Source organism: Argopecten irradians, chromosome 7, assembly GCF_041381155.1.
Source record: "Argopecten irradians isolate NY chromosome 7, Ai_NY, whole genome shotgun sequence".
Lineage (NCBI taxonomy): Eukaryota > Metazoa > Mollusca > Bivalvia > Pectinida > Pectinidae > Argopecten > Argopecten irradians.
In genome coordinates this window covers 23,388,772-23,449,719 of record NC_091140.1, presented here as the reverse complement: position 1 = coordinate 23,449,719, position 60,948 = coordinate 23,388,772, and the positions used below count along the sequence as shown (strand labels likewise).

The window sequence follows — 60,948 nt, the reverse complement described above, 5'->3', positions numbered from 1 at the left end:
GTAGATAAGGTAGGATTTTCATTTTGGATATGTACATCAATCTCCCACAGTCTTTTCAGTGATACTATAGCTATTATATTGTGTTATGCAGAATTTCGTCAATAAACGTTACATTATATTGATCGATGAGGTAAATATTTCACACGTCTTATATACATATATCATCTACTGTCTGGGATGATATTCTTTATTGACAATCCTATACTAGTGTCTTGTTCACACTTGTTTGAAATCAAACATGTGACAAGTCATTGTCATAGGTTTAGGCTAATCCACGAGACATTCTTATTTGCAAGTCATGTATCATACAGAAAGCTATATGTGCCTATATTGTTTTCGATATCGCTGACAAACACCATGGTCCTCATTAATGTATGATTACTTACTTTATAACTACAACCCATTTCTATTTTTATTGGCTATTGAGGATAACAATTTATTGACTACTCTGTATAAATTAGACAGAAAAACAACACCGATTGATATGTTATCATTCGTATGCAGCGATTATTTTATTGGGCTGAAAATATGGTATCATCACTATTAACGTATATTGTTAATATTATAGCACTAATGGCAATAAAACATATAGTCCGGTTATCGGAGGGTACCTGTTGATATGGTAACGTGATACCTAAAAAGTTATTGCTGACGAGTTATTCCCCCTTTTAAATGAAGACAACTTGGTACAACGACAGCTTTGATAGAGGCAAAGTTTATATGAAAAAAATATTGGTTGGTTTAAACACTCAATTTCTTCACCCTCCCTGAAATCCCTCCCACTGTTGGTTTTTGTTTCTGCTGTTGTTTTCTTTTTTGTGTTTCAGCTATGGTAGTAGAAAGCAGGATCGTCACGGCTACTGGACATTGCCCATGGTTCTACTGTTTTTATCAAAAGACTACTCCACAACTCATTGGACTTTGTGTTAGTAACAGAATTTTCCGTGCGGTTTCTGGTGTTGCAGATTTTGCGGTACATATTTATGATTTACATCGATTGATTGACATCATATTGATTATATATGCTGTTTATATTGACGTGAATCAGTTGATATCTGTTTCACAGTATCACTGATCATTATTGAATGACATCTGATTGATTGATTGATTGATTGATTGAATTTATTGTTTAATTGATTGATGATGGTTTCCCGGAATAAATCAATTTATTTGATTGATGGCTTGCCATTATGGTCTATTGATGGAGCGGCGGCCATATTGATTGGTGGCTTACTGTTTCCCAGAATCTATCAATTAATTTGTTTTGCAATTTTGATTGAATTTGTTTGATGGCGTGCCATTATAGTCTATTGACAGACCGTGCCGCCATATGTATATATTCATTAAAGCTGTGACCATAAATCCAAAATTGAAATTCTTTGTTGTCTGTGCGTCTAATGATAAATCTGATACAACGGTGAAGAATTTCATAGAAAATAGTATCGTAGTTGTTTTTCAGTTTTTAACAATTACATTAAGAATTGCTCTGATATAAATCGATTTTTCTGTCAGCTTTGTTTGCGAGCTTAACTATTTAATGTAAAAAGCTCTAATGCAAATTTTTTTTTTTTAATTTCTATTTTTCAAAAAATGTTTCAAAAAATACATTAGCTACATATGCATGTAATTTACATATCTCCAATTTTCTTCCATTCTCTTCCGTTTTTCTCTACATTGTTTTTTTAATATTATTAATGTGAATGGGAGGGTAGAAAAAAGAGAGAAAATGAATGAAAAGGGAGAATGAGGTAAAGGGGAGTAAGGAGATGAAAAGGGTGGTGGCTTAAGAGGAATGATTAAATATGGTGTCTAAAATATTCATGTATGTCCTATATGAAAAATAAGTTAATAATATAATAAATAGATAGATGAACATAAGCGAAAGAGAGAAAAAAGGAAAATGTTGGCCGATCACAAAGCGTACCAATATCATGACAAAACTTTAATCCTAACTTGATGTCGATTTAAGAACTACTGTACACAAAATGACCACAAGTACAGATATAAACGGAAGAGAAAAGAAAAAGAACCATAAGACATAGGCTCCGGAAGAGTGAGCGTCTTTCACGTGGGATTCACTCCAGTAATTACCTATACTTATATTGTATAAGTGATAATGGACATATGCAGATATTGTAAGTCAAGTCATTTTTGCGTGCGATTAAAGCCAAGATATTTTGGAGGCAAATAGAAATACTAAAAACAATCACTGCAAACTGCAAAAAGTGTCAAGTGTACGTACGGTAAAAGTATATCACTCTAAATCATGTATATACATCCCCACAAAAATATGTTATTTGTTTGCAGTATTAGGATTAATTGAACACAACTGACCTCGCATTACAAAAGGAAACAGTTGTTTTATGAGATCATCAGCCATAAAACTTTACCGTAGTCTTTTTAACTATATCCTTTGTGATCGTATAGATAGTTTGTGTCCCCTTAAGTAGTCATAATTTCTTATAAAATTCAATAGTTTTAACAAAACCGAGATTTCTGACAACGATGAAGGAATGCCACTCTCTAAATATGGAAAAGTAAAGGTGTGGAAATTGAAAGGGCTTGTCATGAAAATGAAATGCATATTGTCCATGTTGATGGTTTTTTTTAAAGTAAATAAGGATGCAAATGGTCGATACTAAATTCTCTGTATTGTCGTTCCTTTTAAGGAGAATTTGTCGATAACATATTTAGTATTCTAAGAACTTCATTTGATAAACACCTTTATAACTACAAAACCGAACACAAATGAGTAAACACAGGGCATGATTTACAACAACATTCAATAGAAATAAAACCCAAGATTACAAACAATAGAAAACATCTGAGACCGTTCTTTTTATCAACGACTCAAATCACTGATTAATCTGTTTTACGAGGATCCTTATGAATTTTGGGGTCCTGATAAAACCATGTTTTATATACATTATATTTCTATATATCCACAAAATATTTATATATTTTTTTGTTGATTTACCGACTTTCAAGATACGGAATATGTAGCCTGGCTGTTTAAAGATTATTAGCTTAATCACTTAATAGAATTTGCATTGTTCATTTGCTTCAAATCATGTGAATATATCTTTTCAATAATAAGGAAGAAGACAAAGAAGTAATTACATTGTACATCATAATTTTCATAAAATTTCATGAAGTTCCAGAAATAATTTTCTGTTTTAAATTTTAAGCTTATTATCATCTTTTGAACAAAAATTAGCCCTGAATGTCAATCAAGCAGAATTATTTGTATAACAATAAAATTTCTATGTCAGAGAAGGAAATACATCTTGTTTCTCTGAACTCATCTTTACAGTCAGTCGAATAATTCGTCTAGTGTCATTCCACCATTGAAATCAGCTACACAGACAGGTTTCATTTCAAGATGGTTAACGGAATTGGTGAAATAATTAATGCTGTATATGCTGTATTTATTGATGTTTTGTTATGTTTGCATAAAATGAAATAAATTGACAACTAAAGTCCAATACGAATTTGTTTATTTGTCAGAAATAATACACCTGTACACGTATTTCACTGTTTAGCTAAACGTTGCTAACATTCCAGGGTATCTGCGTTATCTAGACACGAGGAAGTGTATATAAACATTTTCAGGTATTCGATTAAACAAAGCTTTGATTGGTATTGTTCCTTATATACATAATGCTGGGTACTGAAATATTTTCCGATTGTTTTCCATTACGATTTCCCCTTTTATATGGAAATAAGAAATAAATGCAAGTTTGGTTAAAGTAAATATTTTCCATTTTCTCAACTGTAACTGCGTTTGTAATTAGTATGTTGTGTCATATTATCTAAGACAATATGGCTTAGGAGATTACAAACTAAATGATTCATGGACCACAGTGTTAAATGTGTTTTATGTGCCATTAAAACTGCCGAATTAATTTCACTTATAGGACTGAAGTGTTGGTTCTCATATGATACCAGAGAAAAAACGTCTTCAGCTCAATCTCCCATCTTTCAAATTGATATCTTTGTCACCTAAGGTTAAGTATCTTTCATGAGCATTTTCACTTTTGAAATTCATAATCAACCATGAGAGCATTGACCTGGACAACATTATTTATCACATGGCCCGTCCGTCCATGTCATACGACCAGGTCATATGTATCGTAAGACATACGCGTACGTATAATAACACTACTATGTTACGTGTAGTTTTGACGTCATAATCTATATATGACATCGCATGATAGGCTCAGTAGAAGAAAACGTCACATCGGAGCCGGATTTCTACTGGTTTATATAGAGACAAAGTTCAAATTTTACTTGCATTTCAATTTATAAAAGTTATTCGACCAGATTTCGTTTTGTGTTCGATAGATAGAATATGACGGTCTATTTTTTTTACTTTTGGTTTGGTATTCTCCACATTTTCCTGACGTTTTAGATAAACAATCTTTGTAATGAAACTTCAATTTTAGATTCCTACATGATTAGAAATACGCCTATAAGATTAGGAAGAAATGAGAGGTTTAAGAAGAGGGATTTAAGAATCGAGGTCTTCAACATTACCTATAATCCAATGGGGTTTCACATAATAAATTATATGCCTCTTTATCTCTGAAATGTTTAAGAATCGGAAAATACAAAATGATTGAAAAATGATAACATATCCGTAATCTGATCACATATTCCATGTAAAACAGTGATGATTATTCTAAAAACTCAAGAGAAAAGAACTGTTCTGGAAGAGCGAGCATTCTCAGCTTTGTTGTTGCAATTCACCATAAACAATTATGACAATCAAGTCACAAACATTGCGATTTTGGATAATAGTCGAACAAATTAAAATACTTAAAATCAAGCAATATCGGAACAACAAAATGAACATTTTTTTCAATCATCATTTTTTATGAAACACTTTTAAAGTTACAACAATTGATAAATAATTACTGCAAGTTCTTGTTACTTCTTGACAAAAACATTTCCCAATAACTTGGTAATCTATTTATATGGCGGCGTGCATAATGTATAACCACCGGATTGCGTTGATCTCTAATTAATCACTTCATGATAATTTATTACTGATATTCCGCATTCTATTATTACTAACATATAGAGTTAATGTTCTGTTAGTAACATTTGACTCTCGGGAGAAATACGATTTCAAGATTAGGAAATAACAATGATTGTTTGTTTGTTTGTTTAGTTTTACGTCCTATTAACAGCCAGGGTCATGTAAGGACGTGCCAGGTTTGTTGGTGGAGGAAAGCCGGAGTACCCGGAGAAAAACCACCGGTCAGCGGTCAGTACCTGGCAACTGCCCCACATGGGATTCAACCCGCATCCCAGAGGTGGAGGGCTTGTGGTAATTTGTCGGGACATCTTAACCACTCGGCCACCGCGGAGTAGCAGAGTGGTTAAGATATCCCGAAATATTACCACAAGCCCTCCACCTCTGGGATGCAACGAGCAGTACGCCAAGTATTTGAATACGTCTTATCAATAACGAATTCCTATAATCTCTTTCAAGTTTATGAGAATCAAGGGTTCATCATTCATTTCAGTCTTTCATAGACTTCCTTCAATAGTGCCCCAATTAATCACCATAATAGTGTGACGAGTGGGCCCTGTGAGAATGGACGAATGAGGTGAGAGAGTTTACGATAGTTAGGGATTGTTGATTAGATATACAGATAAGATCGTATTAACCATTTGCACATGTAAGATGATATGATTATATATGGTTTATACCCGTATTAAGTTATAAATTCACAGTAGTATGCGTGCACCGGAGTGACAGTATGGTACAAGCAGCATGGAGAGTCTTCTGTGTATGTAAGCGTGGGAACGGAAGTGACGTAGTACGCAAGTGATATTGTAAATATAAAAGTTACTATTTTTGCACGAGTGCGTGTAATGGAGTTTTAGAAGTACGTACGGCATGTATTTGAGTGGTAATTAATTTCGTATATTGTAATAGGTTTGTATCTCTTACTTTTATAAATGTTGTCATTGTTGTATACAACATTTTCCGACAGAATCCAGCAGCGGAATAACCGCACGTGGTAACTATGGTGTTCCAGCAACGCTCCTGCAAAAGTACCGTTAGATCTGGGTAGGGGGTCACTTCTACTACGGAAGCTCTAGGTGGGTGTACGTTATGTAACATGTCTCCGTGTAACCTTTCCGTTAGGGACGTAAGAGGTGTTTCCTCGATCCCAATGCGGCTGTCTCGTCTTGTATGTACTTGTTGTCTATTAAATGTTATTTGTGGGGAATTTTAGGGATATTTTATGGGAATTTTTCATAGTTTTTCTTAGTTTAGGACTTAGTGTTTATCGCAATTTTCGAGAGGATTTCCCATGGGGAATCATCATGGGGGATGGGATTCTGTAATTATATAAGGATTAGAGGTAAAATGTTGGAGAAAAGTAATGAGAATTTATATAGAGATCTTATAGGGATAAGATTTTATTCATGGGTTTTAGTATTTTTCACCATTTTTGTTAGTACCACTGGAAATTGCTGTATTTAAGGTTCATATGTTTTTCCTAACACATATGGATTATTTATTTATTTATTGTAAAGATTTTCATTGTAAATATCATAGTAGGTTAAGTAGTGAGTGTATGGAAGATGAAAGAGAGTGATAGGGTCATACTTATGTACTTGTAAATAAATCAGATATTACTATAATTAAATTATTTAACTTTATATCACTCTTGGTTGTATTTGATTAGGAATCACAGTCTCGGTGACAGTGATTATGGTGTATGAGTATAGTGAAATGTCATACTAATCTAAAGTTTGTTAATAGAATATGGTTAACCCTAATGGTCCAAGGGCGGATAACTCTCCAGATTTTGGTATAATAGACATTGACAAAGACAATAAGACTGTATGGTTCCAGAATGTTTATTACTGCTGCTGATGCTGTGCTGAAGAAGATTCCTGATGAATATCACAGTGACTGAAGCATGACAAATGACAGACTTGACTGACAGATTCATTAACCATTAGTGAAGCCCTTAAGGACTTGGTATCAATCAGATTGATACCCAACCTATGTACAGTCATATACGCTACCTGGATGATAGTGGTTCTGGTCATACCACTTGGCCGTTTCAATAGTTTTGATTGCTGACACAGTGTATTCATTGTATATCTTAGTTACTGGGATACGCAAGAGAGTAAGTCACATGTCTGTCTGTTGAAATGTATACAGCTTGTGTTGTGTTATAGAATAAACAACATTTTTCTCTCTCATTTCTGAATTTCGATTATACTCGTTACTCAGTTTCATGGAGCTCAATTTTACAAGCATATTTCTAGACTAGTTTAACTAATCGCTTTCAGATATCCTATCGTGTGTGTATATATATTGATCTAACCCCTCCTTTCTTTTGATTCCTCAGTGATTTGTAAATAGTTATATTATGACAATAGATCAATCGCGTATAATTATTATATTATATTTTTTTGTTTGTTTGTATACTAAATCCGGCTTTCTGATTAGCAGATACTTTTTTCACACTACTATTAAGAAAAAATCCGAGAATAACGCGAAAACTTCGCGTTATTATTACGTCACAATAGAGACGTCGACGTTGTGTATTTAGAAAAAACTAATTCATTGGGAAATCAGTGGAATAGTACGTTTAAATGCATTTCATGTTGTCTGAAAAATAATCATAAGCATTGATGTAACTATGAAATCATTGTGCCGTTGTAATGTTGCAGTCAATCAGACGGCGTTACAAATGGTGACGTCATTACTTACGTCATAAGATGATATAATTGTAAGGCCAATGAAAATGCTTTTTGATGCAAGATTGAATTATAAGGTCATGATTTATAACGACCTGTCTAGTCAATCCTGTATTGCTTTCATCATTTACGAATTTGCAATAATTTATCACGAGAATTTGGCATGTATAATGCAATTCCATGCATATTGGGGTCGTTTAGAAGTGGTGTTAATATAAACTTCAATCGCACCTCCCGTATGTATCGACCAAACAAGGATTTTATTCACCATGCTGTAGATAAGGTAGGATTTTCATTTTGGATATGTACATCAATCTCCCACAGTCTTTTCAGTGATACTATAGCTATTATATTGTGTTATGCAGAATTTCGTCAATAAACGTTACATTATATTGATCGATGAGGTAAATATTTCACACGTCTTATATACATATATCATCTACTGTCTGGGAGATATTCTTTATTGACAATCCTATACTAGTGTCTTGTTCACACTTGTTTGAAATCAACATGTGACAAGTCATTGTATAGGTTTAGGCTAATCCACCAGACATTCTTATTTGCTAGTCATGTATCATACAGAAAGCTATATGTGCCTATATTGTTTCGATATCGCTGACAACACCATGGTCTCATTAATGTATGATTACTTACTTTATAACTACAACCCATTTCTATTTTATTGGCTATTGAGGATAACAATTTATTGACTAGTCTGTATAAATTAGACAGAAAAACAACACCGATTGATATGTTATCATTCGTATGCAGCGATTATTTTATTGGCTGAAAATATGGAATCACATTATATATATATATTAATATTATAGCACTAATGGCAATAAAACATATAGTCCGGTTATCGGAGGGTACCTGTTGATATGGTAACGTGATACCTAAAAAGTTATTGCTGACGAGTTATTTCCCCTTTTAAATGAAGACAACTTGGTACAACGACAGCTTTGATAGAGGCAAAGTTTATATGAAAAAAATAATTGGTTTAAACACTCAATTTCTTCCCTGAAATCCCTCCCACTGTTGGTTTTTGTTTCTGCTGTTGTTTTCTTTTTTGTGTTTCAGCTATGGTAGTAGAAAGCAGGATCGTCACGGCTACTGGACATTGCCCATGGTTCTACTGTTTTTATCAAAAGACTACTCCACAACTCATTGGACTTTGTGTTAGTAACAGAATTTTCCGTGCGGTTACTGATGTTGCAGATTTTGCGGTACATACTTATGATTTACATCGATTGATTGACATCATATTGATTATATATGCTGTTTATATTGACGTGAATCAGTTGATATCTGTTTCACAGTAGTACTGATCATTATTGAATGACATCTGATTGATTGATTGATTGATTGAATTTATTGTTTAATTGATTGATGATGGTTTCCCGGAATAAATCAATTTATTTGATTGATGGCTTGCCATTATGGTCTATTGATGGAGCGGCGGCCATATTGATTGGTGGCTTACTGTTTCCCAGAATCTATCAATTAATTTGTTTTGCAATTTTGATTGAATTTGTTTGATGGCGTGCCATTATAGTCTATTGACAGACCGTGCCGCCATATGTATATATTCATTAAAGCTGTGACCATAAATCCAAAATTGAAATTCTTTGTTGTCTGTGCGTCTAATGATAAATCTGATACAACGGTGAAGAATTTCATAGAAAATAGTCCCCAAAGAAATTTCGAATTCCACAGTATTCGATGGAATTATAAGAACTGATTTGAATACATTTTAAGCACAGTATGATAAGGATATCCTATATCCTATATTTCACATCCTTAAACTGCTAAAACATAATATATAATTGTGATATCAATACCATGTATTATTAACATGAAATTTTGTAAATTCATATAGAAGAACAAACATGAGAAAGAGATTCAATTTTGGAGTTTTTGATTTTGAATATATCAAAAAAGATAATGAATTGTTATGCCGGATCGAAAAAGTAAAATTTCGAACACTGCTTGTCGGAATCGCTGCCAATTTATTACGTTATGATATTATGAAACAGTATACATCTTTAAAAATGTATACTGAGTATAATAGAATCTATAGTATCTATCAAAATACCGATCAGAATGTTTTGTTTTCTGTTATAAAATAGTAATTTAAGAAAATCATTTAAAATAAGTCTCTTGTTCATTTTTTTAGAAATCAGTGTTATCTGTTTACCAACCGAAAATGATATGCAATATATTTAAGATTTATAACTGTCAAATCAGACCTTTAAACACTGCTGTGCTGAAATTCAATTTATATAAGTTTCCCGTTGTTCCTTAGTTCAGAATGTATGTTCTTTGTGTGTTAGAATATATTTCTATTTACTTTCCCTGATTATGAAGTGAATAATAAAACAAAATCGATTCATGGGGAGTGGGGGAGCATTCCATTGTAGCCTGGTTAATTCCATAGATAACAATATTGGTTATGTATGAACAAGGAAGCTGTTTTGCCTTTACACCAGACACGCCTTTTGAAATTTGGTATAAACATTTTGACTGCATATGGTGTGACATGCACATGGGAATGAACCTGCTGGTGGGAATTGTGAACTAAAAGATCGGCAAAATATGATGAATTTATTCCTATTTGTGACTATATTTCTTCTAAACACTTATTTGATATACGGAGTGGAGGAAACGTGCAAATTGGAGCCAAATGTTGATTCGCATTGCAGGCAATTCCGTTGCCCCATCAGTAAATGTGGTAGTTTTCGTTCCTTTAACAATCTGACATGCATTTGCGCTGAGCACTCCGATCCTGAGAGAAAACTTGGTTGTCAGGTTATGGATGTGAATAAAGCAAAACACGAGGTAAGGCCTTGTAACGAATCATATCCTTTTATTTGCTTTGACAGTCAAAATAAGTTTCAAATCTACGCGGACGAAAATAAAACTTGGATAGATGCTGTACAAACATGTGAATCGCGTCATATGCATATCGCTCGGGTAAATGTGATTTTATTTAATTACACCGGTAACTTTGTCTTCTGGACAGATACATTCTACGGTTTAGTACCAGACAACGGTACAGATGTTTCCAAGTATAAAGTTAATTCGGACATCGCACATTCATCTTTAGCTGTATATGCCAAATGTGCGTTGCAATCCAAGGGACATGAAACGAGTATATCGTCTATCTGTCCTGTTTATCCATCTACCATCCATACGGAACCCACGAATGCCATTACGAATACAACCGGAACAATAAAAACGTCTTCGAGTGATTTTCAGTTTTCTGAAAAAGGAACTACGTCCACTAGTGTTACCAGCACTGTTGAACCAGTGACAACGTCTCCAATCACCATAACTACCACTGTATCAACACAAACTCCTTCCATTGCTTCTAGAATTACAGAATCAGTAACAAACTCTCAGAAAGTTACCCACACAAGTGACTTAGTTACAACGTCTACAAAGGTTACCCAAACTTCTGGATCAGTTACAACATCTCCAAAAATTATAACTACAGATGCTGTATCAGCGACAACCTCTTCGAAAATTACTGACCAAGTTATAACGTCCACGAATGGAACAGATGCTACTGACGCGGTGACACCGCTCCCTCAAACAGCATATACTACCGACCAAGTAACGGCGTTTACTAATAATACAAGACCTACTTCGGAATTAGTAACAATAACTTCATCGAACATTGTCGATTCTACTGCCTCAGTTAAGACGTCTACGAATGTGACTCAAACTACGGGCACGTTGACCACGTCTCCGACGTTCACACATACAACTGACCCTGTAACAATGATTCCAAATGTTACAAGAACTACAGAATCAAAAACAACAACGTCTCAATATATCGCCCATACCACGAATCCCGTAACGACCTCTTCTATTGTTACCACTACTACCGAAGCAGTGATAACGTCTCCGAATGTCACCCGTGCAACTGATACAGGAACAACTTATTCGAATGCGACCCAACCTACCTCATCAACAATGGCTTATAAAAATGATAGCATTGTGAGTATTTCAGCCACGCCTCCGAGTAATACCAACAAAACTAGATTAGTAACAAATTCGCTTAATGTCGCTCCTACTACAAAATCGTTAACAACGAGTTATTCGAAATCGGAAGAAACAACTTCATTTGAAAATGGAATGCCACCAACACCTTCAACATATCCGTCCGAAGTGACCACAGCCTCGCCATCAAGTAAGACAACGCATAACACTCGGCATAGTACAGTGCCTTACGAAGAGACATCAACTGTCCTTAATCACACAACGCCCTCGGTCAAGCCTCTGTTGACGGATTCGTTGACTATGTCAACTGATGGCAGTTACCAGACTGTAAATGGCATCGATAATGTGATGACGTCGAATGTTACCGAAAGTGTTTCTACCACTAACGAATCAAGTACGGAAGAGACAACAACGGTGAACCCAGCCAATGGTGGTACGAATGAAGCTCGCCAGGGTCAGAAGGATGATACTGTGATAATAGCTGGTGCGGTGTCAGGAGGAATGGTACTGCTCATCATAGTAGCAACGGTAGTATATGTGAAGCGTAAACGAAGCACATCTCATTCTAAAACAGTCGTGTTTGGAAAGGCGGGTTTTTCTGAATCAGCGAATGGACATTCTCATACTGTTTCAAAGGAAGTTACCAATCTAATATATAGTCCCAAGGCAGACAATGTGTAAGAAACTATTACGTATGCTTCTTCACGTTTATAAAAGACCATATACATCACACCATGTGGGTTGTTGATCAATTTAAATGTTAAATAAGTACTCTTTCATATGAAAGTAACAATAGTGTTGTTTTAGCATATGGTATACAGCCAACAAAGAAATCAGAAGTAACAAAACGATGTAAGTTCCAAACTGGTTGATGATGATATCGTATAGCTGGTTAATTTTGTGGATCAAAACTTTTTCATGTTTTTATATAAAAAAAAGTTTAAATTTTAAAAAAGTAGAATTTCTCGATCACAGCAATTATGGTTTATTCATCGATTATCATATTGATGATTAACGTTTAGTGTTCACAAAGTATCATGTGAATACGCAAATATCCTCTCTCGAAAATTCCCAGCTCTTCAATTTTTTTTATTTTCATATTACAGATGATCTGCCCAAACGGGTAGGGATTGATTGAAGCGTCAAGTGTTTGCGAGCATAATGTCATTCTTTTTCGGAGAAACCGACATGCATTGCAATCACAAAATAATGACGTAACAGTGTATACATACCCGCAAGGGAGCTAACTCTGTAAGATGCAAGACTGGATAATTCAGTCACAAAAGATTATTTGTCTGATTTTGCACAATGTTATACCACCGTGACTATCATATGTTCATAAAATACTAGGGCCATAGCAATTGTTATTACAATTTATTCAAATTCAATTCCCATTGTTATAGAGACTTCGGTGCGATGTGTATGACTGTTTTTAAAGTTATTTTCAAATTTTATTTCTGTCTCCGTATTGCGTTGAAGTTTTTGCGCAAATTTTAAACAGTTCTTTTTCATTTTATAGTATTATATTTATATTGTGCAGGGTACAGTAAATTATCGTGTTTAAATATTATTAAATTCACTAGTTCTTTCCCTGTTTTTTATGTCAAAGCAGGGTTTTTTTGTTAGTCGTTTTTTACAGTTATTTTTATATTTTTCTAGGATCTGTATCGGTCTCTTGGCAAACAGGAACTAATCTTTGCATCCATGATATGTGTACAGTTTAAAACATCTCTTTTAAGTACATATAATCAGTCCTTTTGTAGATCTTCAAAGCGGTTTTCGGGAAGTCGTTTCGTGATAGAACATGTACATGTCTAAGAGGAGCGGAAAATTGTATGTATAGTCCGGGGTTCCAACCCAGGATCCTTCGACCACTAGTCGAGCGATTTACGATTAAATTACCTGGTCGCTGGCCATTCCAGAACCGTTACACATATACACATACCTTACATGTGCTATCATTAATGCTGGACTTTGCTGAATAATAATGGATATGATCATGTATTGATTTGTTTACTTAGAATCAATGAATTGATCCTATATCCACTAATGGTAATCTTCCGCTGACTCATTAATCATCGTTATCATATGATGATAAGATATTGTGTATGTTAAAATAGCGTATGGTATACAGCCAACAAAGAGATCAGAAGTAACATCAGGATGTTAGATGGAAACGGATTAATGTACCCGTATAGCTGGTTGCTTTTGTGGATCAAAACTTTTGCAGGTTTTGATATAAAACGAGGATTTGAAATTTAAGAGAATAGAATTTACAGTAAATATGATTTGTTCGTATTATCATATTGCTGATTAAAGTTTTGTGATCACACAGTATCATGTGAATACGCAGAATATACTCTCTCGAAAATTACCAACTTAGTTATTTACATAACTTATTTTTCTTATTCGTCTTATTTTGCATGATGATATACTACAGTGACTATACAATTCTACTGGGTTACTGAATATCCCATGTTCAAATTGGCTACTTATACTAAGGTCACAGTAATTGGGTTTTTTTTTCATCATTATTTATTCAATTTTAATTCCCATCGTTATAAAGATTTAGGTTGAAGCTTGTTTTGGCCGTTTTTACAATTGCTTTGCAAGTTTTATTTATGTCATCTTACTGCGTTGAAGTTTTTGCATGAATTTTAAACAGTTCTTTTTCATTTTATAATATCATATTCATATTGTGCAAGGTACGTAAATTATCATCTTAAAATCTTAGTAAATTCACTAGTTATTTCTCTGTTTTATTATATAAAAGCAGGTTTTTTGTTCGTCGTCTTTCACATTTATTTTTATACTTTATAGGATCTGTATCGGTCTCTTGGCATACAGGAACTATTCTTTGCATTCACTCATGCTCATTAAATGTCATTTAATTGCATATCCAATTATCAATATTTCAACCATTTACACAATTGTTGAAATGCTTTGGAAGGGTTAATTTCTGTCACATTATTCATTCGATTGTGGACTAATTTAAAACATTTATTTTTAGGTCATATAATCACTACTTCTTTCTCTGTTGTTTTCATCCATAACAATTTGGAGGCTTTATATGTGTTTAAAGCGGGTTTTTTTTGTTGATTTATTTTTTCGTTATTTTGATAAAGAATTTTTTTCGGTCACAGGTTAACCCGATTGTTTGGTTTAAATTGATTAATTTATGAATTGATAAATGTTCATTACCACCGTTTAAATGCGTATCTATCTATAGATGTTTCAGCCATCATTTTATATATTTTATATATACATGTGTAAGAGGAGCAAAAGTAGCACATCCAGACCATGGTTCGAACTCAGGATCCTTCGAATACTGGCCATGCGATCTATCAATTTAACTACCTGGTCGCTGGCCCAGTCCAGGACCTTCACACATGTACACATACCTTATAATAATATATCATGTGCTATTATTAACGCTGGAATTTGCTGAATAATAATGAATCTGATCATGTATTGATTTATTTACTTAGAATCAATGAATTGACCGTGTATCCACTAGTGGTAATCTTCCGCTGACTCATTAATCATATGATGATAAGATATTGTGTATGTCAAAATAGATTTTTCTCTACATTTTCGTGAACTGAATAACATGTTAACTTTAAATATTTGCTGATATCTTGTATCTCCCATACTTTAATTGTTAAATAAAAATTAATGTGTACGGTAACATGTTGTTCATCGTCCAACTTTCGGTCCAATGTAGTTTTTTGGTTTCGTAGTAATAATTGTATTTAAAAATCAGTGTAGTTTCCTGTGCGCATGACTACCATTCGCTCTGAATCCATCAATCATAATGAAGATACGTTTGTAATAAATTTGAAAATAAACATTTATGAACTGGTTTTATCACCTGGGAAAACACAGAAATCTTATGATAACAATACATACTATTCAACAGTAACTGTTAGTGGTGTAATTTTGTTAATTTGGACAAACCTTTTTTAGATGGCTGCATTTAAATATCAGATTATCAACATTTTCAGAAATCATAGAAAAAAAAAATTAAAATTAAGATTGCGTTGGTGATTAATTAATCACTATATCAAATACAAAACACACTATACCAAAATACAATATAACCATATCAGAAGATTATCTTTATGATTCGTCACAAACGTGACCAGGAAACCGACAATCTTGATAAGCTCCTCACATGTTTGATAGGAGAATAGCAGGTAGTTAAAACATGACCAGGTAGTAAAGAATTATATGTTACTTTTACTTTTATTCACCATACATTTATTAATATTGATTAATGCAAATTTCTATCATCAACTGAATTACCATTGTCGTTGGTATAAATTGTGTAACATAGTTTCCTTATGATATCAATTTGCATTTATATGCTAAGTGATGTTTTACACAATTCCATCAAAATGATCACTCCCTATATATATATAAATAAAAAAGAACAATGTCCATGTGATGGTTTCCATATACATAAAAAAAACACAACTATAAAACAGTTTTTTCTCCCTAGCGCTTTCTCGGGAGAAAAAACTGTTTTATAGTTGTGTTTTTTTTTTATATGTATATATATATATATGAAAAGACAAGATATTAAGTTATGCAATTTTTTACATCAACAAAACCTGTACATTGTATTTACAAAGAAATGCCATTTCACCCCGTGGCTACAGAAAGTTTGAGTTACAGTTCAGATCATATATATAATATATTATAATATCACTCTAATTCAAAAAGGGGTGAAAGGGCAATAACCAATAAACATAATACATGTATAATGAATCTGTATTATAAATACAGTGTTGTATATAAATTTAACACAGTGAAAAATTAGCAACACTAATTCCATGTATATATAGTTATAATATGCACGTTAACATAGAGGTATAAATATTTAAAAAAAAAACAATTAAAGTAAATTTTATCCTGCACAAATAGGTGTGCTGTGTAATGTTCCATTTATAAAAACCGTAGCAGCTTGTGCTTACCACATCCTAAATATTTATAGTAATTTATGGGGAGGGATGGGTGGGTGTAAAGAATGAAATAAAATCTCTGTGCAAAAAAAAACACACCTGCAGTCTTCACAGGAATCAGAATTGGACTGACACTAAAGATTTATCCCGAATTTACCACCAGTAATGACTGACCAATGAAAAACATAAATGCAAACGTATCGGTCAAGCTTGTGCCAAGGGTTTTGAACCGTGGGGTGACCACAACTCGGGCCTTGGCCTACCAGGCAACAAATATAAAAGTGTATAGTAACGTTTTTTATACAATAAAATATGCATGTACATGCATATAAACGTATGAGGGAGCTAATTTACCATTTTGAAACAAAATATACAAATCGATGGTTTTATTGTAGTGGATTAGCACCTGCAGTGGTGGTGTGCTCGTGATCAGTTAGTGAAGTTGTATTATGTACAGTGAAATATGTTGTTTTGTAAAAAAAAAAATGCAGGTAATATAAGATAATGTAAACAGTGATAAAGGGAATGGAGCTATAGGCACCAGTAGAATACTAGTTTGTGCGTAAAAAAATGACGTCATATTTTTGTGTAGAAATATGACGTTACGCTCACAAAAATACGACGTAATAATCGCAAATAACTCTGTAAAGTACGAATGGCGGAATAACCTTTGGCAGAACTAGAAGTGATGGTCTTCTGTAAATGGAAGCGAGAAAAACTAAAATAAAAATTAGAATATTCCTTGTATCTTGATGAATACCAGTGATATTTCATCTCGTGAAGTGGAAACTTTGATGTTTGTAAATATAAAGAATATCAAAGTTTCAACCACACTCGATAAAATACACTGATTTCAAAACAAGGAATATCAACATTATACATTCCATTGTGTGGGAGAGAATGCGTTTTTTTATTTTGTTATATATATATATATTTTTAGAGAGCAGTGTCCATAAATGTAATGGTGTTTGTCTGGTCCTATAATCTGTGAGATGGCATAATATGAATATAGTATATATGCCACATGATGGTTTCAATTCGATGCATTGGCTGAGTGGTAAAGATATTCAAATTTAATACCCAAACCAAGCTAAATCCTCCAACTGTAGATTCTTGTTCAAGTCCAATGTGGGGCAGTTCCACATACTCACTGTTTTTTCAAACTGGTGAATCTCCGGCTTCCTCCACCAACATGCCTGCCTGTTAATAGGACGTTCAACTATAATAACCCAAACCAAGCTAAAAATAGCATTGAAGTCACTATTTTTTAATTTTATCGGGGTATGAAAAAAAAAAATGTTTGCAAATTCTGTGAATCCGCGTAGCGGATTCTCACAAAAGTTTGGTTTTTCAAGGGATTCTTTTTACCGAATCAATACGCAACGTCAATGTCTCTATTGTGACGTCAAGATAACGTAGGGGTTTCGCGCCATTCTCGGATTTTTTTTCATAGTGGTATGCAAAAAAAATATTGGCCAATCAGAAAGCCAGATTTGGTATGAAAACAAAGAAAAATTAATTATCATAATTTTCAGCTGTTATTTACCTGTGAGAAGAATTCAAAATGGGTAAGTTGTGCATTTTTGGTCATTTCCATAATGTGACACCCTGCGACGATGTATTTTAGCGTATTTAAACATAATTTCACAATATATTACCTTAAAATATGATGTAAGTGTGAACTCAGGTTATGTTATCAATCATTTTCGAAGCGCAGTCCAATCCTCAAAAGGCTGTGTAACCGTTTTTCAACCAGAGACATCCGTTTGTGTTCATCCCCGCCGCCATTGTAACTTACTGTTTGTACGCATGTCTGAAGCGTATTCTAAATCAAACAGGTGCTTGCATCGGGTTTTCAGTTCCGGAATTTTATATTTCTTATACGAGTTATTCCCCCTCTATCACTGAAAACTGATGTTTAAGCTACTGTCCCATGATTCAGTTTAATCTAATGCAATAAAATCTATCTGAAAATTATTTGATAAAAGATATTAATACAGTGAGTTTAACAAAAATTATTCATATTAGAAATCGAGGTTGAATGTTAATTTATTTTACATATTTTACTGTATATACATTAAAATAATATATTTAAGTACAGTAAACATATATAATCCCCAACAAGGTAATATCCCTGTACAAGGTATTTATATATCTTTTATATCTTATGTGTGGCAATCTTTCTATACAATCAACTTTTTAAAAAATACTTATTTCTCTGCAGTGATCAACCGTTATTAGTTTTCTAGTAGAATTTATTGTGCGATGCAAATTTTTCTATATATACCAATACTGGAAATGGAGTATCCCCTTATCATTTCATTATTGATTGCAATGCAGCATAATTATTTTCTCATATCATATTACAATTATTACAAAAGAAAACAATATTTGGAGAATCATAATATTTACTCTCAGAATCAAATGCTCACTCTATAAAATGATAAAGATCTACAAGAAACTACAACTTGTACACATATATCAAATTATTCTTGTTCTTTTTATTCAATTTACTGAGGTATAATAAGGCTGAGATAAGATTTCATCAAAATGCAACATATCAACAAATTAACATAAAAATCTTTAATGGTATTTTCTTGAAAAATTATAAAGAAATTAAAAAAATTTGATTGCAGTTAAGTACAAACATTACACTCCGAGTGATCTACAGACTGCTTTAGATGATGTAGCAATGGGACTGACAATGAGAGGTGCAGCAAAAAAACATCACATTGCCTTCACGACCATTCAGAGACATATGAAGGAAAATTTAAAGGGTCGTGCCGTACAAATGCTATCATCAGAGGAGGAGGAGTATTTAATTAATTATATTACATACTGCCAACAGAGAGGGTTTCCCCTTACAAGGAAAATGGTTAAGATGTTCGTGCGCGAGCTCATGAAAAGAAAGAAAGTGACCATCTCTGCAAATGGCCCATCAGACAGATGGTACAGGCGGTTTTTGACACGCCATCCTAATCTCTCAATGAGAAAGCCCCAGGTATAGTAGACCTATTTTGGGTAACACAAATTTGTAAGGGATACTGGATGACTGCATAGTCTATTTTAATGATGAATTTGAAATGACAGAGTTAATTCAAGATGCTCCACCGCTGACAAAAGGTATTTTTTCACTATCAAAAACAGGAGCAGACGATTTAGTATTTTTCTTCAGTTACAAAAGTTACTTACTTTACACCATTACCGCCATAGAAAAGTTTGAGCTTCTAATTTTACTTCAAGTTAAAAATATAAAAAATAATTAATTGCATCCCGAAAAAATTCCGCGGCACTATATCCTATATGGAATGAAGCACTGATTGCGCATGCACCAAAGGCAAACTAAATTTTTTTATATTATTTTTTGTGTTAATTAGACATACATATACACGATTAAACACCAATTTTTGTTCAAATGATGAATATCATTTATGCTCCGTCGGCGGTGGAGCATCTCTAAATACACAGAATTTATGTCCCAGTGACCACACATTCAATACATCTGAAAGTTAAAAACTGGAGTATATGGAGTAAGAAAGTAGTGACCAGAAACTATATATCAAATAACCTTAACCCTAAATAGTCGACCGATATTCTCAATAATGCACATTTCCTCATATACCAATACCTAGCTTTTTGTTCTGTATACTACAGTTGAACCAAAAACATATGGTATGTTCTCACGTACATTACTGCAATTTTCTTGCATTACTATATGTTATAGGTAATAGATGGCGGTAGAGCGAGAATGGCGAATGTGACAGTGGTCAAGCAACACTTTGACCTCCTTCAACAGACTATAGATGCCCATGGTAAGTCTAGCCATACAGTTCATCATGCTAATGTCCACACATTGACTCAACAAGAATATACGCATTCATGGATCAACCAATATGGTCAATAATTTCTGTAAATAACAGATATTTGATTTATCAAAAGACATATTACAAGACATTAAGTGCAAGTGTCTGCAACGTTAACTTTATCTGAAGAATGTATCTTATGTATTTGTATATCTAAACAATATGAATTTTATACTAGATATATGCTGCTTTATCTGAATGATTTAAATATTTTAAAATGCTAGGACTCCGCAACAAACCACAATGCATCTTTAATATGGATGAGACTGGGTTTGGGCAGGGAGCCACACTTGACAAAGTCTGTGTTGTGAATGGGAATCATTCCTATACCAAAATGGCGACAACAAATTCCCATTCAACAGCAACTGTGTGCGTGTCGGCAGATGGACGTGTCCTTCCTACGTTTGTTATATATGAGAAATCATTTCCAAGTGGTGCATACCGCGATGGTGAGTCAGCTAATTAAATCTGAAAAGTCAAAAAAAAAAATTAATTTCAGTTAGTTTTTAGGAGATGATTTAATAGGCTCTTGGCATGCTGTCTAATTCCCATGTATTTTTGTTGTATCAATTATAAATATTTGATAATATTTTTAATTTCACATTAAAACACAGCTTGGCTTTGATTGATGGCGCTGTGCAAACATGTCTAAATATATGTTTTTAAATATATTTTTAATTCAAAAGCTGAATCGTATAAGAACAACAAACATTATTTGTAGACCAATCAATATTAATTATTGCTATCAGTATATTGGTATCAAATAAACCTGTGATCTGATATTAAGATATAATGTATTGTTGCAGGCATACCTGAGGACTGGCTATTTGGTGTGTCTGAAAATGGGTACATGGATACTCAGCTCTTCCTTTCATGGTTTAGGCAAATTTTTCTTAAACATGCGACGAAAGAGAGACCCCTTCTCCTCACGATGGACAACCATGAGAGCCATGTGAGTTTGGAGGTGGTGGAGGAAGCCAGAGCCAACCAGGTAGAGCTGTACTGTTTACCACCCCACACTACCCACATCCTACAGCCTCTGGATGTTGTTATGTTCAGGCCATTGAAAAAAACCTTCTCTGATCTTGCCATAAACTTAGGCTATGTGAATCATCACCTAATCATAGGAAAAAACAGGTAAATAATAATATCAATATACACTAACAAACATATACATGTAAAATTAATATAATACTGAATATGGTTTTATAGATTTATTCATATTTTATGCAAACTGCACTTAGTTAACAAAATAATAATATATAATACAAATTAAATAAAATCTTGTCATCTGTCTTTATTTTACCTTGATTTATCATTTACTATTGAATTATGAATTGTCTCACAATTCACAGGTTTGCACAGGTTCTGTGGGCTGCAGTGGACAAATCTTTTAGTCCCTTCAATGTCAAAACTGCCTTCAGAAAATGTGGTATATATCCTCTGGATTCTGATGCCATCGATAAATCAAAGCTGCTACCAGTCGACCCTGCCTTTGCCTGTGGTCCAGGAGGAGACAACCAGATGACAGGAAAGGAAGTCAACATGGATCCACTGTGCCACACCTGTGGCCAGTATGTGAGTGGCCACCCACTAGTAAAGCAAGGCCTTATTCCCACTGACTTGGCTAATCTCTTTGTTCCCATCCTCGGGAATACCTGCAAAAAGGAGAAACAGACAAGAATTATATCCACATCACGAGTTATAACTGGTGAGACATTACCACTTCTATTATCTATATGTACAGAAATGCATAATTGATAATGCAACTTATTTATAGAGAAAAGAAAAAGAAAAACATACAAGCTGATCATTTTAGTATGGCAAAATGCTTATTACAAAAGTAAGTCATAGCTGCTGATAATCAGAAATTTGTTTACATACTGCTTTTTTTACTATCACAATACTTGATTCAAAATTGTTTGAGATATATTGATACAAGTTCTAAAATTCTCAATTAATTATTGCAGGAGAAGATATTTATAAACAACTTAAGGAAAAAGAAGAGGCCAAGGTTCCAAAAAGAAAGGCAAGCACAAGAGTTACCAAGATTTAAATATTTGTTTTTACTTGCAATGTATATTTATGTAACATGTAGCAACTTACATTCATGTTAATATCAAACTAAATTATTAATTTTATAATATATAACACTTATGTAAAGGATCATGTCACATCTTAAATCATTAAACTTGATACCAGTAACTTAACTTAATTGGAATTCATCCGTTAACTAATTGGAATTCATCCAAGATCCTCTGTAGCTATTTATAGTAACTGTATTGTTTAGTAATATTAATCTGATTTAGTAAACTCCTTTATGTAAATGATTTATTAATTACAGACATCAAATATAAAAAAGCCAGCAACAGGAAAGGAAGGTGATGATGATGACCATGATCGGCTACCAACAATCAAACCACCCAAAAGGAGAAAAAAGGTACAAAATATTTCAGCTGTTCATAAGTAATAAGATCCTACAATGTGTACTTTATTTTAAGTTTCTGGACAAAATATCATTAGGTACTGTATCTAAATATGTAGGCCTCCTATTAGGAAATGCTACTGTGTGTGCCATATACATTAAATACAAGAGTAGACCCCCCCCCCCCCCCAAAAAAAAAAAAAATAAAAAAAATAAAAATAAAAACCTACAAACAAACAACAGAGTATACTTATGTTTATAGATGAATTTGGTTTAGGTATAAAGATGTAATATTTTAAATTATTCAAACTACAATATTTCAGGTAAACAAATTTAAAACACAGGTACCATTGAATGAAGAAACACCTGAGCGTACATGGATCCTAGCAGAGGAGGCATATACCTGTGCTTTATGTAATGAGAGAGGCTGGGAGGATGACGAGATACACGGTGTGTTTTGGGTTGGATGTGACTCTGTAACATGTGGTCGGTGGTTCCACAGAGCTTGTATACCAACAGAGGACCATGCTGACATTGACCTTAGCTTGATGATAAATAGTAATTGGGAATGCCCCTTGTGTTCGGTTCCACATCCTTCCGCAGAACAGGGAGAGTTGGAAGAAGTTGCCACAACCTCTAATCATGCTTACACAGGTGATGTACAGTATGTGGAAGGTGATCACGAGGAGGTACATGTAACAACAACTTCTGATCAGGAAACCTCTGTGCTCATATGCCAAGTCTGCATGGTTTCAGCGACATGCAATCCGGTTGACCGTACTCTATTCTGGGCAACCTGTCAATGTGCAAAGAGTTATCACCAATACTGCATACCAAAAACCTTGTTGAGGCAGTACAATAAATTGGGAGCAAAGTGGATTTGTGGACAGTGTTAAAATGCATGTTTTAAAATAGTTTCATAATGATTGTTTACACAGTGTTAAAATGTTAATAGTTTGAAAATGATTGTTTATATTTAATGTACTTAATCATAAACATTGGTTTTATATGTCTTCTTAAACCAATTATCATTTTTATTTTCATATCATATTCACATAATGTCACATGGATTATTCAAATGTTTATGTATCATACTTTCTGCCTATTTGATATAATGATATTCATCACAAACCATTCATCAATGACATGACAAATTGAAAAAAAAATCATCAATTATAAATTTAAAATCATGTAAAAATGTTGCGTTAGTTTTATTATTTATGCTGTTATGTTCAATGAAATTTTTTCACCTGACAAGTTGATGGAGCAAACATTGAAAGCGTTTATTTTATCTGTGTTAACATAGATATTCCCATGAGCTCGTGTTTAGCTGTTGTGCATGCGCCAAGACGTTGTGAAAACAACCCAAAGTAGGCCTCACATGGGCTTAAATTTGTGCCTCTTCATGATAAGTATCGATATATCCACAAATTTTTAATAACTGTATATAAAATGTTCATCACTTGAAAACGAAAAGCCAGTAGAAAACAATGATTGATAAATGGTCAGAAGGTCGATTGCTGAAGTCTGTTGATACAATCTGAAGCCATAGACAAACGATTTATGCAGAATTTTAATTCCTACACAAACGCACCTGTTGGCCATTTCATCAACAGTCGTTTATTGCGAGTTATGAATTGCTTATTAAACACTAAGTAGATAAAAATATGCATTATGCATGAAGCTTTAAGTAGTCCAGCTTATCAGAATCCCCCAGAAACAATAACTTACCAGTTTTCGGACATAAACGTACATTTTTTCCCATGTTTAGCGGAGTGATCCGAATGGGGTCCTCTCCGCAGTCAGAACCGGAAGTTCAATTACCCGGTTTTGTGACGTCAAAAATCACGTGCGCACGAGGACTGAAAGTCGCCGTCCGAATTGAAATACATTTTACATGATCTATTTACGTAAAAATCAGTTTGGTAGATGGTGAGTTACGAGTTATATGTAAAATCGGGATAAAACATGTTTTGGTGATCCGAATCGGGTCCATTGTCCTTATAGAAGGGCATATCAAAATGGTGTGTGTAGTCAAAATTAGTTTCAAATTAGAAATTATTTACACTTGTACATACGTAGAAACTTTATGTAATAAATGTGTGCAACGTTAGGCGTATCAAACAGAGAAGGTGTCAGTATGTTTGTTTATAAATAAAAGATGGAAATAACGTCATATGAGTCAGCTCGCCCGCAATGAGTAAATACATGTTGTTCACTGTAAAATATGACCGACTATCATCCTGAAAACTACTTTTGGTTACTACTGTAGTAAACGATCATTTGCTTAGAAAAGAATAGTAATAACTGGTAGTAAATATTCACAATATTTTTTCATCGTGACAGAATAACAGTATACAAAAGTAATACATCTTTTCTTACACTCTTATTCATATTTTTTTTCTCCCCATCGATTACTTCAAATTAAATTTTAAAACATTTGCTGATCACACGGGGCACATTTAATATTATAATTATTGCAAATACATTTACTAGTTTATTTTATCAGTTGGTGAGGTGCTTAATCCCAATCCGATTTTATATAACTATATCTACATGCACAACTCGCTATTACATTATTGTTTTTCATTAGATTACATTCTTATACACTATTCTAATTGATTATTCTTTCTTTGCTACTTCTTAAGATCTTTCACATGTTTTGATATATATTATGTTATATAAAATCGTAGAAAGAAACAATAATATTAAATAAAATAAATAGGGAAATGAAAATTACCACGTTATAACCATGAATTTGTTATAAGTGTATTCATTATAAATATGTTTTACTGTACCTTCTCGGTATTGGGTTCGGGACACTTATAGAGAAGAGCCACAATTTACTAAGAATATGATGAAATGTATGTTGGTGAGTAAAATATCAAATATTATAAACAAGTTAATCATATGTTACCTTTTCTATATATGTGATTACCCAACCTTTTCTGTATGTCTATCATGGAATTCTGTTTACATGACAACGGTGGTCTAGATGCAGTAATTTAGCTCTCTTCTTCAACTTTGATTTACATTTCCTTTAATATAATAATACTATATAAAACTATTTTCTCCTCTTTTCAGTATGTTCTGTTGACATTCCTATTGTTCATGTAAGATTTTATTTTTTCAAAGTGAAAGTGGAGACCATGACACCAGTCTGTACAAGTAGTTGATTTCCCTTAGAAGATGACTGGTTGATTTTTGCTTTGTTTCCTATTCACAGCTAAGGTCATTTAAAACCAGACGCTCTTGTATGCAATGTATTCGATGTCCGAATGTCTGTATGCTTTGGAAGGCTGTGTGATATATCGTGATATGTCTTCGTGTAATAATAGTGCTCTTGCATAATTTATAGTGTAAGTGTTGTGTACACTTATAATACCATGTGAGTCTAATATAATTTCTTTTACAAAAACATACCTTTAATACATAAGGTATGATTTCGTTCCAATATACTTCCAACTATATCGCATATTGACACAATGTTCATGTTTCGTTTTCACAGAATCACTTGGATGATTCCTATAGCGATAAATATTGCTATGTCCACATGTATAAAGGTCGTAAAATCAATGTATATGAGCTTTATCGTAATGCTATCCCAATCGAATTCGTTCCAAAATGGAACACTTTTAAAATATTTGATACATTTTTTTATTTTCCAATACAAACTTTCAATGATTGTCCTGAGTAAAAACTAAGGCGATAAATAGTGACTGTGGCAAACTTAAATTGTGAAAAAGAATATTCTTACCAGTGTGACAACTTTAAAAACACGTTTTAAAAGGAGAGAGAAAAAATAAAAGAACAAAATGTTTATTTAATTGTGTCTAGACATTAGGAGGTTTTTCATTTCGGCTACTCAGACATGCTGAAACACAAGGCTGGACCAAAGCAATCTTGTTTTAATTAAATAATACTTTTTCTCAAAAAATCTCCAAATTAAAACTCGGTTCAATGAACAAATTATCTGAGGAGAAAAACAAATTGTTCGGAAACTCATGAAAATAACAACAGAATAGAATAATAATATTTCGAAAGAATACAAATCTAGTTAACATTAGATTCATGTTATAGTCACAAATACAAATAGGGTGGAGAAGGTGTGACAATAGTGATAACTTAGTTGGCGTATGGCCTTATAATTCAATGAAAGAGACAACAATAAATACTTACAAAAGGAATAAACAGTGAAGTAAAACTCCAGTGTAATAATATAAGACTCTTTCATATGTGGATATGAAGGATAGGGATATTCTACCCGAGGGTCACTAAATGTAGTAAAATCCGAGGTTTGCCGAAGGTTTTGCAACATTTTGTGATCCCGAGAGTATTTTTCTTTCATTCCTCGACGTTTTATTGCAATTTTATAGCTATAATATCCCGCCATTTTGAAATAAATTCGAAGAAAAACTCGACTGCAAGTCAATTTTCCATACATGAAGAATAACGTGATATTTTCAACACAAATTCCGTTGTTTGCATCTTCTTTAGCACAACCAGGCAAGTTTGTGAAAAAAAATGTGAAATAGTAATTTTGTCGACGCCATGACGTCACGAGGCTTTATTGCATGGGTAGCCATGCAATACAGCCTTAGGCGACAATGAGTGTATTGCCCTAGACCAGCCAGTATTACATCCGTAGGTATGAAATAATTTTATATTCTTCCACCGCCAGTCTACAATGTTCAATGTGCATATAATAGATTACAATATATCTATTCGGCTGAAAGTAACAAGTACCGCGTTATACCCAAAACTAATTAATGATACAATGATGAATTATAGTTCTAAAAGGTATAAGCATTGAGGTACAACTAACAGCACCTTATTCTTAAACCATCCGTCTAAAGTGTAAATTGATTTCGATATACCTTTATTACATAACTGGCCCGCCCAGCAATATTATATGCCCATGTATTAAATACCGCCAGACATATGTGTAATAACACTATATGTATTATGAGGTCACATGTAGGTTTGACGTCATAATATATATATATATGACGTCACATGCTTGTTTCAATAAACCGAAACGTCACATACTGAAGTTTATATTAATGATATTTGTGATAAAAAGAATCTTACATGAGTGACTATGTAATATGAAATTTATCAGCCAAGTTCAGTTATTTGCGCCTTAGGGCGTGTGGCATAACAAATTATTTAACGATTAACGAGTTTGAAAGATTTCATATTACATTATTTTCCAGTTAACAGTTTTTAACACGTGCTTGCTTGTTTCCTGCATTGATATCAAGACAGTAGACTGGCCTTGGGCACATCTAAACATTCTTCAACACATCATTCCATTTTGCTTTTTCTTCCGTCTATTATCAGTAACAATGTCAATACAATTATAACGTTCTATTGTCACAGCTCATTTGAAGTGTCGTACTGATAGCAGTCTCCCGGAAGTCTTATAACAAACAGGGCATAACGTAACAGTATGTAACAGTGTACAGATCTCAAATATTGACGGTATATTCGCAAGTATCAACTCCATCACAATAGAGCAGACCAATGGATGTAATGATACCTGGACAAATATAAATAGGACGTGTTCACTAGTTGGTACTGACCTTACGGGAAACATGCAGCAACACCATGTGATCCTTTCCAACGCAGGGAACATAGTAGAAACAGGGTGGATATCAGCACATATTGAACGAGAGGGGATGCTGGAGTTTTTAGGGTGCAAATTAAGAACAGTAGGACATTCAACTTTCAGTTTAGAGGTATTGAGCCGTAGGATTCCAGAGTATATTTACTTCTGTGGATCACGCGATATTCTTTTACATCGAAAGATTTGTTACTGTGCCAGTGATACCAGTTTAGACTCCCAGTCCACTTGCTTGGCGTCACAATGTGGTGATGAGGAACAACCACTGTTCTGTGGACAATCATCAAACTGTATGTGTATATACAAACAATTGATCAATATCGCTGAACCGGTGAACCATTTACCCTCAAATATCAAGTATTGTTCTTATCTTTACATGGTTAGGAATAAAGATGTCTGGTATGTTACGTGTGTGGGACAAAATGTGATATTTCAGTGGAATGGCTACGCCAACAGAGATGTGTTTTATTGGGGAAACAAACTTTTATTAACAAGCGATAATGAAAGTGATTGTGTTGCTGTTCATAAGACCATATCTTACAGAATTTTACCACTAACACTACCCTGTTCCACTAACTTACCTGGGATATGTATCAAATCAACTAAACCTACAACACACCGGTCACCAAAAAGCCTTCATACATATAAAATCGTAGAAAGAAACAATAGTATCACTTCTTTATTCCTTTAATATAATAAAACTATACAATGTATCATCTGTAAAACTATTTTCTCCTCTTTTAAGCATGTCCTATTGACATTCCTATTGTTCTTGTAGGGTTTTATTTTTCAAAGTGAAACTAATAGCCTGTTGCATTTCATTCCTATTAAAATTTCATACAAACTTTCTGGTGTTCAAAATGGTTTTGGCTTAATATAAAAATAAGGATCATTAAAAGCAGTTTTTGGGGAAAAAGTTCTTGGAGACCATGACACCAGTCTGTACAAGTAGATGATTTCCCTTCGAAGATGACTGGTTGTTTTTTGCCTTTTTTCCTATTAACAGCTAAGGTCACTTAAGGACAGACGCTCTGGTATACAACGTGTTCGATGTCTGAATGTCTGTATGCTTTGAAAGGCTGTGATATATTCCTGATATGTCTTCGTGTTATAATAGTGCTCTTGCACTCTTATAGTGTAAGTGTTATGTACACTTATAATACCATGTGAGTTTAATATAATTTCATTTGCAAAAACATACCTTTAATACATAAGGTATGATTTCGTTCCAATATACTTCCAACTATATCGCATATTGACACAGTATTCATGTTTCGCTTTCACAGATTGTCTCCTATACCGATAAGTACTGTTATGTCCACATGTATAAAGGTCGTAAACCCAATGTGTATATACCGTAACGTGATGCTATCCCAATTCAAACGCTATCCAAAATGGAACACTTTAAAATTCGTGATACTTTTTTATGTTCCAATACAAAGTATCAATTATTGTCCTGAGTAAACTAAAGAGATTAATAGTGACTGTGGCAATTTGCATATGCATGTTTCCTTCCTGTATTTTATGTATCAATTTGCATAGGAAAATATTGAACTCTAAAAAATGTTAAATCACCATGATAATCTATAGAAAGAGGTTGAAAATTCAAAGATTATATAGCAATATGCAGCACTCAATTGTCACACAATTGTAGATGTTCAATGTCAAAATATTATTTTATTGCGAGTTTCTAACAACGCGAAATTAAATCACACCCGAAAACAGTTCGTTTACCGATCTTTATCATGGAATATTCGGAGGCACTGACCTAGTATAATTTGGAACCACAAACCAATTAGTGAAACGTCAATCTAACGTCTTTCAAAAGCATGTGATCATTGTCTCAGCCCTTCTCATTGGTATCGATATATCTCTCATGTAAACAATTTTTAACATATGACATCGTTGTTGTATTAATATAGTGAAGGTAAACTGATCACACTAACACATACCTGTTATCTCTAAAACGTCCATAATATATCTCCACAAACCGTTATATCATACAAACCGTCAACACAGCCATTACTTTTTCTATCGTAATCGTTCAGGTCAAAATTTCTATTATTGATATCAGTAACGCAGAAGTTAAATACTACACTGAACCTAACGTAATAAAACATATATTATAGTCGTGTGCATAGCGTTTGTGGAATCGCCGTTGTAATGTTTAGGAGAATTACTCAGATTCTTGTGTTTTTCATCAACCTTGTGGGTATACTCTCCTATGTTGACCCATTTACAATAGAACAGAAATAGGATCTTACATGAGTGTTCATTTCGTAATTATGAATATTAATGAAACGAGTCTAAGAAGTTTTTATTTTTGCAAGCAATGGCGACCAAAAATTAAAACTTCGAGACGAGTTTCATAAAATCTCATATGAAATGAACACAAATTTAACATACTCTTTATCACATAACTCCAAATACCTACATAACAAAGATTTTTCCAGCAAAAGCCGCCATTTTGTCCCACCGTCTTTGTTATCCTGACGTCATGTCATTTTCCTGACGTTATTTTAATGTTTCTGTCTGACGTCACATTGAATTTCCAGCCAATGAAAACCGTTCCATGTCATATTACACTAGTGACATATGCAAAATTATTACACGGGCGATATCACTGGATATCAGGCGGATTATGTGATAAAAATGGATATCATGATACCTGGGTGAATGTGACAGGACGTGTTTGCTTCTAGGTGTTGGCCTTAAAGGGAACATGCAGGAAAATAAGGTTGTCATTTCGTACGCATTCGATATTAGAGAAGCTGGATGGATATCGGCACATGTAAAACTTGAGGGGTCGCTAAAGTATTTAGGTTGCACATCTGGAATAGTTAAAACTGGAGCGTCTTGTTTAGGGGTATCATATCTCAGAATACCAGAGTGTGTCTATTTCTGTCGATCAAATGATATTGTTTTACATCGAAATGTGTGCTATTGTGCTAACAATGTTAGACTCTCAGTCCACTTGCTTGGCGTCACAATGTGGTGATGAGGAACACCCATTATTTTGTGGACAATTCTCAAACTGTATGTGTCGATACGGACTATTGGTCAATATCGATAGATCATTGAAATATTTACCCTCAAATATTAACATGTTCTCTTAAAAATGCTTTGGGAAGAGATTATTGGAAAGTTAAGTGTGAAGAGCCATACGGGATAGTGTGTCAAAAGAGATGTGGTTTTTTTTCTGGGTAAATAACCATACGCTATCAAACAACTTATGAAAACGACAAGACAAAGATCCTATGCCCCGTTATTAGTGACGCGGGGGCAATTGTGGTGATTTTGATAGTTAGTGTAGTTGTCATAGTTTGTGTGATTAGAAAATGTAGACATAATAACAATTGTAGATCTGGCTTCCACCTACATTACATGATATCCCTTCCGGGAAACAACAACATCAAAATCAAAACTTTTATTCTGAGGCTGGTAGTCATTATTTTTCAGTTAACAGTTTTTAACACGTGCTTGCTGGTTTGCTGCATTGATTTCTAGACAGTAGACTGGCCTTGTGCACATCAATATGATTGAAACATTCTCCAACACATCATTCCATTTTTCTTGTTCTTCAAATTATTATCAGTTACATTGTCAGTACAATTATCACGTTCTATTGTCACAGCTCACGTGAAGTGTCGTAAAGATAGAGGTCTCTCGGAAGTTTTTTTAACAACAGGCCATAACGTAAAAGTATGTAACAGTGTACAGATCTCTTTTGAAAAACAAAACGTAAACATGTTCCAAAGGGTAAGTCTGATAGTTGTGTTTTTGATCATTATTGACGGTATATTCGATAATATCAACTCCATCACAATAGAGCAGACCAATGGATATATTTATACCTGGACAAATATAAATAGGACGTGTTCACTACTTGGTACTGCCTTTACAGGAACCATGTGGCAACATTTGGTCATTACCGACACAAACTATCTTACAGTGACAGGATTTATATCTGCACATGTGGAACGTCAGGGGGTGTTGTATTTTGCTGGATTTGTGTATGGTTCTGTAAGACACGGTGTGCAAGGTCTATAGTCTAGCAGAGTGTCTGTAGGTCCATGCACATTCTTCGTAGTGGGGATATTTGCTATTGTGATGGTAATGTGATATTACTAGTACATAGACCTTATGGTATATTATTTTCTTGTTCAGCAGACCAATGTGGTTTTAATGGCCTCAGGTTTTGTGGAAAGTCAAGAACATCATCGCGAATATGTATGTGTCGGTATCAAAGTCAGTCACCAAACAACAGATTAATAAGTAAATACCATTTCTGTCAAAATCAGAATATTGCAAGATGCTCTCTTTTCCAAAACGATAGGTTTATGGCGAGTGACGTGCAAGACGTTACTTAGAACCTGTTAATGGAACGTTGTCATCCCAAGGGAATTCGAAGTCTTCTATTGGGGACCTCGCAATCGACAAGCGGTAAAAATCAATATTGTGTCGCTGTTCGAAGATTTGATGCGGTTGGAAAACTTTAAATTTTACCCGTTACACGCCCCTCTACTACTAAACTGACAGGATTATGTAAGAAAGGAACGAGAGTTTCAACAAATTCACCGACTACATCATTTTCCAAAGCAAGGTATACTACAGTTGGGTATGATATTAACTCGAAAAGGACTTCACATATAGTGTCTAAACATACAACAAACCAAGTTAAGGTGACAACGCCGAGGTGACATCACAGGAAATGCTGAAATATACAACAAATAACCCTGGTGTGAACTCACAAGAAATGCCGAAATACACATTAAACAACGCTTAGGTGACATCACAGGAACTGCTGAAAGATACAACAAACAACGCTGAACTGGCCTCGCACGAAATGCCAAAATGTACAACAAAAAACGCTGAACCGACCTCGCACGAAATACCAAAGTGTACACGACGCTGAACTGACCTCGCAGGAAATGCTGAAACATACGACAAACAAAGCAGAAATGATCTCGTATGACATGTTTACACCTACAACAAACAATCGGATAACGGATTCTCACTTACCAAGAAGGTATCAAAGATGGGAACTCCAGTGTATATGGATCTATCAACTACAGATAAAGCAGTACAGGCATCCCGCAACACAAAGACAAACGAGCAGACAGATATCATAGGCCCTGTCCTGGGTGTAGTAGGGACGTTTGTGGTAATAGTGATAGCTAGTGTGGTCACCATAGTTGTTCTCGTACGAAAAAGTAGACGTAAGGAAACTTGTAGGTCTGAATTACCTCGTGAATTACACAGTATCACGACTGGAAAACCACATATAAATCCAAACTTCTTCTCTGAGGTTGATAGTCATGTCAATAGGAAGGAAAGCCACACGGAGGACAATGGAGAATATGATTCATTTTACAGTAGTATCAAACAAGTGAGTGGACCCGACCTGTATGACCATACTTCCAAAACACAGGAAAATACGTATGGACGATTGAACCGAAATGGAAAACCAAACGCACCGTCTGATACAGCTGATATATATGACCATACCAGGACCGTCGTCAATGGTGACACGTATGACACCTTCCTGACTGGAGCATGTCGGGAAGACAGTTCAAACGATTATTACGATCATACTTTTGGTGGGGAAACCTATGGACAACTGGGGCAAGGTGGACACGGTATAAAAACCAGCAGACGACACGTATGACCATTCGAGGGCGATTATTAGAAGTAATGGACATATGTACTAATCCTTCCGGACAGACCGGGACGGACAGGAGACAGACGTGGATCGTGATCGTGAGGAGTATTCTAGTGTTAATACCGGCTATGGATATTTACACTAAAGTAAGTTGGAGATATTAAAACGGAACGGTTACGATACAATGAATTGAGCCGAGGGATACAAACTCATGATAATATATCAGTTATAAATAATCAATGTATGTACAACACATCTGTTATGATTTTCTGATGAAATAAGGAACTAGCATGTGAGATAAAGCAACTGAAAACTTTGACTCATATAGCCAGTCTGCGCTTCCAGAACTCACCAGTGATTAGAACGGTAATATATTTATTGATTCTTGAAGGAGATTACAGCTGAGACAGGAAATTTAGCAAATACATTTTCGAAGAAAAGAAACTAGAAGTATAAGAGGACACTAATTGGAGGCTTTGGAGAGTTTCATTTTATCATTTTTCAACTTAAAAAAATGTAACAATTATGAGAATTTATCAAACACCGGGCCTTCAGTGTAGACAATCTGGAAGTGAAGCAGCAGGTATATTGTATATATTACTTAATGGACTTATTTCGTGATTTACTTATTATCCATAATGATATTTTCAAGTAATGTGTATACTGTAAAACAACGTTTTTTCGTGGCTATTTAATTCGCGATTTCAGCTTCAAAACATTTCCGCGGAGATTAAGTTTCGTGAATTATTAAAATTGAATGGAAATATCTTTGAAATTAATGGTACAAGAATTGTGTAAGATATCCATTCGCGGAGATAAACTATGGAAAATTTGCTTTAGTCACGCAATTTGCGAAAATAAATCGCACGCGAAAAAAAGTTGGCTTACTGTATATTCATTTTGTACCTAGAGCTCCAGGAGAAGAATCTTTGATGATAACGGTGACAAGAAATCCATTTACTCTAAGTCTGGTGATGTTTTAACATGATATATATATTATATATATATATGGTGCAAAGAAATAATATTAAACGTGTAGAAAAAAATAACTCGACATTTCAAGAGATTTGTCAAGATACATTTAAAATAAAAACGGTCACATGATATAGAAATAATGAAAAAAATAACATTCATTTTTTCATAGGAAGAGTAATTGAAAAACAAATGCGGTACATCAAATTCAAAAAGTTTTTTTTTTCATTTTTGCATAAAATATAATATGTAACAACTAATTGAAATCACAATTCATTGGAACATAAATGCGCTCCTCTCTTATGAAACACTTTCATACAATGAATACATGGAAAGTTCGAACGTTGTTTTGATAGAAATTGCAAGATGAATAACTAAATTTACGTGAAAGTATTTTTTCAGAGTAACGGAATATGTTATTATGCGACCGGCAATTATTTTTTCTGGCGATCGTCACTTAAATTTCTGGCCATTATTTATGTGGCGATCGCTAACTGAAAGGTTTTGCTACCTTATATATTGACACTTCCTTGAATAATATGTATAATTTAGTTTAATTTCACGTGTTTGTATTCTTCTGTATCTTATCCAATTAATCAATATATAATCTTGTGTAGAATCCAGATCTCAGTTTACTTGTATCTTTATTAATTTGATTAATATGTCATACAAATCTTCTAGAATTCGACTTGCTTTTTTCAATCATTATAAACACCAATAAGGCACAAGCACAATAAAGCACAAGACTTTAGCCAATGAACTTGCTCGTTACAAGCAAAATTAAATGTATGTATAAAGAATAAAAGTATCATAGAAATTCCTGATATGTTCCCTGTTTACTGCTGGTGTTTCAGGAGAGTAAGCGTATTCTTTCATGTTTTATTGGCCGTACAAATCCACGGTTCAATCTATGTGAGATTACAATCTCATTGAATAGAGGGGGACCGAACATAAATGTAAGATTTAATGGCAAACAGTATGTTTCTACAAAACATTTCATTTGAATGAAGAAACCTACAACATAGATTTCATTACCTCACTTAATACTGTTAGCAGTGAATTTATCAAAATTGATCAACTTTTGATTAAAATCCTGATTAAATGTCATGTATTCTGTGACCATTGTGCAAACATGGCAGAGAAACAGAGGTATGTTTTATTTGAGTTTTTAAGCCTGGGGAAGATGTTTATTTCTAGTGAACTGTGGACAACAAAATCTTCTCTTTTTTATATAAAAAATGGCTATAAACCAGTTGTTTCCATGCACATGTGGAAATATATACTAAATTTAATGTCTGTTAATTACATTCATTTTACAATTAGTTTCAAACTACCGATAGTTTGAGATCAAGTTGTTTATAACAATTAATACTGGCAGTTTGTTTATGTTAGGAAATTATTAAATGAAAGATACATTCAGATAGATACGTTAAGACAGATATGTATATGGTTAAGACAGATACGTTAAGACAGAAAAGTATACGGTTAAGACAGAAAGGTATACGGGTAAGACAGAGATACGTTAAGACAGAGAGGTACACGGTTAAGACAGAGAGGTACATGCTTAAGACAGAGATACGTTAGGACAGAAAGGTACATGGTTAAGAGGGATGTTACGGTTAAGACAGAGATATGTTAGGACAGAGAAGTACACGGTTAAGACAGTTATACGTTAGGACAGAGAGGTACATGGTTAAGACAAAGATACATTAAGACAGAGAAGTACATAGTTAAGACAGAGATACGTTAAGACAGAGAAGTACATGGTTAAGACAGAGATACGTTAAGACAGAGAAGTACATGGTTAAGACAGAGATACGTTAAGAAAGAGAAGTACACGGTTGAGACAAAGATGTACATGTTTAAGACAGAGACACATTAAGACAGAGAAGTACATGTTAAGACAGAGATACGTTAAGACAGAGAAGTACATGGCTAAGACAGAGATACGTTAAGACAGAGAAGTACATGGTTAAGACAGAGAGGTACATGGTTAAGACAGATATACGTTAAGACAGAGAAGTACATGGTTAAGACAGAGATACGTTAAGACAGATAAGGACACGGTTTAGCTAGAAGGAAAGGAATTTGACATTATTTTTACACAGTAAATATTGATTATTTCTTCTACTAACTTGATATTTTTATTTTTTACTAACCGATCCAGCTGTGAAACAGAGTCTCATTGAAAGCTTGATAACATCCTCAAGTGCCAGACTTTACACACCTGAGTTTGATTTATCTCTTCTTCTTATTGGTGCCACAAATCCATCGATGACGATGATTATATTGTGTGGACTGGCAGGAGCGTGCATAGATTGTAAAAAAGAGTCAACATATATACAGTGATTTTGAAGGTGCAGGTTATTTTTTTAGTTATAAGATAAAAATATGATAGAGTTTTAGGGAGTGGGGTTTAGGTCTTCAAGTTTTGTTTCTAGGATATGTGTCTTGAAGACCTCTAATGTGGTGCTTTGTACTGTAGCCACCGGGAGGATGTTCCATCGTTTAATTGTGTGTGGGAAAAGTGAATGTTTGAATATGTCCTTCGTGGCAGCTATATGTCTATATGTGAATGGATGTGATTGTCTGATCCTGTAGTCTGTCAGATGAAGAATTTGACTATAGTCTATTACCACGTACTGGTGTATGATTTTATAAAATAATATTATACGTGTTCTTGTTCTGCGTGTTTGTAGTGAGGTCCAGTTGAGGTTTTCCATCATGTCTTGTACTAAACTTGTGTTGTGCTATCTGCTAGTTGTGTAGCGTGCTGCTCTGCGTTATGTTTTTTTTTCAATTTGCATGATTTGATTTGTCTGGTGGGGGTCCCACACGGAGGAGCAGTACTCCAGTTTGGTTCTGACTATGGATTTGTAAGCATGTTCTTTTATATGTTGTGAGTTTATCTGGAGATTTCGTTTCAAGAATCCTAGTGTCTTGTTAGCATTTGCAGTTATGTTGTTGTTGTGTGTGTCCCATCGTAAGTTATTTTGTATTGTGATTCCTAGATATTTTCAAGATGTTACTTGTTGTAATTTGTGGTCGTGGAGTTTGTATGTATAATTGGTCTTTGTACGTTTGTTTGCAATGCTGAGGCCGTTACACTTGTCCGGGTAGAAGGACATAAACCAATCTTCCTCCCACCAACATTCTGCGTCTAGATCTTTTCGTAATTTAAGTACATCTTGTGTGTTATGTATGGTTTTGTATATTATGCTGTTAAGAGTCTGAGGGTGCTGTGTTTGATGTATTTTGGGAAGTCGTTTATGTATACAAGGAAAAGTATTGGGCCCAAACAGGCTCCTTGAGGTACTCCTGGTGTAACTGGTATTTTTTCTGATTGTTTCCCTTCAAGTTAAACTGTTTGGTGCGGTGTGGTAAGAAGTCTGTAATCCATGTAAGTGTTTGTCCTGTGAGTTTGTATTGTAGGCAATGATATAGGTCTTTGTCAAATGCTTTGGCAAAGTCCATGATGATGATGTATGTTTGCTTGTTGTTATTGTTTTGTGTTAATTTATGTATAAAAATGACTGGTTGTGTTTCGCATGATCGGGACGCTCTGAATCCGTGTTGTAAATTATAGAGAATGTTATTGTTTTCGAGGTGTTTCATTGTAGAGCTTGTTATCATATGTTCCATGAGTTTGCATGAAATTGAGATGAGTGAGACTGGTCTATACTTTTTAGGGTTGTGTTTGTCTCCTTTTTTAATATATAGGATGAACATGACATGCTTCCAGTCATGAGGCAGTTTTCCTGTGGTGAGAGATGTTGTGAATATTTTTGTGAGAATGGGTGCTGTTACGTCTTTTAGTTCTTTGAGTAATTCCCCATGTATTTGGTCTGGCCCTGAAGCTTTATGTGGGTTAATGTTTACTAAGAGTTTTATGATTCCCAAAAATGTTATGTGTATTTGAGGCATAATGGGGTGTGGTGATTGGCCTTTGTTTGGTATGTTATGGTTTTGTTCTGTTATGAATGCTTTTTGAAATTGTTGATTGCGAGCATTTGCTTTTGTAGTGGTCTCCGTTACGAGTTGACCATCTTTACGTAGGGCTATGATATCAGTGTTTTCTTTTCGAGTTGTTTTGATGTAGCTAAATAATTTCTTATGGTTATATCGTTTATGTGTTGTTGGGACTATTTGCTCGTCTGTAGAGAGATCTTTAATCATTTTTTTCTAAGTAAGAACGGTATGCATTGCGCATCTGTATTTGTACCTCTGGTTTTATTGTTTTGTATGTTTGTGTTAGTTGGTAATTTGAGCGACATTTGGCGTGAAGTCGTTTGAATTTGTTGATGAGTCTACGTAGTGAGTTTGTTATCCAGGAACGTTTATATTTGTATGTCAATAGTTTTTGGGATATGTTCTTTGTTCCCACTGATTTGTGTAGTGTAGATTTGAATTTGTTCCATAATGAGTCCTTAGTTTCATTTGTTTGTAGCTCTTGTGATTCATGCAGTTCATTTAATCTTGTCTGATTTGTTCCCAGTTGGCTTTGTTGTAAATGTATATGTTTCTGGGTTCTTTTCTTGATCTCTTAAGTCTGACGTCAGCTTTTGTGTATACTATGTCATGATCGGCTTTGCCTATGGGTGGTGTTGTTTCTGTTTTGTTTATGATTGGCGTTCTGTTTGTGAATGTGAGATCAAGTATGTGGTCACCTCTAGTGGGTTTGTTTGTGAATTGTGTGAAAGAGCTGTCTGCCATAATGTCTTGTAAGTATTGGTGCTGTGCTTGATCTGGTTTGCCTGCGATTGTTTGGTTGTTCTGCCAGTCGATGTGTGAGGAACCACGATACAAAGCACTAGCAGCCATTCCTCAACCACTGGACAAAGTTGTGGCACTACCAGACAAAGCAGTCATAACTCAACCACTGGACAAAGTATCGACACTACCAGACCAAGCAGCCATTACTCAACCACTGGACAAAGTTGTGGCGCTACCAGACAAAGCAGTCATAATTCAACCACTGGACAAAGTTGTGGCACTGCAAGACAAAGCAGCAATGACTCAACCACTGGACAATGTTGTGGTACTGTCAGACAAAGCAGCAATGACTCAACCACTGGACAAAGTAGTGGCACTACCAGACAAAGTCTCAATTCGTTTCATGTATGGAGAGACAACGAAGAAGACAAATTAGTTTTTCTAAGGAATGAAATGCATGCTGATTTTATAAAAAAAATCGAAATCATCAGAAGATTTGGACAAAAGTTGCAGATGAATTGAAGACCATAAATTGCATTATCACCCCATCACATGCATTTAACAAATATGCCGCGTTGAAAAAAAAATGGAAAGAAATAATCGACGCCCCTTCCGGCTCTGAAAGTCGCTACCTTAGACATACAACTTATATGCTAGTACAAGGGCATCATCTACCTTAGACACTGATGCAGATGAACTCCAGCCTAGCACAAGTTCAGTTCAGTTCAGTTCTTTATTACTTTGAACCAATTGGTTTATCGGTACAGTGCATATATATATATACAGTGCAGACAGGAAAAACAATACAATATGTACAGACACACAAACATTCTCGCAGTGTACACGTATGCAGTGTAGAGAGATATCTCACATTACGATATACTTACATTCGTCACATTTATTTTCTAATTTTCATATAATATTTTTCATCCATTATTGACATATACCATTAATATGTTATTGTCACACAACACGTTTTACCACTCTCATATTACATTTATACATTACTTACAGAAAAACTTGTTGTTTTTTTTTTATTATTGCTCTCATATTATATCTCACAATACTCACAATACATTCATTTATAATCCTATTTTACATTTGAACGTTACTCGATTTATATCCAATAATGTTCTTACATTACATCTACACGTTACTCATCTTACATTCACTAACCAGCGCATATTACATTGATACGTTACATTGTATTAACTATATATTATATACATTAGACGTTACTAGCACATTACATTAATATTATTATTTCATGTTATCTCATTCTTACGTTACATTACTTATACATGATCTTGTTCGCATAATATTACATTTACGTTACTCAAGTTACATTAATAGTATTTTCACATATAAAATTAACTTTACATTCTATATTATTAACACATTAATTTAATCATTCAAATAAAACCTTCAACCACGGCATTGATAGTACATGTACGTTAGTATTAATACGGTATGCCATTTTTCATGCTAAACTTTCTCTCATTTTGCTGCTCAATCTGATAAATTTGGCTAAATTTGACAGATCTTTTATATTATCTGTTTTCATTAATTGCACACATTTAAACATACTAGGGTTTTGAAAATAATATCTCTTGATACACTTACTTCTTATATCTTTAAAACTTTCGCATTTAATAATAAAATGATATTCATCCTCGATATCCCCGCTATTGCATGATGTACAAATTCGACGACTTCTATCTGTATTGTTATAACGACCTCTCTCGATATTTAACTTATGTGACGACATACGAATTTTTGATATTTCTTTCAAATTTTGAGTCCCTATAGATTTTGTTAAATATTTCTGTAGACCAAAACCTTCGTGAATACATTTGTACAATGAGCACTTAGAGGATAATTCTATCTGTTCACTGCAGTCTTGTTGGAATATATCATACATTCTACGTTTGATTTATCACTATGCCAAATATAACCTAACCCCATTCTGTATAATTCATCTCTGACACTATCCGACCAATCACTCCCCTTCTCAAGCATTTCTTGATAGATAGCATTTAAAATACAGTTATTTGAAGTCTTTAATTTAATCCAATATTTAAAAATACTTACTTTTCTCACAATAGCCATCGGTAATCTGCCTAATTCATGATATACCATACAATTTGCTGTACTTTTCTTAACTCCTAATAATCGGTTGCAAAAACTCAAGTGCAATTTTTCTATTCTTGGTGCTTTGTGAAACCCCATACTTCACTACTGTAATTTAAAATACTAGCAACATAGTTATCAAATACATGAAGTTGTGTTTCAATGTTAAAAAAGTTTTTCTTACATACATTTGACACTGCAAAAAGAGCTTTCTTACCCTGTTCAGAAATTATTTTTGTGCTTTCTGAATTTACCGTTAAAATTTAGAAGAATACCAAGGTAATTAAAATCGTTTACAATCTCTACCTGGCAACCGTTATAAAACTAAATATCATCCTCTCTTAGTTTTCCCCCGGTTTCTGAAAACTAATACTTTAGTTTTATCAGTATTTACAGTTAAGTTCCATTTTTTGGTGTAAGTAGAAAGTGAATCTAGCATTTTTTGTAAACCCTCTGCAGTTTCGGATAAAAGTACCATGTCGTCTGCGTACATCAATATAAATAGATTAAGTGTTTGCAATTCAATAGACGGACAGTCATCTGTTAAAAAACTCATCTCACAATCATTAACGTACATTGAGAACATTAAAGATGACAATATTTCGCCTTGGAATAAACCATTCTTGCACTCAAAGAAATCAGACATTTTATTATCATACTTAACACAACATTTGCCATCATTGTATAATGAACGTATTATACGTAGCATTTTCCCTTCCACGCCCTCTTTGATTAATTTAAACCATAAAATTCTGCCGATTTACAAAATCAAATGCTTTCCTAAAATCAATGAAACAGCAGTACAATCTCTTTCTGTTTTTTAATGTTTTGCTTATTAAAGATTGTAAGACAAATATAGCATCAACTGTTGACGTATGTTTTTTAAAACCAAACTGTGCATCACTTATTTTTGAATATTCATAATCAAAATCAACTAGTCTATTGTTCAAAATTGAAGTGAAAAGTTTCCCCAAACAACTTATTAAAGTAATGCCTCTATAATTATTAGTGTCATCCTTATTACCCTTCTTGAAAACAGGAACAATGTTACCTATTGACCAGGAGGTTGGATAGTTACCAGACTTAAAAATATTATTAAACAATACAACTAGGCAAGGCAAAAGAACATATTTACACTTAATAAAATACTCATTAATTAGTAGATCCTGACCACATGCTTTAGATGTGCTTAAATTATTAACAGCTTTAAATATTTCTTTCTCAGTAATATCGGCATCTAATTCATTAAAAACTGAATTAGAGATATTGTTACATGCATCATAATCGTGTAAAGAGTCAGTTACCATTTCATTCTCTTGGGGTGCAGTGGAAGATAATTCATGAAAGTATTCGTAAAAAAGCATGTTCGTCCAGGTTACATTTAACACCCTTATTTCTTTTCCTGAATTTTCTGTAAAAATCCTTCGGGTTATGTTTTCTCATGTAGTTTAACATGTTGCCTTGTTGTGCTTTATATTCACGTTTGAATTTACATTCTAACTTCTTGTATATGCGTTTTTTTTTTGTACAAGTTTATTACGGTTTTCTTTAGATTTATCAGAGTTAAAAAGGACAAACATTGCTTGTATTCAATATATAACTTTTTACAATTTTCATTAAACCATGGCTTATCTTCCGTTTTGCTCTTTTTATCTAATCTGGGGGCACATGTATACGTGACTGCTGTAAACGGCAATAGTAATTCATTCATTTTTTCGGAGTGGGTTGTTCAGTTTGAGGATTGCAAAGGAGGCAAACATTTGCTTCATTTTTTATAATTAAAAAGCAAAATCGAAAAGTACATTTTTATATTAAAGAATAAGATTTAGTCATAGATCAACTTAATTAGCGTATACATTTAAGATTGTGTATGTTGCTAGCAAATAAAATATGTCCATATAAAAAATGGTATTCTTAATGTGGATTTTTATCATTTTAGATTCATAGTTCTATGATGGTTCTATGTTGTCTGAATATCAAATCGCTTTATTCCGTCAAGAGCAACGTGTAATACAAGAAGCTTGTCATTATAAAACATTGAATTTCTTATCAATGATATTTTTTGAATTTTGAATATCCAGTTTGAAATTGTAAACAGTGACTCAACATCACATACGTGTATTTAAATGCTTCAACTTTAAAAAAGATCATTTAAAACAATCGCCAGCCAGAAAAGGTCGTAGTTGCACGGTCATTACTGATAATATTACCCAGTAGTTCTGCTCGGATGTACACAGAAACACCTTGGTTGACGGATATCACGATAAGACCTGTACTGCTCTCCCAATCTCCACCATTAGGCGAATCGGCATACGATACCGCTCTTGAAATACCATCAACTCTAAGCGAAGTCCATACAGCCCCGTCTCCATTGTTTCCACTCGTGCATGACCAAGTGAACACGTATACTCCGCTGACCGGAACTACATAAATACCAGTTCCGGTATTGAAGGTGTGGGCTGTGTCAGTCATTACTTGGTTGAATATGAGTATTTCGTGTAGTTGAAGACTGGTGTCAGCGGACATTTTCACGCAGAATGCTACGTTATCATGCGTTATTGAGGGTCCAACACGATCTGTAAATACATGTAATCTGTATATGTATATGCTTTGCAAACCTGTTATTGTATTTCTCTAATTAATCAAAAACATTATATCCATACCCTCTATTTAAACTTCGTCACTTTAAACACAGGAAATTATGCACTTACTACTGTTTAAACTAGTAACATTTCGAATGTCTATATATCACCGCCATTTACATGCTAAAGTATAAAAATGATTCACAGATAAATGTAAGGGCATAGCTCATTGGTGACAGATATATTTACCAACCCTGTGGAATTTTCTCAAATGTACATTTTTCATATGCTGTGTCAAAATTTTCAAGTTAAACAACAACTTCCGAGTTAACAGTAATACCTTATGTTAACCCTGATGCATACTATTTTTTTTATCAAATTGGCTATTATAATTCGGACATCTACTTTAAGGAAGAGGTTTGTGTAAATATCCCTAGTTTATCATACATAAATACATACTTGACCAATGCTTATGTTCACTTGATCCGATGAATTTAGTGTTTCGGTCAGATTGGGGTAATTTAACGTGTTCTTCATCATGAAGTGATCTACTTTTCTTTGCCATTGTAATTGTCCTGACTCAGGTAAGGCCCATCGGGAGTGGTTTTATTTTCACTCAATATACTTGTAGATTTATTTCGAGTTTGATGGTCATCTGATATTGGTAGTGATCGTTCTTTTCTGGACATGCCCGTCCCAATTATAGCTTCAAGATCAGCCACGCGCATGTTTAGATTTTCAATCACTCTGTCTTTTTCTGTAATCGTCTCCAAATTTTCTGATAACATTGTTTCTAGTTGTAGAATCCTTGCTTCCTGTTCATCCAATCTTCTGATAATACCTTCCAACGTGCCAGCTCTCTCTGACGACCTACGCAAGACGGAAAACACATTTATAAATCTCTGATAATATTTCAATGTATTAGTGTTTTGAAAAATAGCAAAACATTTATAAATCTCTGAAAATATGCAAATGTGTATTTAACATGAAAAGTAGCAAGTTCGTTAATGTTTTTTTTAGTTGATATTACGATGTGTGTATGCAATATTATACCAACATTCTCAAGTATCAAATGAATTAGCCGTGTCCATAAACAACATCATCAGGCAAATACTACCAATTGTTCTTCGTACGTTTGAATAATGATAAACAAATACATATGTACAATATATAAATAAACAAATCATTGGATTATATAAACGAAATACGTTATCTATCGTAAATACTTAATCGGCTTTCCCCACGGCTTATGAATTATCCAAGGAATAAATATGAAATTACCTTATATTGTTCGCCTTACTGTTCGGAATGTCCGAATGCAAAATATTCACTGCAGTGGCTGAATCTGTGCTATATATGGAGATACCCAGACAAAGGGCAGCAAGGAGACGTGCTAACTCCATGTTATTTACGAAGAGTGACGTAACATAGCAAGACTTCTTTTCATAGTAACCTATACCGCGCGCCGCCCTTTATTGTGTCCATGACAGTTGGGTAGGGTAGATACTGTTCGCTCCATATTCTTAAATTAGCTCCGAATCTTTTTGTATACAAGGAATTTGACTTTGCTTTTATTGATGTCCTTTACTGGTACTAAACCTAAATAATTAATATATTTTTTTTTTCTATATTGGTATTTCAAAAACTAAAAGCCATTTTGGTGTAAGTGTGTATATTTGAAGATGTTGAACTTTGTCAAAACCAGAACCTAGATCCCTTACCATGCAGGCGAAACATCATTTTTAAGGCCAAAGGTAGGGCAGTAGAAACTTTCAGAAAGAAGGGAAAAATACAATTTCAAATAAATGAATGATATAGCGTTTGCCAGCTTAGAGAAATCAACCTGATTAAAATATACCCTTGTATGTACTTTAATCAGAGCATTGTAATCAGATTGGAGTCAGATAGTTCGTATCGAGACAAGTAAATGTAAACATATTTGATACAGACAAGGCCAATTAATAAAAACCTTCCCAGATTGATGATGTACAAAAAAAGTCAAAGTTCCCGGAGAACAACCACCTACATATTCTAACATCATGAGTAAGGACATAGTAATAATGTGTCAGGACAACACTTGATCACCACGGCCCCAAACCGATACAGTAGTAAGAACATGCTAAAGGAATGTACGTACTGTACGATCAGTTTTAGGAGACATTCGGGAGCGATAACGTACCCACCAACGCTAGTATTTTTGTACAAACAACTTAGATTAGAAAAATCAATGCTGTTATATATCTGAAGGACATATTTTTATTTTTGCTGCACATAATTCGGTTTGTTCTGATCTTATTATGCTTGATGTTATTTTATTCTGATTCATACATCAATGTCAATAATGCCCAAAGAATAAATGGATATAAATGCAAAATTCCTTTATTGAAAGATAAATACAATGTATAAGATATTTTTATAATGATAGATACATACATACCGTATTATTATCGATAGCTTTTCAAATAGATTCTAATGTACATGCACATCGATACATATAGAAATATCAGCATTTAAGCAAAAATATTTCGTCATATCAAAAATATTTCGTCATATAAATACAAATGCATACATGGCGTACACAACTTACACAATATTACGCTGATGTCAGTACAGCAACGATTCGCCAACATATGTTTACTGCAGTATTGAAGGATTACTAACAAGAATGAGATCTAACAAAGATGAGGTATTGGCAGTAAAATGAGTACATATATTCACTGATTGTGTCAGAGTATACATATATGTATTAACAATATTACAAAAATTCTTTTTATGGAAATAATTTCTGAAAAAAAATATCAACTTTTCCTATTATAACAATGTCTGAAGTACATGTGTTAAAAGCTAGATAAATCGATAGTCCGCTAAACCTGCCTAATAGCATTAGGTTTTTCTCTCTCCTTGTTTCCTTAATTCCGTCTTTGCATATTACAGAGTTAGCTCCCTTGCGGGTAGGTATCGATTGTTATGTCATTATTTTGAGAGCGCAATTCTTTAGGTGTTTTCTTCGAAGAGAATGACGTTGCGCTCGTAAACACATGACGTCACAATCAATACCTACCCGGAAGGGCAGATAAATCTGTAATATGCAAATACAGAAAATATATGTGACGGCGACGGCGAAAATGGGGTCAGATGAGGAAAATTGACAAATTGAGTTTTATACATTTTTTGAAAGCTCACGTATTAGGAAAATACCTTCATGATACAAGCAGGTTTTGTGGACTACATAAATGGATTGCTCAGTTCTAGTCCAGAGTTGAACATTTGAATATGAGTGTATGTAAAATGTAAAAATGAAACATATGAACATCAATCTGATTAAAAATCATAACTTGATTCCAACACAGTTTCGGTAAACGCACTCCTTCTGACATCATGTTCGTACTGGAGCGTAGAGTACCAGAGCGTGATCGAAGATCTGGTTTTAATCAGATTGTGTAAACATAAGATTGCAATCCTTACACTTTCTACCAAGTCAACATTAAGGTCGTTACGTGTTATAGTAGTAGAAGAACAAGGAAAACAAATCCGATTCATACTAAATATTAACATATTTTGAATAAAGTTGACAATAAAGTGAAATGCTTTTGTTTGTCTATCAATTTCGTTATTTTGTAAAACAGTTTTCAAAATAAATGAAAACAATCAATTTAAGTCCGCTATTGGCAGTATACTGTTTTGAATTCGTGACACAAAAACAACACATATTCCGTAACTTAACTGTTAAAGGAGGTCAGAATTCCCGGAGAAAAATACATCGCCCTATAACGCGTTTATTATATGTATAATGTGGAATATAAAACAGAACGGAATATAATTGTTTAAAGGCCCACTACCTTTCCGAAACGGCTTTAATTTTTTAAAATGGGAATGTAAAACAAGATCGATAATTTTGTAGAGTCGCAAAATTTATTATCTTAAACGTTAATACTACATTTATCATCACCTTTTGAACAATTTGATTAAAATAAATAAAATGTTTATTTTCATAACGCGGGTCGTATTATGTTTCCCGCCGTTGTCCTAAATACCACGCGGTAGTTGACTATCACTGCGCCAGACAGCAAAACAGCTAATTAACTCTCCACTGTTTTTCATATACATGTATTACGCAGGAAATCTTGCATATCCTTCAACATGGTGTCGTAACCTTATTTTAGTCATCGGACATGTATTTTGCTGATGTTATTAATGTTTTTTAAGAAACCTTGTTTTCAATAATTTCCTAGTTCGGAAACCATTTAATGGGCCTTTAAAAGAGCAGCACTGGGGTCTGTAGTATTAAAAACCCAAAGGCCCCTTTTCACTTTCCTGACTAAATTTGGAACACCGTGATTTGAAAAACACTCCAATACGTAATATTTAAAAAAAACAATAAGCCCATTTACCTTAATGATCATCTGAGTTATGATACATAAACACAGAACAAAGAGCATATAAAAACACCAGAGAAAATGTCAGACATAAATGCCACCCGTCATGAGAAACTATATCTGTGTTGACTTAATTCTGATCAATTTTGCTTCACATTATACAATGGCTTCTCCAAAATCTTCATAAGTTAATAAAAAAAACTTTGACCTTACTTTTGACCCCCGATTACTTTGAGCGTTGGTCAGTTGCCTTCACTCTATATTATTTTGCTTGACCATGTCGTTGAACAAGAGCCATATAGGCCTAAAACGCTCACATGACCGGGTAATTATTGCTCAATACCTTAAACAAGGCCACAGGTCGAATCGGTATTTATTTCTTATCTATGAGGTATACTTTTCATTTTGCATATCTGAAATAACCCATAAAACTATGTAAATATACTCTCGTTGATTAGTGTACTTTGTGACATTGTAAAATAACATCCTATTTCGATAAAAATAAATTACTCTGACCTGTCGATTAACAGTTTTTGGACAAATATATTCAAAAAGGCATCAACAACAACGATGTAATATCCGGTATGTTATACTACAAGAATAAAAGAAAAAGTAGAATAAAATTCCAGTGATTGGCCTTAGGCCCATTGCCGGCGCGTGTATAAGAGTCGGAACAAGTAGTGGGGGATTAGAAAATCACGCTGTTAGATAACAATAATCAAGTAAAGAGATGTAAGCTTGGTTTAGCATGGTTGTTTTAAATAATCAGATCACGATGTAATAATGTGCCACTATCCAACAAACCAATCAACGGAAACCGATTAAGGACGGCCGAATCATAATCGGTAACAAACCAATGTTTGCCCGAGGACCATGGTTTATAGCCTAACGCAAAGTAAATCAAAACCCTAAAAAAGTTTGTTTAAATAATTCAGGGTCTTTGACAACTAAATATATGTTGTGAAGGAATAATGCCTTAGTAAATTGATTCAATGGCAGTGACAAAAACAATCGAAGTAAAATGTGGGACACAGTAATTTAACCGGAAACGCGGAGTGCAGATAACTAAAGCCACGAAAGTGTTTTTAAAAAATACAACGGAGAAATAATACACTAAAATAAAATATGAAATAAATTACGGGTCGGCCGTCTGTGGTATTATCGTCCCCTTAAAAATAATACTTATTAGATTCGTTCTATAAATCAGAAACGATCATTTAACGATGACGAGAGAATGAAAGCCACATTAATATTTATTCATCATTTTGTAAGCTCACTGCTCCGATCTTAGAATAACCTAAGACCATAGTCATGTGGGCTTATAGAAAAAATATTTGTGTTTCCTACGCTTCAACAGAGCAGACTTTAATCAGCCTTGTTAAAATATCGGTAAGATGATCCAGGAAAATACACTTTCCGCCCCCTCTCTTCCTGAATATAAAAGAATGAAAATATGAAAAAAAATGCCTATAACTATTTGCTTCTTGCCTTTATTGATCTTGAACAGCACCTGTGAGTGGCCTCGCCACTTTGATTAATTTGGGGACTATGAGTCACATATACATGTATATTTGTAGCTGGAGAAGAGAAACCCATTTATACATATAGCTAGTTTTCACAAAGAAAAGACAGAACTTATTGGTACAAAAACAAATATAAATTTTCATAATTATATGAAATAAATAAGCTGCCTTGTAGCATAGGTATCTGCAAATAAAGTACAATATGTTAGTAAATTATATGGTTTATAAGCCATTTATGGCTATCTGCCGGTAATGATATTGTATTGATGACTAAAGGTAATACTAAATAGGAAACACAGATATTATCAGAGTTGGCCTCGATCACTATGTAAAAAGTAAGAAACAATAACATTGAACAGTGTGAGATACATATTCCAAGCAATATTTTATTAATTACTATCCTATAGCTATTCCCCTTTAATGATTTTTCAGTTACAATCAATCAAATCCCTTGTCGATGAAGTAATTTTAGCTATGATTTGTAGTAAAAGTATATGATATTGATAAAACAATGATAAAATGTTACGTACCTAAAATACAATACAACTACATATGTATATTGAGTCACCTCAAAGGTAGAAGGCCCTTTTTATAATAAAGTGTTAAATATAAAATTGTTGAAAGGTACTTTGTTTACACTGATCATGTTTGATAACTTAATCAAATCAGAAATATAAATAATTTTGAGACAAACCACCTTTAACAAACAAAAGCAGCTGTAAACTCTTAAAATATTACTTTGCTACTCATCCTCAACTTTTTGTGTATAATGATCACTTTTATCTATCCATTAGAAGTGACAATTTCAGCACCTGTACAAAAAAAAGTGTACATGAATCATGTAATAGAAACAGGCAAGTGCCCTTATAACTGACAGTATTGCATGATTGACACATTATACATCATAACATTACCTGCCTGATTAATTTTGAACCATCAGTAGTTGAAGAAAAAATTCTATAACATTTCAACTTGGTATGCACATTTAAAAAGATCAATTTAAATTCTAAATTTTATTGATACAGTAAAAACTTGTCAAACTGAGTCTGTCTAATCATGATCTCAATGGATTCCGGCACGACAGTATGGCATTTTCCTTCTAATATCTAAAACCTGTGGTACTGGTATGATTTGGAAACCTATCGAACATACTGTATTTAAATACCATTAAGTGCATTAAATGACACAGGAGTTGCATCAGCTGAGTAACACTCTGATGGGCCCACACTGGGTAGGTAGACTATATACATATCATATAATTGGCATACATGTATTATACCAAATGTGATTTTCAGTAAAGTTGTTGTAATCTAATGACATTTAAATGCTTCAAACCAAGTGCTAACTACATGTAATGTAGGATATAGTAGTTTTAATGTAATTACAAATTACATTCACATGTCCTAAAGTAATGTAATTACAAATTAACACAGATCCTAAAGTATATACATAAGATGTAGTAGTTATAATGTAATTAAAATTACATTCACCAGATCCTAAAGTATATACATAAGATGAAAGTAAGTTTATAATGTATATTTACATTATTTACATTCCACGAGATCCTAAAAAGTATATACATAAGATGTAGTAGGTGTAAATGTAATTAAAAATTACATTTTACCATTAGGTCCAAAAGATTCTCTTAAATGGTAATTTATATGCAGAATAATAATGTACAATCCATGCTCATCAGCAGATTCTGCTATTGATAGTTGAACTGTTGTGTGTAAATTAATTAAAATGGTTATTTCATAACATCTGAAAGGTGGTTGTTACATTTTTATTTGACAGATTAAACCATTAAAAATCATCTCTTGTGAATGATACACAGATTTTGAAGTTTACAAAGCATATAACAGCAGAATGAGATATGTTCATGAAAGTTCTTGTTCTCTGTACTCGTTAAGTGATGGATATGGTGTTAAGAACTGTTTAAAATGTTTTTTCCAAGACCAATCACTCTTTCAATGTGGACTCTTTTACTTGAGATTCTTCTATCTCGCAGAAGTGTTTTTGAATTAATTCTGTTTTCTTTTTTTGAAGAAGGTTGGTATGTTCACAGTGACATCCATTCTAGCAAAAAGATCTTGTACGTTAAAACCTTTATCCGCCATCACACTGTCTCCAGGATCACAAATATTTACAAGCCTACATCTTTCAACAATTTGACGGTCACTAGTACACCCACCGTATGCAGTTGAAACATAGTTAACCAATCCACCTGGTGTTGATCCAACTAGAATCTTTATGGTGTTCCTGTTCTTGTAGGTAGAAAATGTACCTTGTTGAGCTTTTGGAGCTCTTGGCTTCTTAATGGGACATTCGGTGCCATCTACTATAACTCTAGTTGTTGGGAACTTGGCTTTGAAGTCAGATGGGGCAAAGTACCTCACTAAACTGCGAGATGGCCAAATGTTAATTTCCTGCCACTGTTTGGACATAAATATGATCCATGTATATACAATATTTTTCACACTAGACTCAGATATTGAGAAAAATTTGGACAACTCAAAGTTTGTTGTGTAACGCCTGAGCTTCATAAGTGTCATGAAAAATTGATCTTCTACAGATACAGTGTCAATCTGAAAAAATATATATTTCAAACAATAGGCAGCTTGTCCAAGTGTAGACAACACAAACATGAACTTCAGGTAAGACTCTAAACCTGTGTAGAAGTGGATGGTAGTGTCATCATTTGCGAATTGTTCAACAGAAAACATAGGAATCTTTGAAGCACCGGTATGTGTCTGTGTAGATTTGTCAACATTTTCATTACCTACAGAAGATATCACAGTATCACTGTCACTCTCTGTCACATACACCACCTCTTCCTGCAGGTCTACACAATTATTAAACTGCTGCTCCAACTGTTTGGTACAGACATTATCAATGTTGATTCTTGTATTTTCACGCAACACCGCCCTTTCCTTTCTGTTACTAGCTGACTTGGACTCTGGCTGGGTCCAACAGAAGATGCTGGGTACAGCAGCTGACTTCAGTCTGCTAACTGATGGTGTCTTTCCTGTGAATAAAAAGGTTATTATTTATCAACACAAAACAGATGGATATACAGTAGCATCATACTTGAGTGACTATGATAATGAAGTTAGATAAACATATAGTTATTACATGTATAAAAAAAATCAAATAGCCACAGGTGTAAGGTTTTGTTAATCATATAACTACATTTGTAGTTATATACATTGCATGTAGGAAATTTGAAATACAACTTATAGGCTGAATGACATAAAAATTGAACAGGGTCATATTATCACAGTATTTTTTGTTTTGTTTTGTTTTGTTTGTTTTTGTCTCTATTGTGATGTCACAATAATGCACCATACTTCTCTTCATGGAAGTTAAGTGCGCTAATAAACCTGCCTAAGCTTATATGTATTAAATATTAGTTGTTTTTTTTTTAAATTTTCTTATTTGCCTAATAATTTATATAATTAAGCAATTAGAAAAAACACCTAATAATATAAGGCAGGTTTAGCGGACTACATGGAAGTATGAAGAAAAAGAATCAGCCAATCAGAAAGTCATACTTTGTATGAAACCAAAGAAAAATTAATTAATTAAATTGAATCACAAATTTCAATATGCATCACAGGGGCACGCATATTATTCATTATGTATAATAGTAGATAAGTATGTCATATCCTTATATTAGAATATGAAGTACGGTGCTGATATTAGATCAACAATAGTATTAACAGTATTTACGTGCCCCTAGCTGTGCATGCATCTGTACTTACATCAATACATGCAAAGTAACACTAAACAACATGTTTCCAAACAGTTTTACATTTTTTATATATTACATGAGGATATCATACATGTAAGCTTACACTAAATTTAGATGTAATGTAGAAAAAAATTAGAATTTTGATAACATACTAATGATACAGGCTAATACTTAGTAGTGCAGAAAACTCGCATTCCTGACGTAAGCTACAGGAAACTTACATGTCCATACACTACACAATGCACTTTAGGCCTACTGTCTACCAAAAGTAGGACATATGCCATAATCAGCACGATATACACAGGTACATGTACCAACACAAGTGTTGACTGTTACACCAGATACAGGTATGTATACAATGACAAACAGTTCGTACATGTACATCTTGTACGTTGTCGCTATACTGTACAGTACATATACTAGTCTAGTAGGCCTACTGTAGGTCTACTGTTCAAACGTACACTTTGTACAGTTTATTACAATTTCGCACAAATCGCTAAACGACTCTACGTACAAAATTTTCATTAAATATATAATAACACTGTCAAAACTTAAAAAATTGAAAGCTATAACTTGCAAAATAACTATATTTCATGTTTACCATGTATCGTCTGCTGCGTGTAATCGTCCGGTGAAAAATGGGCCTTGCAAACGACAGATGTCTTTGTCGGCGTCCAGATCTTCCTTGTGCACTCATCTTCACGTCTTATGGCCTGCATCCATAATTTCCGTCGCTCCAGGTCTTTCGGAAATTCATGTCCACCTCTTCCATGACACCCGGGAACCGAACAGCAAGTTGAAGGCATATCTAAAATATCTTACTAAACTACCCCATCTTTATGTTTACTTGTTGCTAAGATATTGGAACTCTCCTGTCACTGATGCTGGACCGGGTACCACGGCGACACCTGAACAGGAACGATAACTCACTATTTTCGACCATTAAATGACATCAGGAAAAATGACGTGACGTCAGGATTACGAGGACGGCGGGACAAAATGAATTTTCGGAATACACGTGAAATCGTGAAATCCTTTGTAATGTAAGTTTTTGTAGCTATGTGATGAAAGGTATCTTAAATTTGTGTCCATTTCATATGATATTTTATGAAACTCGTCGCGAAGTTTTAATAAAGTTTTCTTAGACTCGTTTCATAAATTCTCATTTGAAATGATGAGATCCTATATATCTGTTTCATTTTAATATATTGGTGTGCATAAGACATAAGTTTTAACCACAGATGTATGTTCGTTACATATTTATGATTAATAAATGGAGAAATATTTATTTTTATATTTTATAAAAATGCAATGTATAGGAAACCACTGCAAAAGTATTCAAATATACAGAGTTTGTAGCATAGCCTTCTGTAATTTGATTTTTGTGAGTATTTTTACGAGAGCAAATAACCAAATTGCTCGACTTTTAGATTTGTTTTTGTGATATAAGCCTATTCATTCCATATTGAGGAGTTTGAACGAATATAAAATAAGACCACATATGAGCATTGATGTAGTTACGGGCTCAGACTGGAAGATAACCCGATGTTGTTGTTTAGAATTATATAATAATAGTTAGATTGTATACATTTCATAGCATATTGTGTCCATTCTTCTATAGAACCAATATTTGTTTTATTTTGCATAATTTCATTGTTAATTCCAATGTTATTGTTTTATCAAATATAGGGCAAAGAAGTAATTATAACAGTGTGTACAAAAAATTGTCGAATTTTCGAGGCGATCTGCCCCTTTGTCTAGACACAAGAAGAACAAATAAAATTACATGTTAAGGACGGTCACGGACGTACATAAAAACATAAACAATGAACAAATATAGAATATACAGATAAACTAAAGAGACAATATCTAGGCTATTGTCTGAATAATCCCTTCGGTCAGTCGCTATAATTGGTTGCGATCGCCGAAGGCTTATTTAGTTCATCTAAGCTTATAGAAGGGCATATCAAAATGGTGTTTAGTCAAAATTAGTTTCAAATTAGAAATTATTTACACTTGTACATACGTAGAAACTTTATGTAATAAATGTGTGCAACGCTAGGCGTATCAAACAGAGAAGGTGTCAGTATGTTTGTTTATAAATAAAAGATGGAAATAACGTCATATGAGTCAGCTCGCCCGCAATGAGTAAATACATGTTGTTCACTGTAAAATATGACCGACTATCATCCTGAAAACTACTTTTGGTTACTACTGTAGTAAACGATCATTTGCTTAGAAAAGAATAGTAATAACTGGTAGTAAATATTCACAATATTTTTTCATCGTGACAGAATAACAGTATACAAAAGTAATACATCTTTTCTTACACTCTTATTCATATTTTTTTTCTCCCCATCGATTACTTCAAATTAAATTTTAAAACATTTGCTGATCACACGGGGCACATTTAATATTATAATTATTGCAAATACATTTACTAGTTTATTTTATCAGTTGGTGAGGTGCTTAATCCCAATCCGATTTTATATAACTATATCTACATGCACAACTCGCTATTACATTATTGTTTTTCATTAGATTACATTCTTATACACTATTCTAATTGATTATTCTTTCTTTGCTACTTCTTAAGATCTTTCACATGTTTTGATATATATTATGTTATATAAAATCGTAGAAAGAAACAATAATATTAAATAAAATAAATAGGGAAATGAAAATTACCACGTTATAACCATGAATTTGTTATAAGTGTATTCATTATAAATATGTTTTACTGTACCTTCTCGGTATTGGGTTCGGGACACTTATAGAGAAGAGCCACAATTTACTAAGAATATGATGAAATGTATGTTGGTGAGTAAAATATCAAATATTATAAACAAGTTAATCATATGTTACCTTTTCTATATATGTGATTACCCAACCTTTTCTGTATGTCTATCATGGAATTCTGTTTACATGACAACGGTGGTCTAGATGCAGTAATTTAGCTCTCTTCTTCAACTTTGATTTACATTTCCTTTAATATAATAATACTATATAAAACTATTTCGTGTAATAATATTGCTCTTTCATATTTTATAGTGTAAGTGTTGTTTACACTTATAATACCATGAGAGTCTAATATAATTTCTTTTACAAAAACATACCTTTAATACATAAGGTATGATTTCGTTCCAATATACTTCCAACTATATCGCATATTGACACAATGTTCATGTTTCGTTTTCACAGAATCACTTGGATGATTCCTATAGCGATAAATATTGCTATGTCCACATGTATAAAGGTCGTAAAATCAATGTATATGAGCTTTATCGTAATGCTATCCCAATCGAATTCGTTCCAAAATGGAACACTTTTAAAATATTTGATACATTTTTTTATTTTCCAATACAAACTTTCAATGATTGTCCTGAGTAAAAACTAAGGCGATAAATAGTGACTGTGGCAAACTTAAATTGTGAAAAAGAATATTCTTACCAGTGTGACAACTTTAAAAACACGTTTTAAAAGGAGAGAGAAAAAATAAAAGAACAAAATGTTTATTTAATTGTGTCTAGACATTAGGAGGTTTTTCATTTCGGCTACTCAGACATGCTGAAACACAAGGCTGGACCAAAGCAATCTTGTTTTAATTAAATAATACTTTTTCTCAAAAAATCTCCAAATTAAAACTCGGTTCAATGAACAAATTATCTGAGGAGAAAAACAAATTGTTCGGAAACTCATGAAAATAACAACAGAATAGAATAATAATATTTCGAAAGAATACAAATCTAGTTAACATTAGATTCATGTTATAGTCACAAATACAAATAGGGTGGAGAAGGTGTGACAATAGTGATAACTTAGTTGGCGTATGGCCTTATAATTCAATGAAAGAGACAACAATAAATACTTACAAAAGGAATAAACAGTGAAGTAAAACTCCAGTGTAATAATATAAGACTCTTTCATATGTGGATATGAAGGATAGGGATATTCTACCCGAGGGTCACTAAATGTAGTAAAATCCGAGGTTTGCCGAAGGTTTTGCAACATTTTGTGATCCCGAGAGTATTTTTCTTTCATTCCTCGACGTTTTATTGCAATTTTATAGCTATAATATCCCGCCATTTTGAAATAAATTCGAAGAAAAACTCGACTGCAAGTCAATTTTCCATACATGAAGAATAACGTGATATTTTCAACACAAATTCCGTTGTTTGCATCTTCTTTAGCACAACTAGGCAAGTTTGTGAAAAAAATGTGAAATAGTAATTTTGTCGACGCCATGACGTCACGAGGCTTTATTGCATGGGTAGCCATGCAATACAGCCTTAGGCGACATGAGTGTATTGCCCTAGACCAGCCAGTATTACATCCGTAGGTATGAAATAATTTTATATTCTTCCACCGCCAGTCTACAATGTTCAATGTGCATATAATAGATTACAATATATCTATTCGGCTGAAAGTAACAAGTACCGCGTTATACCCAAAACTAATTAATGATACAATGATGAATTATAGTTATAAAAGGTATAAGCATTGAGGTACAACTAACATCACCTTATTCTTAAACCATCCGTCTAAAATGTAAATCGATTTCGATATACCTTTATTACATAACTGGCCCGCCCAGCAATATTATATGGCCATGTAATAAATACCGCCAGACATACGTGTAATAACACTACATGTATTATGAGGTCACATGTAGGTTTGACGTCATAATATATATATATATGACGTCACATGCTTGTTTCAATAAACCGAAACGTCACATACTGAAGTTTATATTAATGATATTTGTGATAAAAAGAATCTTACATGAGTGACTATGTAATATGAAATTTATCAGCCAAGTTCAGTTATTTGCGCCTTAGGGCGTGTGGCATAACAAATTATTTAACGATTAACGAGTTTGAAAGATTTCATATTACATTATTTTCCAGTTAACAGTTTTTAACACGTGCTTGCTTGTTTCCTGCATTGATATCAAGACAGTAGACTGGCCTTGGGCACATCTAAACATTCTTCAACACAACATTCCATTTTGCTTTTTCTTCCGTCTATTATCAGTAACAATGTCAATACAATTATGACGTTCTATTGTCACAGCTCATTTGAAGTGTCGTACTGATAGCAGTCTCCCGGAAGTCTTATAACAAACAGGACATAACGTAACAGTATGTAACAGTGTACAGATCTCTTTTGAAAAACAAAACGTAAACATGTTCCAAAGGGTAAGTCTGATAGTTGTGTTTTTGATCATTATTGACGGTATATTCGCAAGTATCAACTCCATCACAATAGAGCAGACCAATGGATGTAATGATACCTGGACAAATATAAATAGGACGTGTTCACTAGTTGGTACTGACCTTACGGGAAACATGCAGCAACACCATGTGATCCTTTCCAACGCAGGGAACATAGTAGAAACAGGGTGGATATCAGCACATATTGAACGAGAGGGGATGCTGGAGTTTTTAGGGTGCAAATTAAGAACAGTAGGACATTCAACTTTCAGTTTAGAGGTATTGAGCCGTAGGATTCCAGAGTATATTTACTTCTGTGGATCACGCGATATTCTTTTACATCGAAAGATTTGTTACTGTGCCAGTGATACCAGTTTAGACTCCCAGTCCACTTGCTTGGCGTCACAATGTGGTGATGAGGAGCAACCACTATTTTGTGGACAATCATCAAACTGTATATCGCTGAACCGATGAACCATTTACCCTCAAATATCAAGTATTGTTCTTATCTTTACATGGTTAGGAATAAAGATGTCTGGTATGTTACGTGTGTGGGACAAAATGTGATATTTCAGTGGAATGGCTACGCCAACAGAGATGTGTTTTATTGGGGAAACAAACTTTTATTAACAAGCGATAATGAAAGTGATTGTGTTGCTGTTCATAAGACCATATCTTACAGAATTTTACCACTAACACTACCCTGTTCTACTAACTTACCTGGGATATGTATCAAATCAACTCAACCTACAACACACCGGTCACCAAAAAGCCTTCATACAACAGACAGGTACAACAGCATCTCTGAGCTGACATCAAAAGAATTGTCGAAACGTACAACAAACAATGCAAGACTTATCTCGTACAAAACGCCAAAACATACAATGTATGTAGATATATCAACTTCAGTGAAGACATTATTGGCATCTCGAATCTCTAAGGGAAACGTAAAAAAATGGTTTAGGTCCCTTCTTAGGTGGGGCGGGGACGTTTGTGGTAATAGTATTTGTGAGTGTGGTCATAGTTTGTTTGATAAGGAAACGTCAACGTGAAGGAAGGTATAAACCGGAAGTTCCTTGTGAGTTGAAGGATGTCTCTACTAGTGAGGATAATCGATACCAAAATACTTCATTTGTAGCTGATAACACTATTATCGAAACTGCCAACTCGACAGAAGACAACAGACATAATTTTTAACCACGTACGAATGTTCGTTATATATTAATGATAATTAAATGGAGAATCATATATTTTATAACAATGAAAATGCAATGTATAGGAAACCACTACAAAAGTATTCAAATATACAGAGTTTGTAGCATAGCCTTCTGTAATTTGATTTTTGCGAGTAGTTTTACGAGAGCAAATAACCAAATGGCTTGACTATTTGATTTGTTTTTGTGATATAA

At 33.8% G+C, this 60,948-nt stretch overlaps 4 protein-coding genes and 1 long non-coding RNA gene across 8 annotated transcripts; 2 read left to right on the top strand and 3 right to left on the bottom strand.

Moving 5' to 3' along the window:
* Positions 1–10,227: 10,227 nt before the first annotated feature.
* On the top strand, positions 10,228–16,154 carry LOC138327898 (uncharacterized). The gene is made up of 2 exons (XM_069274349.1): positions 10,228–14,216; positions 14,319–16,154. Exon 1 carries the CDS (start codon positions 10,330–10,332, stop codon positions 12,418–12,420), a length of 2,091 nt encoding a protein of 696 aa, XP_069130450.1. The 5' UTR covers positions 10,228–10,329; the 3' UTR covers positions 12,421–14,216; positions 14,319–16,154.
* A 3,030-nt stretch (positions 16,155–19,184) lies between these two features.
* LOC138327897 (uncharacterized) lies at positions 19,185–24,826 on the bottom strand. 4 transcript variants are annotated; one of them, XR_011209121.1, is made up of 5 exons: positions 24,723–24,826; positions 23,340–23,787; positions 21,913–22,224; positions 21,379–21,683; positions 19,185–21,034 (listed from the first exon to the last, which is right to left on the bottom strand). It is a non-coding gene; the product is annotated as an uncharacterized lncRNA (long non-coding RNA). The 4 variants fall into 4 exon arrangements; XR_011209122.1 differs by having other exon boundaries at positions 21,873–22,224; positions 23,395–23,787; XR_011209119.1 differs by having other exon boundaries at positions 23,395–23,787; positions 24,723–24,825.
* LOC138327896 (uncharacterized) lies at positions 19,396–24,740 on the top strand. Its single transcript, XM_069274348.1, has 8 exons — positions 19,396–19,704; positions 20,428–20,515; positions 20,791–21,015; positions 21,373–21,703; positions 21,922–22,277; positions 22,537–22,595; positions 22,911–23,006; positions 23,315–24,740. The coding sequence occupies exons 1-8, from the start codon at positions 19,396–19,398 to the stop codon at positions 23,885–23,887; spliced, it is 2,037 nt and encodes a 678-aa protein (XP_069130449.1). The 3' UTR covers positions 23,888–24,740.
* A 19,419-nt stretch (positions 24,827–44,245) lies between the features above and the next one.
* LOC138327092 (complement C1q-like protein 2) lies at positions 44,246–45,241 on the bottom strand. The gene is made up of 2 exons (XM_069273076.1): positions 45,136–45,241; positions 44,246–44,670 (listed from the first exon to the last, which is right to left on the bottom strand). Exons 1-2 carry the CDS (start codon positions 45,239–45,241, stop codon positions 44,246–44,248), a joined length of 531 nt encoding a protein of 176 aa, XP_069129177.1.
* Positions 45,242–52,566: 7,325 nt separating this feature from the next.
* Positions 52,567–55,253, bottom strand: LOC138327895 (uncharacterized). Its single transcript, XM_069274347.1, has 2 exons — positions 54,928–55,253; positions 52,567–53,600 (listed from the first exon to the last, which is right to left on the bottom strand). The coding sequence occupies exons 1-2, from the start codon at positions 55,130–55,132 to the stop codon at positions 52,597–52,599; spliced, it is 1,209 nt and encodes a 402-aa protein (XP_069130448.1). The 5' UTR covers positions 55,133–55,253; the 3' UTR covers positions 52,567–52,596.
* Between the last annotated feature and the right edge of the window lie 5,695 nt (positions 55,254–60,948).

What these genes read in the sequence shown, in the direction of transcription:
- LOC138327898 (XM_069274349.1), top strand. Translation starts at nt 10,330, where the DNA reads ATGATGAATTTATTCCTATTTGTGACTATATTTCTTCTAAACACTTAT.
- LOC138327896 (XM_069274348.1), top strand. Translation starts at nt 19,396, where the DNA reads ATGGGACTGACAATGAGAGGTGCAGCAAAAAAACATCACATTGCCTTC. An exon ending in ACAGACTATAGATGCCCATG is followed by an intron (nt 20,516 to 20,790) that starts GTAAGTCTAGCC and finishes TTAAAATGCTAG; the next exon opens with GACTCCGCAACAAACCACAA. An exon ending in AAGTGGTGCATACCGCGATG is followed by an intron (nt 21,016 to 21,372) that starts GTGAGTCAGCTA and finishes GTATTGTTGCAG; the next exon opens with GCATACCTGAGGACTGGCTA.
- LOC138327092 (XM_069273076.1), bottom strand. Translation starts at nt 45,241, where the DNA reads ATGGCAAAGAAAAGTAGATCACTTCATGATGAAGAACACGTTAAATTA. An exon ending in TGAACATAAGCATTGGTCAA is followed by an intron (nt 44,671 to 45,135) that starts GTATGTATTTAT and finishes ATGTATTTACAG; the next exon opens with ATCGTGTTGGACCCTCAATA.
- LOC138327895 (XM_069274347.1), bottom strand. Translation starts at nt 55,132, where the DNA reads ATGCCTTCAACTTGCTGTTCGGTTCCCGGGTGTCATGGAAGAGGTGGA. An exon ending in CACGCAGCAGACGATACATG is followed by an intron (nt 53,601 to 54,927) that starts GTAAACATGAAA and finishes TTTTATTCACAG; the next exon opens with GAAAGACACCATCAGTTAGC.